This window comes from Balearica regulorum, chromosome W, assembly GCF_011004875.1.
Source record: "Balearica regulorum gibbericeps isolate bBalReg1 chromosome W, bBalReg1.pri, whole genome shotgun sequence".
NCBI lineage: Eukaryota > Metazoa > Chordata > Aves > Gruiformes > Gruidae > Balearica > Balearica regulorum.
The window spans coordinates 27,142,087-27,214,175 of NC_046219.1; the positions used below are offsets into that span (position 1 = coordinate 27,142,087).

The window sequence follows — 72,089 nt, forward strand, 5'->3', positions numbered from 1 at the left end:
ACCAGATCTTAGCCTTTAAGTACTCGCTTTATGAATTAGTTGCCTTATATATATTTGTTCCTTTTTGCTCCCAATTTTGTGGTTTTGTTCCCAAAATTGGGGGTTTTTTTGCTTAACACTACTAGGAAGATTTTGTTGCTGTTATTACTTTATAGCTTCTTACTACTAATCTAAATGTGATTTATAAGTTAACATTGATTGCTAAATTTTCATCTCATGGTACAAAATGTAACTGTTTCCTTTGTCTTAAATATGAATAATGTGATGTAGTCCTGTGAAAGTGACCCCCTGGTTGTATCAGCTAGGAGAAAACAAAATAGAAAAGATCCTTTTTAAAATATACTTATTGCATTCATGCCTGGAATATTAAAATTAAATACTGAAAATTCTCTCCTCTTTCTAACCAGCCAATACACCAGCCATAACCCTGTTCTGAGGGAAACTACAAGAAACAAATACTGTTCATTTTCAGTTCTTAATTTCTACCTTATATCAATCCACATACACATTCTGAGAAATAAAGGATAGGTGATCAAATGTTTTAATTCCCTACATCTTCATGTACAGAATACTTGTGAGAATAAATCAGAAAATAAAACTATACTTGTGTACAAATTAATGGCCATTTTTTAATGATGCATTTCATGCCCGATCTTTTCAGCACATTGAAGTAATAAAGTACAATGAAGTAATAAATTATTTGACAAAGTAATTCTGTACTGTATAGTAGATAAATAGGAGAGAATTCAGTATGGTGTCTTTTTCACTTAAACCAAACAGTTATATTTTCTGCATACATGAATAAACTGGAATCGCTCACAGCAAAGTGAAGTTTTAAAAAAATCATTATTCATTATTAGATAGTTATATTACAAAAATTTCTTAAATGAGAACTAATAAAATATTGAAGTCATCATTCTGCTTCTACATTGGTTCTTTGATTCAAAACTGAGATTTGTTTTAACACAGGGGATCAGCAAGTCATTTCAGTATATGTGACAAGCTTCTAAAGCATCTATAGGCACAGAAAGTAATGAGCACAATTTCCTTTCAATGTCAGATCATCTACCAATTAGTTGTGTGAACCCTGAAAAAAAAATCACACTGTGCATTGATATACCCTTCTGTGAAATGGGTAAAATTTTCAACTAAAGGTTCCCATATGAAGTGTTCAGAAGGAGATAAACTACTGAAGTTATTCAAAGTAGAGACAATTAGCAAATTAATGGACAGTTTAAATCTTGCAGACCAGTAATTAAACATGAAAACACCAAAGTTCAAGAGGAATACAATCGTTTGTCCTAAATCCATGAGAATATTGTGGAATGTTGAACATATGAAACATATGAACTACACAAATAAACCTATTCCAGAACATTATTTTGCATGCTTTTTTTAAACAGAATTAGTTAAATTCATAGTGAACTAGCCATCAAAAGAAATCACATATATGCCTTTAAAAATCTAAAAAGTACTATTTCAATATTCCTAACAACACCAGTTTCTTAGAGGTCTGTTTACTAAATGTAAACTACAGTATAATTTAAAAATGCCTACCCAAACCTGTTGAAGCTCCTAAGATAATAAATCCATAAAACTCTCAAGAACAGGTCAATAAAGAATGAACCAATAAGCCACTAAGATTTCACTAGCTCCTTTTTATGATACATCACATTTAAAAAAGATTTCTAATGTCTTTTTAAATTAGGTTAGATTTTTCACAGCAAGACTACGCTTAAAATCAATACAGATGAAGTAAAAAAAATTTGAGCTTCAGTTGAGATTGAACTGTTAAGCACATTTTCAGATAAAGTGCTTTACAAAAATCAGTAAGCCTGAGTTAGTTTAAAGTTCAAACTGTTGAAATCATGTGATTTTTTCCACACAGTGCACACAGCAGTCACTATTTCTTGGGATCTGTAAAGTTCTTAGTTGTACAGCAGATGAATCTTTGCACTGAAAGTTTCCCCTACCTACTCTACAGAAAAAAAAAACCAAAAAAACCAGCTTTCTCTCTCTGCACCTCTGCTTTTCCCAAACACACAAGACAATCCTGACAATTCAGGCACTCACATAGGCCAGACTTCCTTCTGTGCAGCCCTTTGGATAGAACTGTTAATCCTTCTTCTTAATTAATGAGGTAATGGTGGTTAACCATAAAGCAATATTAATACTAACTCTCTAGGAAACTTCAACAGAAGTGATGTATCATTTTTGTTGATTTCCTGGTAACAAAAATAATGGAGCTGGAACTGTTACAGCATCTTGATGTTTAAGAACTTACAAATTCAGGACTGTCTGAACAATATCAGACTAAGCAGATGTGTATATATTTTCTGCTCTCTTTCTTGAACAGTATAATATTCTCCCCTCAACTTCGGATTTTATTAATAGCAGGGGATGCAGGTTTCCCTCCCAATTATATCAGTCTTACACAAGGGCAAAGGAGAGTATAAACATGAGTGATTAGAGAAATGTACTGAGGCATGCATTAAAAACAATTGCAAATATTTAGTGCATTTAACATTTCTTCAGTCTCTTAGACTCTCAAAACATTTTTCAAGGTCCACTATGCTTCATTCAGTATGTGATTAAATAGCTAACATCACATTTGCATTTTATTTATGTTGGAAAAGAAAAAAATCAGCGGACACAACACAAGGATTAATAATTCTGCAAATGAAAAACATTGCAGCAGGTTTCTTTACACAAACAGCAATGCAATTTTTTAGTCAGTTATAAGACTAAAACATCTATAAGGATAATAAATTTATATTATCTAGGATTCTATTGCAGCAAACATCTACTGCAGCTTTCATTCAGCGATTGTCAAAGACTTTCTAATATGCCACTGCAATGCAAATACTAAATAGCAAATCAAAGGCATTCAGCAACTAGACAAAGAGGGTCTGATGCCAATCTCAGTGCTACTGGCAACCATTATTGGCATCAAACAAAATGGAGGGGTTTGTAACAACAGAACACAGCATAAATGCTGCACTTATTGACTCAAATGCCACAAAATGATTTTATGAACTGAGATGCATTTCATATCAAATGATAGAGGCTGTCTGATGCCTGACAAAAAAAAATTTGTCAACAGAAGCAACGATCATGGCATTTTCAAGGATTGAAGGTTTTTTTTAAATTCAGGAAAAAAAACCCCCATAGAACAAACAGAACCCCATAGAAATATATCATTAAGAATTATTTTGATGATAAATATTTTAATGGATGAAGTACTGATCACAATATAAACTTCACTGTTTCTTCCTCCAAATCAATCAAAGCAGCAGCACTGCAACCTATGTCAAGCCACTTCTATTTAAGAACCTGAAATACAAGAGGATAGTAAGAGAAAGGGAGAGACAAGCTACATTCTGATAGGAGCAAGCAGAAGAAAATTAAGTTTGTCAATGACAAAAACTTGATAAGCTGGTCCTTATTTCCCCCCCAAGAGAAACAAGGAAGTAGAATCTCTTTTTATAAATAACCAAAAGGATTACTGACATTTCTAGATTTAAAAATTGCCAATATATTGTAACATTACTCTGCACTGCAATGCAGATGCCAACCAACATATCACAGGCATCCTAAACTAAACAAAGAAAGATTGATGCCAATTCTGGTGCCACTGGCAACTATCCTTGGCACTCAAACTATTCTTTCTCCCCACCCCTCATCAGTTTTAAAGCAACAACAACAAGGAAAAAAATCTGCTACTTTGCCCTTTTATATTATTTTTATGTGCTAATTACTTCATATTTAATTTCCAAATTATTTTTATTTCTCTGCTTAGCTTTTATGATACCATTTGATATGATGTGGGTTTTCATCTTCTAAAAGAAAAAGCTACTTGATTAATGAATAAGCTTTGTCTTGAAATATGTGTATTCAAATATCATTTTAACTTTCCTGCACAAAAGAAGCTTAAAGGGACAAATCCTAGATAATTAAGATATTTTGTTCGACACTATCACAGCACACTTACTTTCTATGTTATCCAGGAACAGTTTTAACAATTAAGCAGCCGCTTAAAGTCATTGCAGAACAACTGTTGTATACTTTGTCTACTGCTGTAGAAAAAAATGTTAAATACAAGCACGAAAAAACACCAACAACAATGAATTATATTCTTTCATCATTAAAAGTTCAGAAAGACTAACTTTATGTATATGTTTCTGTAATCATACTGCATCACTTGGATAATTAAACGTGGATTCTAAAAGAGAGGTTCATTTAAATTAAAAAGTTTGTGCTGTGTATGTATTCTCTTAAAGAATGAATATTTATAGATAATAAGAAAAAACCCATTAGTGGTCAAATGAAGACATGTCATTTTACTTTTTTGTTACTAATAAAAAACATTCAGTTAAATCCCTCTAGTTAGATACTGAACATCGGATAACAACCTGCCACCTGCTGTCCTATAGGCCCTTTCTGCCTACTACCAGGACAAGCTGAGAAATGGTCCATCATCTGTGGCAGTTCAAACTTTCCCTAGTTTGGATTTGCAGCTAAGAAATAAATGCTTTATTAGTGTGGACTAGTCAGTAATGCAAAAATTTCCAGAGGATGATACAGTCATAGAAATGACCCAAAAGACCTTTCAGGAAGAAAATGTTTTTCCATGATCTTCATTATCTGAGAAAAAAATCTACTTACCTCCATTTATGATTTGGGGGAACTGCAAATGAATATTGTAATATGTAACTGTTCCCTCCCCAATAAAGAATTATCATCAGTTGATTTTCTTTTAATTCTATAACACTAAACTTATGCAGCTTTTCCATAGTGTACCTGGGGTTTTCCATATTAAAATATCTTTCAAACAAAACTGAGCATACCTGTGTGACTCTGAAAATATAACTCTTATGGAATATTTTGTGAAAATATTACAACATGGTTTGTTGTTTTAAAGTTCAGACAAGTAATATGAGATGGTGTTATCAAGTATGAAAAAACGTAAATAATGTATGCAGTATATCTGAGTATATAGTTATGGTAGTTACTAAGCAGTATTTCTTTGCTAAAGTTTTTTCACATTTAATAATGATGAGAAAGTTTACAATTGTTCTTAAAGGAATTGTAGATTCATCAATGTAAGGAAAAATATTGAACATTAGTAGTAAAAAAGTGAAAATAAATATTTATATTACCTACAAGTCTGTGCAAGTGCCCATACCTGCATCTGTTATTAACATTACTGGAGAAAGACCTATAACAATAATGTTTTCTGAAGCACTAACTGGAAAATACTACTGCTGACATAAATAACAACTGCAAAGGTACTTAAGTACTTTCTTAGTGTGTCCTAGTCTTTCTTGAAGGAGAACGTGACACATCAAATGTATATATCATACCTATACACACTCACATTGTGTAGATAGATTACAGAAAAGTTATAGCTCAGGAGAAAAAGGGCTACATAGAATCAGTTTGACATACTGTGTTGGGTTTGTGTGGCAAGGTTTTGGTAGCAGGGGGGCAGCTACAGGGGTGGCTTCTGTGAGAAGCTGCTAGAAGCTTCCACTGTGTCTGATAGAGCCAATGCCAGCTGGCTCCAAGACAGACCCGCCACTGGCCAAGGCCAAGCCAATCAGCACCTCTGTGATAACATATTTAAGATGGGAAAAAACAGTTAGGGAGAGCTTTTGAAGCCAGAGAGAGGAGTGAGAAGATGTAAGAAACTCTGCAGACACCAAGGTCAGTGAAGAAGGAGGGGGAGGAGGTGCTCCAGGTGCCGGAGCAGAGACCCCCCCTCTGCAGCCCGTGGTGAAGACCATGGTGAAGCAGGCTGTCCCCCTGCAGCACATGGAGGGAGGATGAGGGGGTGTAGAGATTCCACCTGCAGCCCATGGAGGACCCCACACCAGAGCAGGTGGAGGCACCTGAAGGAGGCTGTGGCCCCGTGGGAAGCCCGCGCTGGAGCAAGCTCCTGGCAGGACCTGTGGACCCGTGGAGAGAGGAGCCTAGGCCAGAGCAGGTTTGCTGGCAGGACTTGTGACCCAGTGGGGGACCCCACGCTGGAGCAGTTCATGAAGGACTGTAGCCTGTGGGAGAGAATCACGTTGGGGAAGTTCATGGAGGACTGTCTCCCATGAGAGGGACTCCATGCTGGAGCAGGGGAATGATGAGAGGAGTCCTCCCCCTGAGAATGAAGAAGCAGCAGAGACAATGTGTGATGAACTGACCGCAACCCCCATTCCCTCTCCCCCTGTGCCGCTGAGGGGGGGCGGAGGTTGAAGCTGGGAGTGAAGTTGAGCCCAGGAAGATGGGAGGGGTGGGGGGAGGTGTTTTAAGATTTGATTTTATTTCTCATTCCTCTACTCTGTTTTGCTTGGTAATAAATTAGATGAATTTCCTCTCTAAGTTCAGTCTGTTTTGCTCGTGATGACAATTAGTGAGTGATCTCTCCCTGTCCTTATCTCAACCCACAAGATTTTTGTTATACTTTTTCTCCCCTGTCTAGTGAACAAGGGGAGTGATAGAGCAGCTCTGGTGGGCACCTGGCCCCCAGCCAGGGTCAACCCACCACACATGCTAACACAAAAATGTTGCAACCTACTTCCTACCTTTCTCCTGCATGTAGTATGCTAAAAAAAAAATCAAGCTCCTTGACTGATACTGTTATATGATGTGGTTGGATGCAAAGTGCTGGATTTGTACAATGTGGGGATTTCATGAGTCGTTCTCCATCTGTACTTTCCAAGAGGATGCCTTTGAATAGAATCACCATGACTAGATCCAAACACCAGACTTTGTCAGCCTGTCGCAGACAGTCAATTCTCCTAATCTTACCCTTTTGGTCAGGATTGGACAATACACAGCATGGATGCTTCTTCCCAGTAACCATGAGCACAAAGTCCTCCCCATACTCTTGGTAAATATCCTTGCAAAGCTTGGCAAGGAGCCTGGATGCCCACTTCTGTTTAATTTCAGGCTTCTCACTAAGTAACTCATCCTTAACTGCTCTTTCCTTATCCTTTGACATTTGCTTCTCATGTTTTTTTAAAATACTTGCGTTTTCGAGCCTGAAGGTTGAACCAAGTATAGGCAATTGCACAGATATGTGGAAGAAGTGCCTCAATGAACAGGTGAAATTCATCCTGTGGAAAAAAAAGTGGAAGGGAGGGGGAAGGAAGAGAAGAAGAAAACTCAAAGTCACTTTGTTCTTATAAGCAAGGCAATATCAAGATAGGTTTCTGAAAATATCAAAGTGAAAACCAAGATGAAAACAATAATTAAAATTTAGACAAATTTCTGGATAATCTCTCTTATGTATCACTATCAGGCAATGGACAAAATTACTCAGAGCATCACATTTTATCCACATTTCACTCTTTGAAAGAACCATGTAAATATTTTATTTGATATGTCTCCCCTCACTTCATCCCACAACTCTGTACAGACTACATCATTTAAAAGAGATGCTATCAAGACATTTTGTTTCTAACATGTAAATAGCAAGTGACAGCTAACACCAAGCGAAGTACCATTATACAAAGAGGCCACTATACAATTTAAAAACAAAAAATCTGAGCAGAAACATTTGGAACTCTGAAGTGAATACTACAATTTATTTCTCTGTGGTACAGAAATACAAAGTATATACATGCTCAGTGTAATACCACACAGTTCCCACTTTTGGAGCATGCTCTCAGCAAGAAACTGCTGGTGACACAAAGAGCTTGTGCCTTTAAACTTGATAAATTTTCTTATCAAATGTCCAACATTCCAACACTGAAACAGCACTGTTCCAGTGATTGTAACTAGAGAAATCAGTATACAGTAGGGGAAAGTAGGTAAAAGACACAATATATCATATAAAATACCTGAACAAAAGCTTCTGTAATTTCTACTCTGCATGGTTCTCTCCTACCACTCAAACTCTGTAAAATACAAGTTTATGAAGTTAAGAATTACATTAATGTTTTTCCAGCAGCTCCACTATGACATTTGAAGCACCATCAAGTAATTTTTTTTTAACTGATCACTTCAGTACGGCAATAATTGTAAACCCCTTAAAAATCAGAGTTATACAATGAAAAAATGGCAACTTGGCACAAACATTGTATTCTTTGTTTTTCTGCATGATGTGGCAGGGTGATATTAAAAATGTACCATTGGTCAAACAATGCTTTTGTGATATCCGTGCAATTTAATTATGGTTTTAAAATATCCCTTCCTGTCATATGTCTTCACCTGCAAGTTCATATCTTCTGCCTAGTTGCAATATTTATTGCATTAAAGAGGCAATGCTTAATTGTTTTGTACAAGTACATTCTACAGCAACTAAATTATTTCATTTTATCTGCTTTAAGTATCATCTTATGCATCCATGTTAATATCTAAATAGACCTTTCCCAAAAAGTATTGTCTTTTTCTGTGAAGAAAAATGAATATCATTAATTTGATGTTTAAAACAGAGAAATCTGCTTATCAAGCATTACTATATTTTGGTTTGGAAATCAGACCTTAGGGGGAAGTATCTTTATCTTTGTTTAGTCATATTTGGTTTTAGATACTGTGCAGAGACTGTTCCTCATATGGAATGACACAGTGCAATTAAATTAAAACTGAAACTTGTTTATGTGAATATATTTAAAAACACAATTAAACTAATATTTTCATTACTCTGATACAGAGAATGAATTATATTTAATCAGCAGGCTGAATAGATAAAAAATGCTGAATGTTCAAATTTCAAAAGATTTTTAAAATTTCCTGAATGTTAAAAACCTAAAATATCTAGTCATTTCTCTTCCCTAATCACCCTCAAATCAAAGACAAAGCAAAAGTAAAACTGCAGTTTACATATAGCCATCACTACCTTTATAGAGAAGAGAGCCAATATCAAAAGGCCATTCAGGACATAAATTATTATATTCCAGTACAATGCTTAACAAAGAACCACAATGACAATAATTAAACTGATTAGGAGTTTCCAGCAGAGATTTTTAACAACTCTGATACTATAGTTGCATGTTAAAGTCATGGAAATAGTTAAACCACAAACTGTTCTTTGTGTCAAAAAGCAATAGTGCTATGATTAACCACAGCCCATGATAAGATTCTCCTGTCTTCATATACTTTCTGATGCCATACTTTTTCCTCCTTCAATTATAACTAACACAGAAAGTAATAGTTCTACAGAAGTCATCTTAATAAAAGCAGTTTAATAAAATGTTAATAAACTTTGAATTTAACAGAAACAGCAAGACTGTGTCAGTAAATCATTCCAGTTCATTTTATAAATAAAACAGATTTACTACAGGTTTTGAAAATTCTTAACAGCTGGAGGCTAAAGCAGGGTTGCTGAAGGGCTTGGGAAAAAAAGATTCTTTTGTCCCAGGTACAATAATTTCCCCTATGTCTAAAATAGATTGCAGCATTTCTGATTTGAAAATGGTGATAAAATTGCTGCAGAAATATTCTACAATATTAGAATACCAGAGATCTAGTTTTTCTTTCTAGTAAGAACATAATGAACATTGGATTGGCTTCATCTGTTGACACTGCATATAGCATTAACAATAATAACTGAGAGTACTGTAAATCCATAAATAATTTTATATAGTCAATATTCAAAGTTTAAATTCCAGTCTCCATAATATCATAAAGTCCTAAAACTATAAAATGTATGTTAAAATGTGAGAAAAGAAACACAGCAAATAATGTTCTTTTCTAAAGCAATATTATCAAATAACTTTGAGATTCATTGTACATCTGGATTCCTTTCAAATGAAGCATTATTTGACAAGAAGTGCCCCATAAAAATGATCCTAAATGGAGATTTGCTCTTAATCATACATATTCTGCAGTAAACCTCCTACCTATCTACTAAATTTCATTTTTCCCTGTGCTATTTGTAGAGTTAATGCTGAAACAATTTTTTTTACGTGGCACTTACCTATATGCCATAACTACTTGACATGGTTTAGCCCCAGCCGGTAGCTAAGTGCCACGCACTGCTCGCTCGCTCACCCCTCCCCCGGCGGGATGTGGAGGAGAACGGAAAAACAAGGGCAAAGCCTCGAGGGTTGGGATAAGGGCAGTTTACTGGGACAGCAAGGGAGAGGGAAAACAATCAACAACAGTGCTGATAACAGATATTCACAATGGGTGATAACAGAGAACGATTTTACCAATCCCACGACCAACCGGACGCTCGACCCATCCCAGAGCCACGCCGAACCCACCCCTGCCCGCCTAGCCCCCTTTTATGGTGAGCATGATGTCACATGGTCTGGAATAGCCCCCTGCCAGCTTGGCTCACCTGTCCTGGCTCCTTGGGAAATTAACTCTATCCTTGCCAGAACCAGGACATTATCCACCCCTTATTCCATACCATCTACATCATGCCCAGATTATTTTACAGAACTCATTGCCTTACTCTATGGGCTATCGCTCTAAAATGTCTGTCGAGTTCATTTAGTCCATGGCTTTGGGTTCCATCTGCCATTACAGTCTCTCAGGGCAGGAGCAATGGTGCATGCTGCTGGATTGTTGCACGCTGCATCCGGAGACTTCACAGCCAGTGTATCTGGTATGGTCCATGCTCACAGTCTGGATGCCAAAGATGTGATTTTTCGATGAAGTTTCTGGGCACCAGTTGAAGGCAGTTCTAGTTCCATCATCGTGGCACTTTGTTCAGTTTCAAAGCCCATCCTTCATTAGTTTTGGGTGATTCTTATGGTCATACCATTGATACAGTATATCACTATTAATATCATACAATTTAATTTATGGGCTATTTTCACCCAAAATCAAATCCCCTTGGGGTACACACCGGACTTCCCCATCCTTTCTCATCACCCACCAAGTGCACCCTGGTCCCTGAGCAAAAGCAATCCCGCAGATGGGCTTGCCTTTGCCTGAAGCAGGGATAACCCAAACTGTTTTACCCAACATATTTTTCATGCGCACTACAGGAACTTTATCCCCTTCTACTGGGCGTGGAAATTTTGATTGGGCAGGGCCAGCTCGATTGGCAGATCCCCTAGTGTTAACTAACCAGGTGACCTTTGCTAAATGCGTATCCCAGTGTTTGAGAGTCCCACCACCCATTGCCCTCAGGGTAGTTTTTAACAGCCCATTACACCTTTCAACTTTCCCACAGGCTGGTGCATGGTAGGGGATGTGATACACCCACTCAATACCATGCTCTTTGGCCCAGGTGTCTATGAGGTTGTTCCGAAAATGAGTCCCATTAGCTGACTCAATTCTCTCTAGGGTGCCATGTCACCACAGGACTTGCTTTTCAAGGCCCAGGATAGTGTTCCAGGCAGTGGCATGGGGCACAGGGTATGTTTCCAGCCATCCAGTGGTTGCTTCCACCATTGTAAGAACATAACGCTTGCCTTGGCGGGTTTGTGGGAGCGTGGTGTAGTCGATTTGCCATGCTTCCCCATATTTCTATTTCAACCATCGGCCTCCATACCACAGAGGCTTTACCCGCTCGGCTTGCTTGATTGCGGCACACGTTTCACATTGATGGATGACCTGTGAGATGGCGTCCATGCTCAAGTCTACCCCTCGATCACGAGCCCATCTATATGTGACATCCCTTCCTTGGTGGCCTGAGGTGTCATGGGCCCAACGAGCTATAAACAATTCACCCTTATGTTGCCAGTCGAGATCCACCTGAGCCACTTCAATCTTGGCAGCCTGATCCACCTGCTGGTTGTTCTGATGTTCCTCAGTGGCCTGACTCTTGGGTATGTGGGCATCTACATGACGTACCTTTACAACCAGCTTCTCTAGCCGGGCAGCAATATCTTGCCACAATGGGGCAGCCCAGATGGGTTTGCCTCTGCCTTGCCAGTTGCTCCGCTTCCACTGCTGTAACCACCCCCACAGGGCATTGGCCACCATCCATGAGTCAGTAGAGAGGTACAGCGTTGGCCCCTTTTCTCTTTCAGCAATGTCTAAAGCCAGCTGGATGGCTTTCACCTCTGCGAACTGGCTCGATTCACCTTCCCCTTCAGCAGCTTCCACAACTCACCGTGTAGGACTCCATACAGCGGCCTTCCACCTCCGATGCTTTCCCACGATGCGACAGGACCCATCAGTGAAGAGGGCATATGATTTCTCATCTTCTGTTAGTTTATTATACAGTGGGGCTTCTTCAGCACATGTCACCTCCTCCTCTGGTGACATTCCAAAATCTTTCCCTTCTGGCCAGTCTGTGATCACTTCCAGAATTCCTGGACGATTGGGGCTTCCTATTCGAGCTCGCTGTGTGATCAGCGCAACCCACTTCCTCCATGTAGCATCGGTTGCATGGTGTGTAGAAGGAGCCCTCTCTTTGAACATCCAACCCAGCACTGAGAGTCGGGGTGCCAAGAGGAGCTGTGCTTCAGTGCCAATCACCTCTGAAGCAGCTCGAACCCCTTCGTAGGCTGCCAATATCTCCTTTTCTGTTGGAGTGTAGCGGGCCTCAGATCCTCTGTATCCCCAACTCCAAAACCCCAGGGGTGGACCTCGAGTCTCCCCTGGTGCTTTCTGCCAGAGACTCCAGGCAGGGCCATTCTCCCCGGCTGCGGTGTACAGCACATTTTTCACATCTAGTCCTGCCCGGACTGGCCCAAGAGCTACGGCATGAAGTATTTCTTGTTTAATTTATTCAAAAGCTTGTCGTTGCTCAGGGCCCCATTTGAAATCATCCTTCTTCCGGGTTACATGGTAGAGAGGGCTTACTATCAAACTGTAATTCGGAATGTGCATTCTCCAGAAACCCACAACACCTAAGAAAGCCTGTGTCTCCTTTTTGTTGGTTGGTGGGGACATGGCTGCTATTTTGTTGATCACATCCATTAGGATCTGACACCGCCCATCATGCCACCTTATTCCTAAAAATTGGATTTCCTGCGCAGGCCCCTTGACCTTACTTCGTTTTATGGCAAAGCCAGCCTGCAGTAGGATTTGGATTATTTTCTTCCCTTTCTCAGAAACTTCCTCTGCTGAGTTGCCCCATACAATGATGTCATCAATGTATTGCAGGTGCTCTGGGGCTTCACCCTTTTCCAGTGCACTCTGGATCAGGCCATGGCAGATGGTGGGGCTGTGTTTCCACCCCTGGGGCAGTCGATTCCAGGTGTACTGGACACCCCTCCTAGTGAAGGCAAACTGTGGCCTGCACTCTGCTGCCAAAGGGATCGAGAAAAATGCATTAGCTATATCAGTTGTGGCATACCATTTGGCTGCCTTTGACTCCAGTTCATATTGAAGTTCCAGCATATCCGACACAGCAGCACTCATGGGCGGTGTGACTTCATTCAGGCCACGATAGTCTACTGTCAGCCTCCACTCGCCATTGGACTTCCGCACTGGCCGTATGGGACTGTTAAAGGGTGAGTGGGTTCTGCTGATCACTCCCTGACCCTCCAGTTGATGAATTAGTTTGTGGATGGGAACCAGGGAGTCTCTGTTGGTGCGGTATTGCCACTGGTGCACAGTTGTGGTAGCAATCGGCACCTGTTGCTCTTCAACCTTCAGCAACCCTACAACAGAAGGGTCCTCCGAGAGACCAGGCAAACTAGACAATGGTTCAAGTTCCTCCGCTTCTAAGGCAGCTATTCCAAAAGCCCACCAGTAGCCCTTTGGGTCCTTGAAATACCCCCTCCAGAGGTAGTCTATGCCCAGGATGCATGGAGCCTCCGGCCCAGTCACAATGGGGTGCTTTTGCCACTCATTCCCAGTTAGACTGACTTCAGCCTCCAGCAGAGTCCACTGTTGGGATCCCCCCGTCACACCAGAAATAGATATCGGTTCCACCCCTTCATAGTTCGATGGCATTAGGGTACACTGTGCACCAGTGTCCACTAGGGCCTTGTACTCTTGTGGGTTCGATGTGCCAGGCCATCGGATCCACACAGTCCAATAAACCCTATTGTCCCTTTCCTCCACCTGGCTGGAGGCAGGGCCCCTCTAATCCTGCTCGTCATAGTCACTACTCACCTCTTGCAAAAAGGACTTAGAGGTCCCTTGAAGAGGATCAGAAGTGCGATCTGGCCTTTCACTTGGTCTGGGGGGCTGCCCGGTGGAAACTGGAGCAGCATTCTTTCTGGAAGAGTCCCTTCTTACAGCTGTCTTGCCTTGTAGCTCATGTACACGTGCCCATAGGGTTGAGGTGGGCTTCCCATCCCATTTCCTCATGTCTTCTCCGTGGTCACGCAGGAAAAACCACAGGATACCTCGTGGTGTGTATGCTCTATATCCCCTCTCTGGAGCAGAAAAACACTTACTCCTAACAGCTGAAATGCGGGTCTGTACAGGTGGGGAGTAAGATATATCCTCTTTGAGTTGCCGGACCTCCCGGGACACTTTCTCCACAGCCGAGACTAGGGAGGAAGAAAGGCTCTCTTCATACTGCCGGAGCCGGCCAGCCACTTCGTCCACCGTGGGTGCCTCTTCACTTTTCCAGTCGATTACTGCCAGTGAGTTGGCGTACGATGATGGTGCACTTCGCACAAATTTTCGCCACATGGGTCAGGTACAGTGGACTTCATCGGGGTCTGTGGGCAACTGTGCATTGTCCGGATCATAATAAACCATCTCCCGCACAGCTAATTCCCTCAGGTACTGGATACCTCTCTCCATAGTGGTCCACTTGCCTGGCCGATGGATGACATCTTCGCTGAAAGGATACCTTTCCCTCACACTTGACAGGAGTCGCCTCCAGAGGCTAAGGGCCTGTGCCTTCTTCCCAATTGCCTTGTCAATGCCCCCTTCCCTAGACAAGGATCCTAGCTGCTTGGCCTCCCTGCCCTCCAGTTCCAGGCTACTGGCCCCATTATCCCAGCATCAGAGCAGCCAGGTAATAATGTGCTCCCCTGGAAGGCAGCTGAAATCTTTCCACATATCTCACAGCTCACTCAGGGACAGGGATCGGGTGATCACTTCTGGTTCTGGCTCTTCTTCCTGTTCACGTGATGGCCCCAGTTCATCATCATCTTTCACTAAGCGAACTGATTTCCTTGTGTATTTCTTTTTGTGTATAGGGGCAACTGATACTGGTATGGGTTGATCTTTTGGCTCGACTGCAGTGCCTAGGCAGCTGCAGTGCCTGTGGGTCCACTCTCTCCCTCTGGATGGTGCTGTCTAATATCAAGCAGTGTTTGATAGATTGTGGCCAGGGCCCAGCACAGTAAGTTGTGTCTCCTTAGAATCCCCACAGCATTTCCCTTTCAAATATTCCACCATTTTATCAGGGTCTTGCAATTGTTCAGGAGCAAAGCTCCAAACCATTGGGGGTGAGAATGTCTCTAGATACCCACCCATACTCTCCCACATGCCATGCCAGCCCTGACCCTTCAGCCTTGGGGAAGATCCCAGGGTGGTACTCTTGAAAAGATTTTTGCTAACCCTGAACAGGGGTGGGAAAGCATTCAGGAGACCTAGCAACAGGAATATACTGGCCTGAACATTCCAAGGGTATTCAAAATACTCAAAAATTGTTGTAACCATCCAAAAGGGAAAAGGGGAGGTAAAAGAGTGGGAGAAGGTATCCCCCCCATCTTCCCCATAGATTGGGTCCAATTATTAATCAATTCTGAAAGATATTGACCGAGGTACAGGCCTGACCGAAATGCTACATACACATACCAGCTCAGACCCATGACTGTCAATGATATCTTATCATAAGTCAATATCACACAATACAACAACATGAGAACACAAACCCCTCTCCCAGAGGTGATAAACAGCACCACAGGGATTACATAGAGTAAACACGGGTTTACAAACCAGAGCCATGTGACCAAACAGAACATCATTATGACCAGCGACTGTTTCAATAACATTATAAATGCTTATAACAACTTTGTTTTAACACACTTGGGTCAGACTTGTCGTTGTCACAACCCCTCCAGCCCCACGTTGGGCGCCAAAAAGGACTGACGTGGTTTAGCCCCAGCCGGTAGCTAAGTGCCACGCACCGCTCGCTCACCCCTCCCCCGGCGGGATGTGGAGGAGAACGGAAAAACAAGGGCAAAGCCTCGAGGGTTGGGATAAGGGCAGTTTACTGGGACAGCAAGGGAGAGGGAAAACAATCAACAACAGTGCTGATAACAGATATTCACAATGGTGATAACAGAGAATGATTTTACCGATCCGACGACCGACTGACCAGATGCTCGACCCCTCCTGGAGCCACGCCGACACGCCGAACCCACCCCTGCCCGACTAGCCCCCTTTTATGGTGAGCATGATGTCACATGGTATGGAATAGCCCCCAGCCAGCTTGGCTCACCTGTCCTGGCTCCTTGGGAAATTAACTCTATCCTTGCCAGAACCAGGACACTAGTCTTTCAACTAAGTGATTTATGCAGGTAAAATTTTCAAATGTCTTAAGAAATTATGCTGGTGAATCAATGTGCACTGACAATTTAGATTAAAATAGAAGTTATTTTGAAATATTTACATAGTTTGCAAATAACTGAAAATTATCTATACTCTAATTGTGGTATAATGATAGGCCAGTTTTCTTTTTCTAATAGTTAAAAGGGAAACATAAATCATTTCCTCTTCCTTCTACCTTTCCAAACTTTGTATCAGTTAATCCAAGCTTGAATAAAGGGCCATACAATAAATAAGGTAGATATCTAGCAATTATACATAGGAAACCTTGCATTCTCAATTTCACTGCATGGATTTTCTCTGTCAATAAATAAACAACATATTCTAGGGAGGGAAGAAATTTAAAATATATATCAAGATTCCTGGACAACCGCAATATAAAAATAAACTATGGTAAATATATGACAAGAGACTGACTGCTTAAAGGCATGCAATAACTGCATCCTATCATGCTTCAGCAAAAGAAGTAAATGAAGTTTATATTAATTCAAAAATAAGGGTAAGGGGGTACATGGGGGATGAGAAAACAAAACAAAAACCATTAAGTTTTATTTGGTAAGTCTTCATTCTTCCTTGCAATTATCTCATATTCATATAACTGTAATGATAATGGGTAATGCTCCCAACTGCAAAGGACTGACTTAAACCCACACTTTTAGATTTCAGATCTGGTTTTAAAAGGTGCTACAATGCTCTCTCCACGCAAAGTGAACTACTGCTTCTGCAAGAACCTTCGTCCAATCAACTATTCTATTTTCATCTGTGTTAAGAATTTATAGCAAACATTTTTGAGCACATATTACTATAGTCGAATTGTATCTGAGGCATCTTACAGACAGACTATACAACAGATACAGCTCTGATAGTTTTAACTCAACTACAGCCAAAGATTAATCAATCTTTTACTTTAAATAAACAAATACATTCTCATTTACCCTGTAAACTTAATCTTTAAAATTCGGCAAAGAAAAGATGACTAAAGAAACCCTTTAATCATTCCAAGCAGAAAAAAAGTTAACAAATTGAAGGAAATCAAAATTGCTGCAACTGTATTCCATATATTCATTACTAAATACAAGCCACTTCTACATGGCACATGATACAGCATGATTAGAAAACAATATATAGAAGTTTTTAAACAGATGAAGATAAACAGTGCTTCATTTATGCTTGCAAAAAACCAATGAATTATATTTTAATATAAACTTTAGTGACATTTTAATATAGATTTGATAAAAATAATGGATTTTATTACATCTTTAACAGAAAAAGTCCAAAAAGCAAACATATGGGGGAAAAAGTCATTAAAGCAGAAAATAACAAAAGTCCTATGTGCTTTATTACAGGTAGACGTTAAAGTTTGCTATTTTCAATGTAAAAAAAATACTTCGTTTCCTTTGTATTACTCATATATATAAAAGTGTAGAGGTCACAGTAGCTGTCAACTATTTCAGAGAAAGGACAGCATTTGGAGATATTTTTTTAACTAATCGTGGACTCCACCAGAATTCTGAAGTGTGTAACTGTAAACGTGTATATCTGTTACACAAAGTGCAATCTATAAATAGTATATTATTTTTCTTTTATAGTGTAACTATTTCAATTTCCAGTTTTGCGCCACTCAAATTCACATTTACTTGCTGAAAATACCCGTATTTAAGTCAATCACACATAGATATCAAACAAAATATAAACAATAAAAAAATGCATCAGCCAAAAAGCTACAGAACTGTAACCAATCACTAAATAAGCCTTATCATTGTTTTCATCTTCATGCATATTTTATGAATGCTTTAGTCCTTTTAAATCACAATGCTTTTTAATTATCAAATAACTGAAATCATAATTATCTGTTCACTATGCAACTATAAGTGCATTATTACGTGTTTAATACTAATGTAACAGTAAGACTTGGTTTAACGCATTTTCTTAAGCTATTTGCTACACCAATGTGGAAGCAAGCAATTATCAATCAGTTTGCATCACATCCTCCTAAGACTAACTAGCACAAAAACTTCTGAGAACAAACCCATAGCTTTACAGATATAATTTACTATTCTGAATATGCGTCAGTATCAAGATGCTTATTTCTTATTAAAGCAATAATGACAAACATGCTCTGTGGACACTTATGTTTAACTTCTGAAGGATTACTTCCTATACCACCAATGTCTCAAAATAATAGTTTTAAAAGAACAATATCCCCACTTGTCTCCCGTCACGGAAGGTTTTGAAGAACTTCAGAAAGCCATACATGTTACTAAACTACTCTCCACATTCAAAGCAGTATTCCTCAGTTTGTTCAAACATTACCCATTGTTTTAATAAATAGCCATGTACATGCTAATTTATAAACACCAAAATTAGAGACGAAAAATACCACATCCCTACATAATCAAGTAAGAAAATATCCTATAGCTTGGTCATTCCCACTCAAACCCTTTTCATGGTGTTGGCAGACTATATATTATTAATTAAATAAAGTATTATGTGGCACCAGACAATGTTGGGTGGTTTTTGTTTTGATTTTTTCCAAAAATAACACTTTCCTTTAACATCCTTTTATTGGAGTGAATAAACCGACAGGATGGTGTTTTCCAATCAAATCAAATCAAACCTGCTTTTTATTGTAATTTGTTCATTTCCATGTTGTTAAACTTTGACTTTTTATGCACTAACAATAAACAGTATTTGTCTACGTATGACACTTTGAATGAGTCTCCCCAAAACAAAGGCCTGGTACAGCACATTCTCTACTGTTCTCTTCCTGAGAAGCAATTAGAAGTGTGCTTTAACCCGTTACAACTACTAGCAATGACTCATTAACAACTCTTATATAAAAGTATATAAATTCATATATAAAAACAAATAAATAAGAACAAAACGCATCTATACCTGAGTGAGATTGGAGAATACATTATGACTTCGCTTTGATAACACTGCCTGGACAGTCCGTAAGAAAAGCCTCAAAAAGTAATAATTTCATCTATTAATTTTACAGTCATGTCGATGAAGATTAAATCATTCAAGATGAGGCTCTGCCCTGGATCACCGCAACTTCACAGCAAATCCCAGTCCTCCTTAAATAGCCAAATATTCAAGTTCACACCATGTGCTAGTTTTCCCTGGTTGAAATACAATATACACTTTTAACCCTCTTGTAGTCTGTGGCACAGGAGTCTTGCTTTTGCTGCTGCTGGTGGTTGTTCTGCAGATGAGGAGGGGGAGGCTCAGTAGAGGGCAGATTTTTTTGTTTGTTTGCTTTTTTAAAAAAAAAGAAGTTAGTGGTGGGTTATTATAGTACTGTCACCACACTCTAAAAACAGTTCAAGGTTACAGCACGGAGCAGAGCAGGAAAATCCTGGAGCGATGGCAGGCGAAACTTTACAAGGCAGCAACTGTGTGTGTGAGAGCAAGTACACGTCCCCAAAGGATAGAAAATGCTCCACCAGTGCACAGTCTCCGGGCTCCTCTCGCAGCAGCAGCCTGTGCCTCTTCCTCTCTCTGTAGGTAATGTTAAGAAACTTCTTTCCAAACGCTCACTATAAGAATGATTTCTTGAAAATTCAAATGATAAGTATATCTCTCTCCCTATTTGCTTGCGTGCCTTCTCTGTACAAAATTTAGAATTTGAAATATTCACTAGTTGCACCCCCTGGACCCTATCCAGTACTCTCTTCAAATGAGACTTAGGGATTTTTTTTGTTGTTAATTAAATAATTAAACAAATATCAGTTATACTCCTGCAACCACGTTCCTTTTCCACAAGATCTACCTCCTCTGCCCTCCCTCTTTTTCTTAGTCATCACTAATAAGGTAGAAGGCACTAGCACATTTTACAAACAAGCCTCACTTCCCCTTTCTTGGAGGTAGAAAGCTAGGGGTGGGGGGAAGAGGTGGTCCTGCAGTCTGAATGATTTTTTTTCTTCTTCTTTTGGAATGTTTTGGGGGTATTATTTTGGCAGTGGCACATACATGACACAACAGCAACATGCCTAAATTCCCCTTACTCCTCCTGGGAAGTGCCTGGTGGAAAGAGTCCCTAACAGCAGTATAAAGGAGCCATAGCTGGCTCCTTGAAACTACTACTGTGGCTGTGTCACCACTCTGGTCTTCGCCAGCCTGGGAACCACTGTATACTGCCCAGGGAAGAGCTAAATGTAGGAAACTTAGCCAAATTACCACTAATTAACAGAGATTAAGGAGGGGCAATGAGGAAGCAGACATTTCTTTGCCTTCCTGGTCTGCAAATGCTGTAATTCTCTCCCTGTGTGCAAGAGGAATAGTTTTGCATTGTTTGTATTATGCAGTTATGACCTATCAGGGGGAATTTGTCTTTTTCACTCCTATCTCCACAGTCCCGATCTACAGCTGCGTGGAAGGTGTAGGGAGGAGGACAAGAAGTTAGTACTTTTTGTCGCCCTCCCAAGGTACCCCCTTTAATAGATAGTCCTCCTCCATCCCTACCTCTGCCTGCCTGTTATAGCCTGACCACACACGTGAAGCATTCAGATGGCCTGTGAGGCAATCTCTGTCCCAGGGGGACACGGCAGTGTGGGGGAGGGGAGGGAACAGAAGAGGAGGTATCAATCTTGTCCTCCTGGTGAGGAGAAGGAGGAGGTAGTGTTACCGGAAAGCGGCAAAATAATTCACTCTCTAAGACTTATTTTGAAGTTTTAGAAAGCAGGCATTCTTTATTGCAGCACTGGGTGCACGGGGGATAACTCCACCTAACGTGCACCCCCAAAAGACAAAACTAGCAAGTATTTATACTATGTTAAAATACATATTCATTATATGTATACTTGTATACATATATATACATGTATATAAGGTATATACCTTACTTGTATATATTCCCTGTGGTGCTGTTTATCACTGCTGGGGGCTGGATTAAAGTTATCATTTTACTGTACTGTGTAACACTGGCTTATAGAATCATAAAATGGTTTGGGTTAGAAGGGACCTCAAAGAGCATCTAGTTCCAACACCCCTGCTGCGGGCAGGGACACCCTCCACTAGACCACATTGCCCAAAGCCTCATCCAAACTGGCTTTGAACACTTCCAGGGAGGGGGCCTCCACCTCTCTGGGCAACCTGTTCCAGTACCTCACCACCCTCACAGTAAAGAATTTCTTCCTAACATCAAATCTAAATGGACCCTCCTTCAGCTTAAACCCATTACCCCTTGTCCTGCCACTACACTCCCTGATAAACAGTCCCTCTCCAGCTTTCCTGGAGGCCCCCTTCAGGTACTGGAAGGCTGCAATAAGGTCTCCCTGAAGCCTGTTCTTCTCCAGGCTGAACAATCCCAACTCTCTCAGCCTGTCCTCATAGGAGAGGTGCTCCAGCCCTCCGATCAGCTTCATGGCCCTCCTCTGGACTCTCTCCAACAGCTCCATGTCTCTCTTGTACTGGGGCCCCCAGAGCTGGATGCAGTACTCCAGGTGGGGTCTCACAAGAGCAGAGCAGAGCGGCAGGATCACCTCCCTCGACCTGCTGGTCACACCTCTTTTGATGCAGCCCAGGACACGGTTGGCTTTCTGGGCTGCAAGCGCACACTGCTGGCTCATGTTGAGCTTCTCATCAATCAACACCCCCAAGTCCTTCTCCTCGGGGCTGCTTTCAATCCATTCTCTGCCCAGCCTGTAGTCGTGCTTGGGATTGCGCTGACCCACGTGCAGGACCTTGCACTTGGCCTTGTTGAACATCATGCGGTTCGCACGGGCCCACCTCTCCAGCCTGTCAAGGTCCCTCTGGATGGCATCCCTTCCCTCCAGCATGTTGACCACACCGCACAGCTTGGCATCGTTGGCAAACTTGCTGAGAGTGCACTCGATCCCACTGTCCATGTCACCGACAAAGATGTTGAACAGTGCCCTTGTTCCAGTACCGACCCCTGAGGAACGCCACTCATCACTGTTCTCCATTTGCACATTGAGCCGGTGACCACAACTCTTTGAGTGCGACCATCCAGCCAATTCCTTATCCACCGAGTGGTCCATCCATTGAATCCATGTCTCTCCAATTTAGAGACAAGGATGTCATGCAGGACAGTGTCAAATGCCTTGCACAAGTCCAGGTAGATGATGTCGTTTCCTCTGCCCTTGTCCACCAACGCTGTAACCCCATCATAGAAGGCCACCAAGTTTGTCAGGCACGATTTGCCCTTAGTGAAGCCGTGTTGGCTGTCACCAATCACCTCCTCATTTTCCATGTGCCTGAGCATAGTTTCCAGGAGGATCTGCTCCATGATCTTGCCAGGCACAGAGGTGAGACTGACCGGCCTGTAGTTCCCTGGGTCTTCCTTTTTTCCCTTCTTAAAAATGGGGGTTATGTTCCCCCTCTTCCAGTCAGCGGGAACTTCGCTGGACTGTCAGGACTTCTCAAATATGATGGAGAGTGGCCTGGCCACTTCATCTGCCAGTTCCCTCAGGACCCGCGGATGCATCTCATCAGGTCCCATGGACTTGTGCACCTTCAAGTTCCTTAGATATCCTCGAACCTGATCTTCTCCTACAGTGGGCGGTTCTTCGTTCTCCCAGTCCCTGCCTTCTGTGACCTGGGCAGTGTGACTCAAGCCCTTGCCAGTGAAGACTGAGGCAAAGAAGTCATTGAGTACGTCAGCCTTCTCCATATCCTGGGTAACCAGGTCACTTGTTTCATTCCGGAGGGGACTCACATTTTGCCTTGTCTTTCTTTTCTCACTAACATACCTATAGAAGGTTTTCTTGTTGTCCTTGACATCCCTGGCCAGATTTAATTCTATCAGGGCTTTGGCTTTCCTAACCTGCTCCCTGGCTGCTCGGACAGTTTCTCTGTATTCTTCCCAGGCTACCTGCCCTTGCTTCCACCCTCTGTAGGCTTCCTTTTTTTGTTTGACTTTGCCCAGGAGCTCCTTGTTCATCCACGGGGGCCTCTTGGTGTTTTTGCTTGACTTCCTCTTTGTTGGGATGCATCATTCCTGAGCTTGGAGGAGGTGATCCTTGAATATTAGCCAGCTGTCTTGGGCCCCTATTCCTTCCAGGGCTTTGTCCCATGACATTCTACCAAGCAGGTCCCTGAAGAGGCCAAAGTCTGCTCTCCTGAAGTCCAGGGTAGTGAGCTTGCTATGCGCCATCCTCGCTGCCCTGAGGATCCTGAATTCCACCATTTCGTGGTCACTGCAGCCAAGGCTGCCCTTGAGCTTGACATCCCCTACCAGGCCCTCCTTATTGGTGAGAACAAGGTCCAGCATGGCATCTCTCCTCGTGGGCTCCTCTATCACTTGGAGGAGGAAGTTGTCATCAACACATTCCAGGAACTTCCTGGATTGCTTGCGCTCAGCTGCCTTGTCCCTCCAGCAGATGTCAGGGTGGTTGAAGTCCCCCATGAGGACCAGGGCTTGTGAGTGTGAGGCTGCTCCTATCTGCCTATAGAGGGCCTCATCTGCTCGGCCCCCCTGGTCAGGCGGCCTGTAACAGACCCCCACTATGATGTCCCCTGTGCTCCCTTTAATCCTGACCCACAACCTCTCAGTTGGTTCCTCCTCCATCCCCAGGTGGAGTTCCATGCACTCCAGCTGGTCATTGACATAGAGGGTGACGCCCCCTCCTTGTCTCCCCTGCCTGTCCTTCCTAAAGAGCCTGTACCCTTCCATCCCAACACTCCAGTCATAGGAGCTGTCCCACCACGCCTCTGTAATGCCAGTAAGGTCATAGCCTTGCAGGCACACACATGTCTCCAGATCCTCTTGTTTGTTCCCCATGCTCCGTGCATTCACATAGAGGCATTTCAGTTGTGCCCCCAGTGAGGCTGACTTATTGGCTGGGGTGGCTGGGATTCTTTTGATGTATTCTCCCAGTGTTTCCCTGTTGGTTCCCATTGCATCCGGCTCCCCTGGCTCATCTCCTCTAGGCTTCGAGCGTGCTGTAGTGCATCCAGCACATCTCTGAGCAGTAGGCCGAGGGCCCTCGCCAGCGCCCTGTCCCTCCATCCTGGGCACATCATCCCACGACCTGTTGCTGGCAAGCTTGATGTTATCCCCCTCCCCCTTCTAGCCTAGTTTAAAGCTCTGTTGATGAGCCCTGCTAGTTCCTGGGCAAAGATCCTCTTCCCCCTTTGAGAGAGATGAATCCCATCAGGGTTCTTCAGGCCTGGTGCCGCGTAGGCCACCCCATTGTCAAAGAACCCAAAGTTGTGGTGTTGATACCAGCCATGGAGCCATGCATTTACGGACTGCGTCTGCCTGTTCCACCCACCATTGCTGCCCTCAACTGGAAGGAGGGAGAAGAATATTACCTGCGCCCCAATATGATATGATAAAATTACTGGTCATGAGACTAATCCGGTATTTTTACTCAGCATTGCCATCATCTCCGTACTTTGGGAGCCATCTCGTGGAAACTGTTAATAATTACTCCCTTTACCGTTTCTCCTCGGAGAGCCAATCTATGGGGGAGACAAGGGGGACATTTTCCTCTGCTCCTTCAACTTCCCCTTCTCCTCCAGGCTAGTCACATTAGCTCTTGAGAATTTCAAATATACTTGAGATGTTCAAACCAGCATGTTCCTATTGCTAGGTCTCTTGAATGTGTTTCAGTTATTGTTTAGGGTTAAACAACTATTTAAGAATATCACCCAGAGATCTGCCCCAAGGATGGATAATTATGAGTGGCAGGGTGTGTGGCATAGTATGGGCAAGTACCTAGGGGAGTGGGCACCTCCAATGTTTTGGAAATTCACCCCTGAACAAATGCAGAATCTTGAAAACCTAGTAGAATATTTAGAAAAAGTATGCTGTCACTCCGGCAATTCCAGAGACAGATATCACTGCAATGTGCTGGGGCCTGGCCCATGCCTACAGAATTCTGTTCAACACTATTCAGTAACCTCAAAGGGGAGAGACAGTCTCTGGATCTGCTGACAAAACAGCAGGCACTGCAGTCACTCCAAACCCCACAACAGGCACTGTGGCTACTCCAACCCCGATGACAGGCATTGCGGCTGAACCAGAGAACCAACCCATGATGGTATCAGTTGCCTCTATACTCAAGAAGAAATATTGGAAGCAAAAGTCAGCTCATTTATTAAGGGAAGAAACTCTTCCTTAATAAGGGAAGAAGTGGATGAGGCAGAGTACTCTTGTAACCGTAGGATAGGGGGCCGTAGTTTGTAACCAAGGTAATAGGTAATGAAGCTAGCTAACCATGGCAAGTGGCAAGGTGACCGTGGCAAGATACAATGCTGCTATGTTCCTTGTACAGTCCCTACCCAACCAGACAATAGGCCCGGGAATATTAATCTTATAAAGTAAGTTGCTATGGACAGGTGCAGGTGCACCTGCAACAAGGATACTGCGCATGCTTGCATGAAGGGGGTCACCCAGCGGACACGGGTGCAAGACCACTGACGACCACCAGAGACCCTTGAGGACCACCGACTCAAATCACTGAGCATGCGTGACGGGGAGGAGAATATGGAAATGGATTCTAAGAAATGATTATCATAGGACTGCCTTTTCTGAGAAAAACACTGAATACGTATGTTTTGATCCTACATAACCTGTGTGTTGGTGATCACCTGGCATGCACGTTGGGTGGAGCTATCCCCCGTGCATCCAGCGCTGCAATAAAGAATGCCTGCCTTTTAACACTACATTGGTGTTACGAGGTTTATTCCCGGATTTCGGTGACAGTTTCTGGCGACGCAGATGGGACACTGCTTTTGAACCTCGACGGATCCGTGGGATCGCAGGACCTCCAGCCGGCACCGGGGAATTCTCGGGGAGAACCTCCGATCCCCAGACCGAAGAGCTCTGAGCAAGACCCTTGGGAGAGGTAAAGGCATTCTTATTTGATTTGAATATTGGTTTTTTTTGAATATTTGCTCTTACCATCGTGGCAGGACAGGCCCGCACCAAGAGCACAAGTTGAAGGCCTTATTCAAGGAGCCCCGTGGCTCTCCGGGACAGGCCCACATTGGGACAGGCCCACACTAGGAGCACGGGAGGCCTGCTCGTAAGGCGCGGTGAAAGCTGCGCAGAGTTGGGCTAGGGAGACGTCTCAGGTAAAAGTCTCTGCTAGGCGAAAGCCTGTGGAGCAGGGCCCACCGGGGAGGGGAAGCCTCCAAGATTGGGATTTCTGGTGGCAGGAGAAATCCCTGGGATTTCCAGTGGCAGGGGAAATCCCTGAGGGAGCTCTAACACGGGTTGGGGTCCCTCTGACTAAGTGCTTGTGATGATAGTGCACAATCACAACCACTAAGTCCCTGGGAGATGGGTACTTTTCCGAGTAAGAAACCAAACCCATGAAAAACACCACTGGGATGTATTTTGGAACATTGGAAAGATCTGGGAAAAATTGATCCTTTGACTCGGAAAGAATTGATTGAATATTGTAATCACTGGTGGCCACTGTATACTTTAGAGAGTGGGGAAAAGTGGCCGGAGAATGGGACGTTGCAGTATAACACAATTTTGCAATTGATGTTATTTTGTAAAAGGGAAGGTAAATGGAATGAAATGGCATACGTAGATTTGTTTTTCACACTGCGAAATCATCTGGAATGGCAAAGGCAATGATGTGAATTGGTTTCACCTAGTTCTGTGGTAATGGCATTAAAGGAGCAGGAACCTGATAAAAATTTGAAAAAAGGTTGCTCAGCTTGTGATATTGGTAAACGGTGTTTTAAATGTGAATTTGAAGATGATGATGTTGAATGATTGGTTGCACCTCACAGAAGGCTAGGAAATGATCAAGGGGATCAAAATCTGGGGGCCAATAATGCTTCCGTCCCTCCTGTGGAAGGGGAGGCAGAAGGATTCAGCCCGATTGCTGGGAGGACAAGGGGAAGAGGGGGAGGAGACGGATTAACTCCCCTCCAGGCCCCTCTTCGACAGGCAGTTGGTAATGAGGGTCCGGTAATGGGAAAAGTTCCCTTCTCAATAACTGATTTAAGACCAGGGAAAGAAACTGCGGGCACTTATCGAGATGATCTTGAAAGAGTTGCCAAAGTAGTAGAAACAATAATCAGAACCCAGAACCCCGATTGGGAGGATTTGCAAGCAATATTGGATACTTTGTTGGAAGACACTGAAAAGAAAATGGTGTTAAATACGGCCAGAAAACAAGTGGAAGGAGCTCATGCTAATGGGATTATACAAGGGACAGTGGACCAGAATTTTCCATCCACAAATCCTGAGTGGGACCCTAATCAACTGGGACCCAGAGGGATGTTTAGGTATCAGGTGGATTTGTTTGGTGTTAGACATGCAATGCCAAAAGCAAGTAATCGGTCTAAACTTTATGAAGTGAGACAAGAATTAAATGAGTCCCCTTCAGCCTTTATGGAAAGACTGAAGGTGACTGCGAGAAAATATACTAATTTGGACCCAGAGGAGAAAAACAAAAAACAAAAAAAAAAGCCCCACAAACAAAACCACAAGCAAACAAACAAAAAACACCACAGAAGAAGCTATACAATTGGCCTATATATTTATGGGACAATATGCCCTAGAAAAAAAACTCCAGAAACTGGAAGGGGCTGAGTCCAGAGACTTAGGTAAAATGCTTGAAGTAGCCTGGACTGTGTATAACAACAGAGAGAAAAAGAAAAAGAAGTCAGACAAATGCAAAGGGATGGAAAAATTCTGGCAATCTTGACTGAGAATAATAAACATGTAAAGCAAAACTCAGCTATAAATCAGCAGAGGGAGTTGGTGCGACGGGGCGAAAAGAGAACTGGCCTTTCCTGAAACTGTTAAAATTTAAGCTGGGAAAACAGTGGGTAACACATCAATTTTTGTACATGCCCGAATGTCCGTTGCCTTTATTGGGACGAGATTTATTAAGCAAATTAGATGCACAAATAATTTTTAAAGATGGAGAAATCAGATTGCTAATACCAGAATCAAAGCCATAGAGGTGAGAGTGTTTATGTTACAGGATTCCTCCAAGGAGGAACAGATTTCAGAAGCGGTGGACAATGCAGTAACCCCTTTTGGTATGGACAAGTTCCAGGACGATCCAAACTGGCAGAACCGGTAAAGGTGACTTTAAAACCTGGAGCCAAGCCGGTAAGACAAAAACAGTACCCTCTCAAATGGGAAGCCCGAAAGGGGCTAGAGGAAATAATTACAAAATTTTTAGAATATGGGCTGTTAGTAGAATGTGAATCAGAATACAATACCCCTATATTACCAGTAAGGAAATCAGGAGGTAAGGAATACAGATTGGTTCAGGATCTGAGGGCCGTAAATCAAATAGTTCAAGATATACACCCAGTAGTGGCCAATCCATACACTTTACTGACATCTTTGAAAGAGGAACATAAATGGTTTACTGTGCTGGATTTAAAGGATGCCTTCTTTTGCATACCTCTGGATACGAAAAGTCAAGGCATATTAGCCTTTGAATGGGAGAGTCCCACTACAGGAAGGAAAACGCAATTAACATGGACTGTACTTCCACAAGGATTTAAAAATAGCCCTACAATATTTGGAAACCAATTGGCAAAGGAATTAGAAATGTGGAAGAAACAGAATCAAGGAGGAGGCATATTATTACAGTATGTGGATGATATCCTGATAGCAGCAGAAAGTAAAGAAACATGTTTTGAAATGACTATCAGTTTATTGAATTTCCTGGGCCAAGGAGGATATAGAGTCTCCAGAAATAGGGAAAGAAGCAGTGATTTATTTGGGATCTGAGATATCTCAAGGACAGAGACAGTTGGGAAACAAAAGAAAAGAAGCCATTTGTCAGATCCCCAAACCTAACAGTCCAAAAGAACTGAGAGCCTTTCTGGGAATAATTGGGTGGTGTCGACTCTGGATTCTAAATTATGGACTGTATGTGAAACCCCTATATGAAGCCCTGAAGGAATCCGAAGACCAATATTTGATTTGGACACCTGAATGTCACAAATCATTTAAAGAACTTAAAAAGGCATTAATGATGGCCCCTGCATTGGGTTTACCTGATATAACCAAACCTTTTGAGCTGTTTGTACACGAAAGGCAACATCTGGCCCTTGGAGTGCTGGCACAATGGCTGGGATCCTAGAAGCGACCGGTGGGGTACCTCTCCAAACAACTTGACAACAAAATCCTACTGAGAAATTGGAACATGATTGCCTGCTAACCATTGAACAAGTTTATTCCAGCAGACCGGACCTGAAGGACGAACCTTTGAAGGATCCTGATCTGGAACTGTTTACGGATGGAAGCAGTTTCGTGCAAGGAGGAAGGCGAATGGCTGGGTATGCTGTTGTCACCACCGACAAGATATTGGAGTCAGGGACACTACCTGCAAATACATCAGCGCAGAAAACAGAATTGGTGGCGCTAAAGCAGGCTTTACGGATGGCAGAAGGGAAAAGGGTAAATATATGGACTGATTCCAAATATGCATTTGGTGTGATCCACGCTCATGCAGCTATCTGGAAAGAAAGAGGACTGTTATCAGCCCAAGGATCACCGATAAGACATAAGGAGGAAGTTCTTCAACTACTGCAAGATGTGCAAAAACCAAAGGAAGTGGCCGTAATGCATTGCAAGGCTCATCAGTTTGGTCAGACAGCTGTAAATATAGGTAATCGACTGGCAGATAAAACTGCAAAGGAGGCTGCAGAACAAGGTATCCTTGCACTAGTACCAGTAAAACAGATGAAAATTTCCAATTTAAAAGCAAGATACAGTAAACTAGGTGAACAATTGGCAGAGCACTTAAAAGCATCTGAGAATATGGAAGGATGGTGGGTAACACCAGGAAATCAGGTAATAGTGACCCCACAAGTTATGATAGAACTTGCAAAAGAGGAACATGAGCAGACACATTGGGGTGTGGATGCTATGGTTACAAGTTTAAGAACATCTGTAATGTGTCTAGGATAGGAAAATATGAGTGGAAGTATTGAAAAGTTATTATTTCAAAACTTCCAAAGGGGGGAAATGTAACCGTAGGATAGGGGCCATGAAACAGAAACTATAGAATCAGGTTGAGATAATTAGTTTGTAACCAAGGTAATAGGTAATGAAGCTAACTGACCATGGCAAGGTACAATGCTGCTATGTTCCATGTACAGTCCCTACCCAACCAGACAATAGGTTTGGAGATATTAATCTTATGAAGTCGTTATGGACAGGTGCATCCACAGCAAGGGTACTGCACATGCCCGCAAGAAGAGGGTCACCCAGCGGACACGGGTGCAAGACCACTGATGACCACCAGAGACCCTTGAGGACCACCGACTCAAATCACTGAGCATGCGTGACGGGGAGGAGAATATGGAAATGGATTCTAAGAAATGATTATCATAGGACTGCCTTTTCTGAGAAAAACGATGAATATGTATGTTTTGATCCTACATAACCTGTGTGTTGGTGATCACCTGGCATGCACGTTGGGTGGAGCTAACCCCCGTGCATCCAGCGCTGCAATAAAGAATGCCTGCCTTTTAACACTACATTGGTGTTACGAGGTTTATTCCAGGATTTCGGAGACACTTTGAGAAAAAGCTATTAGGAGCATGATTAAAAATTCTTATTGCAGACTGTTAATTTACAAATAAAAAAGTAAAGTACTACAGATGCACCTTGTTCTAAGTTAGTCACGGAAATATTCATTACAGTACGTATACAGAATGCCATCCATTATAAATTGACATCTGACAAATCCAATATTTTATAACAGACAGCATGCCTTCTCACCTCACTTGGGAGGACACCTGACAGTCACAAAAGTAATAGTTGTTGTGACAGATGGTGAATCACACGATGGCTCCAACTTGAAAAGAGTGATAGGTAAATGCAATGAAGACAATATAACGAGATTTGGCATTGCTGTAAATAATACTATAATTATATATATTAATGCAATTTTTTTTAAAGATCATTTTGTTGTGTATGCATAAAAGTGCATTTTCTATGTATAAGCTGTATATAATGCATGCATTGTTACACTGGTGTGGTGATTTAACCTCGGCTGGAGGCCAGGTGTCCACCAAGCTGCTCTATCACTCCCTGCCTCAGCAGGGCAGGGAGGGGAGAAAAATAAGATGGGAAAAAAACACCACCAAACTTGTAGGTCAAGATAAAGGCAGTTTAATACAGCAAAAGCAAAAGGCTGCATGCAGAAGCAAAGCAAAACCAAAAGATTATTCTTTACTTCCCATCAGCAGGTGATATCCGTCCACTTCCTGGGAACCAGGGTTTCATTACACGTAGAAGTTGCTCCAGAAGACAAACATTGTAATAACACAAATGTCCCCCCCGTTCCTCCCCCTATCTCTCAGCTTCTTATTGCTGAGCAGACATCATATGGTATGGAATATCCCTTTGGTCACTTTGGGTCAGCTGTCCTAGCTGTGTCCCCTCCCAAGATCTTGCCCACCCCCAGCCTGCTGCTGGGGAAAAAGAAATGTTGGAAAGCCTTGATGTGTGCTGGCACTGCTCAGTAGTAGTCAAAACACTGGTGTGTTATCAACAGCTTGCTAGCTATCAATACACAGCACAGCACCACGAGGGCTGCTATGGGGAAAATGAACTCCATCTCAGCCAGACCCAATACAACTGGTAAGACTGAAACTAAGTGAAATTAATCTTTATGAACTAGTGAAATATTGGAATATTGTTGGTCTTTGGCTGAAAGAGCAAAACCAATGTTACCTAAGACACTTCCATGTTTTTTTTCCCCTTTGCCTTGGCTTATTATTTTTCCTGTCTGAATGGTCCCTTGTATAGGAATATAGTCTAATAAGCAATTCAGTAATATGAATGAAAGTATTTTTATTTTATTTGTTATATGTAGAATACTTAAATAATACAGAAGGAAATGGAGTAACACCATGGTTTCCTTCACTCTTATGTTATTCTTCCCCCCCCCCAAGGTTTTGGGATACTTAATCAGCCATGAACTTGATGCTAAAAATTTAATTAAAGAAATCAAAAGAATTGCTAGTCATCCAACAGAGAAGTATTTCTTTAATGTGTCATCTGAGGCCACACTAATGGAAGAAGCAGAAACACTCAGATAATGCATTTTTAGCACAGAAGGTAAAATACTCAATGTGTCTGAAAAATTAGATCAGATTCTCCTAGCTGAGAATTTTATTAAGCTTCACCTTGGTGTAGTACTGTGAAAATGAGGGGCAGCTGGAGCTGCTAGTTGCTCCCCGAGGAGGGCACTGGTTTGCACAGGTGTTCCCCCAGCTACCCCACCTCTAATGAGCTTGAGCTTCAAGTTGGTTTCTGCAGATTTGTGGGAAATGTCTCCCAGTTGCTGAAAATTTCAGTCAAGTCTTGGGCTTCAAGCATCCATTGAGGGCTTGTCCATATGTGTCCAACTGTATTTGTAGTTATTACCACTAGAGGAGTAAAGGTATCTTTATGCTTATCAGATTCACTTGTGTTTCTCTGTTAATGGTAGACAAGTATAAAAATAAAAAACAAATCAGAAGACTAGGTTACTGATTATAGAACTGAAAAACTACAGTGACACAATCTGCGTGGCATTTACCAGGCTCCATCCCTAACATCACCCGCAATTCTCTCTGTTTGGACAAAGTTGCTGTAGAGGTGACTCAGAGGCACTTAATTCCCCCAAAAATCCAACTTTTTAAAGTCAAATTCAGACATTGCTTAAAAGACTTGTAACCTGCCCTCGGCCCTCCCAAAGGAGCTTTTCATGGCTGCAGCATTACTGTGCTCAGGATGAAATCTTCCCCTTTTCATTCACCTCTATCTATTCTTTACCAGGCCCATGATGCTAAACCAATCAAGGGGATCAGTTGAGCTCCCCCTTCTTGGGTTTTGCTGAGTACTCCTGTTAATTCCTGTGTCCTGGTTTTGGCTAGGATAGAGTTAATTTTCACAAGGAGCCAGGACAGGTGAGCCAAGCTAGCCAGGGGGCTATTCCATACCATGTGATGTCATGCTCACCATAAAAGGGGGCTAGTCAGGGAGGAGTGGGTTGGTACTGCTCCAGGATGTTTTGAGTGTGGGCTGAGTGTTTGGTCAGTCAGTTATTGAGTGGGTAAATTGCCTTGTGTTGTCATGTGTTGTGTATATTCTGTTTTAAGTACTGTTGTTATTTCCTTCTCCCTTTGCTGTCCTAGTAAGCTGTCCTTATCCTAATCCACAGGGTTTGCTGTTGTCTTCCTATTCTCTTCCTCATCCCACTGTGGAGGGATGAGCAAGTGGCTACAAGGTGCTTAGCCGCCGGCTGTGGCTAAACCACAACAGTCCTTTTTGGCATGCAATGTGGGACAGGAAAGGTTGTGATAATGACATATCTGGCAGGAGTGTGTTAAAAACAAAGTTGTGATAAGTATTTATAATGTTATTTAAACAGCTGCTGGTAACAATGATGTTTTGCTTGGTCATGTGGCTGTGGTATGTAAATCCATGCTTACTCTATGTAATCCCTGCCATGTTGTTTATCATCACTGGGAGAGGGGTTTGGGTTCTCATATTGTTGTACTGTGTGATATCAAGTTATGATAGGATAACATCAATGGTCATGAGTCTAAGCTGGTATTTGTATGTGGCATTTCTGTCATGCCCATACCTTGGACAACATCTCTCAGAATTGATTAATAATCACATTTAATTGATGGGGAAGATGGGGGGGATACCTTCTCCTACTCTTTCACTTCCCCTTTTCCTTTTTTGTCTGGTTACAACAACTTTTGAGAATTTTGAATACCCTTGGAATGTTCAGGCCAGTATATTGCTGTTGCTAGGTCTCTTGAATGTGTTTCAAGTCTTGGTTAGGGTTACAAAAAATTTAAGAGTACCACCCAGGGATCTTCCTCGAGGCTGGATAGTCATGGGTGGCATGGCATATGGGAGAGTATGGGCAAGTATCTAGAGACCTACTCACCGCCAACGGTTTGGAATTTCACCCCTGAACAACTACAGGACCCTAATAAAATGGGAGAATATTTACAAGGAAACTGCTGTGGCTATTTCAAAGAGGCACAACTTACTATACTGTGCTGGGCCCTGGCTATGATCTACCAAACACTTCCTGATAGTAGGCAGCACCAGCAGGAGAAAGAGAGGGAAAACAGACCTACCAGCACTGAGGCTACTCAAACCCCAGTGACAGGCTCTGTAGCTAAGCCAAAAGACCAACCCATACCGCTATCAGTTGATGTGAAGTCATGCTGCCATTGAGCGCTGCCATGCCAGGCATACTAGAGCTTCAATATGAACTGGAGTCAAAGACAGCCGAGTGGTGCGCCACAAGTGATATAGCTAATGCATTTTTTTTCCTCAATCCCTTTGGCAGCAGAGTGCAGGCCAGAGTTTGCTTTCCCTTGGAGGGGCATCCAGTATAATGAGAATCAATTGCCCCAGGGGTGGAAACACAGCTCCACCATTTGCCATGGCCTGATCCAGAGTGCACTGGAAAAGGGTGAAGCCCCAGAGCACCTGCAATACATTGATGACATCATTGTATGGGGCAACTCAGCAGAGGAAGTTTCTGAGAAAGGGAAGAAAATAATCTAAATCCTGCTGCAGGCTGGCTTTGCCATAAAACGAAGTAAGGTCAAGGGGCCTGTGCAGGAAATCCAGCTTTCAGGAATAAGATGGCATGATGGATGTCGTCAGATCCCAATGGATGTGATCAACAAAATAGCAGCCATGTCCCCACCAACCAACAAAAAGGAGACACAGGCTTTCTTAGGTGTTGTGGGCTTCTGGCGAATGCACGTTCTGAATTACAGTCTCATTGTAAGCCCTCTCTACCACGTAACCTGAAAGAAGGATGATTTCCACTGGGGCCCTGAGCAACGACAAGCTTTTGAACAAATTAAACAAGAAACAGTTCATGCTGTAGCTCTTGGGCCAGTCCGGGCAGGACTAGATGTTAAAAATGTGCTCTACACTGCAGCTGGGGAGAATGGCCCTGCCTGGAGTCTCTGGCAAAAAGCACCAGGGGACACTTGAGGTCAGTCCCTGGGGTTTTGGAGTTGGGGATACAGAGGATCCGAGGCCCGCTACACTCCAACTGAAAAAGAGATATTGGCAGCCTATGAAGGGGTTCGAGCTGCTTCAGAGGTGATTGGCACTGAAGCACAGCTCCTCCTGGCACCCTGACTGTAGGTGCTGGGCTGGATGCTCAAAGAGAGGGCTTCTTCTACACACCATGCAACCGATGCTACGTGGAGGAAGTGGGTTGCACTGATCACACAGCGGGCTCAAATAGGAAACCCCAATCGTCCAGGAATTCTGGAAGTGATCACAGACTGGCCAGAAGGGAAAGATTTTGGAATGTCGCCAGAGGAGGAGGTGACACGTGCTGAAGAAGCCCCACTGTATAATAAACTAACAGAAGATGAGAAACCATACGCCCTCTTCACTGATGGGTCCTGTCGCATCGTGGGAAAGCATCGGAGGTGGATGTCTGCTGTATGGAGTCCTACACGATGACTTGCAGAAGCTGCTGTAGGACAAGGTGAATTGAGCCAGTTTGCAGAGGTGAAAGCTATCCAGCTGGCTCTAGACATTGCTGAAAGAGAAAAGTGGATGGTGCTCTACCTCTCTACTGACTCATGGATGGTGGCCAATGCCCTGTGGGGGTGGTTACAGCAGTGGAAGCGGAGCAACTGGCAGCACAGAGGCAAACCCATCTGGGCTGCCCCATTGTGGCAAGATATTGCTGCCCGGCTAGAGAAAGTAGTTGTAAAGGTACATAATGTAGATGCCCACGTACCCAAGAGTCGGGCCACTGAGGCACATCAGAACAACCAGCAGGTGGATCAGGCTGCCAAGATTGAAGTGGCGTAAGGGTGAATTATTTCTAGCTCGGTGGGCCCATGACACCTCAGGTCATCAAGGAAGAGATGTGACATATAGATGGGCCCGTGATCGAGGGGTGGACTTGAGCATGAACGCCATCTCACAGGTCATCCATCAATGTGAAACATGTGCTGCAGTTAAGGAAGCCAAGCGGGTAAAGCCTCTGTGGTATGGAGGCCGATGGTTGAAATAGAAATATGGGGAAGCATGGCAAATCGACTACATCATGCTCCCACAAACCCGCCAAGGCAAGCGTTATGTTCTTACAATGGTGGAAGCAACCACTGGATGGCTGGAAACATACCCTGTGCCCCATGCCACTGCCCGGAACACTATCCTGGGCCTTGAAAAGCAAGTCCTGTGGCGACATGGCACCCCAGAGAGAATTGAGTCAGACAATGGGACTCATTTTCGGAACAACCTCATAGACACTTGGGCCAAAGAGCATGGTATTGAGTGGGTGTATCACATCCCCTACCATGCACCAGCCTGTGGGAAAGTTGAAAGGTGCAATGTAGTGCTACAGACTACCCTGAGGGCAATGGGTGGTGGGACCCTCAAACACTGGGACACACAGTTAGCAAAGGCCACCTGGTTAGTTAACACTAGGGGATCTGCCAATCGAGCTGGCCCTGCCCAATCAAAATTCCCACGCCCAGTAGAAGGGGATAAAGTTCCTGTAGTGCGCATGAAAAATATGTTGGGTAAAACAGTTTGGGTTATCCCTGCTTCAGGCAAAGGCAAGCCCATCTGCGGGATTGCTTTTGCTCAGGGACCAGGGTGCACTTGGTGGGTGATGAGAAAGGATGGGGAAGTCCGGTGTGTACCCCAAGGGGATTTGATTTTGGGTGTGAATAGCCAATAAATTAAATTGTATGATGTTAATAGCGATATACTGTATCAACGGTATGACCATAAGAACCACCCAAAACTAATGAAGGATGGACTTTGAAACTGAGAAAAGTGCCACGATGATGGAACTAGAACTGACTTCAGCAACCGGTGCCCAGGAACTTCTTTGAAAATCACATCTTTGATGCCCAGACTGTGAGCATGGACCATGCCAGATACACCAGCCGTGAAAGCTCCGGATGAAGTGTGCAACAATCCAGCAGCACGCACCGTTGCTCCTGCCCTGAGAGACTCTAATGGCAGATGAAACCCAAAGCCATGGACTAAATGAACTCGACGGACATTTTAGAGCGATGGCCCATAGACGAAGGGAATGATATCTGTGAAATAATCTGGGCATGACGTAGATGGTATAGAATAAGGGGTGGATAATGTCCTGGTTCTGGCAAGGATAGAGTTAATTTTCCCAAGGAGCCAGGACAGGTGACCCAAGCTGGCCAGGGGGCTATTCCAGACCATGTGACATCATGCTCACCATAAAAGGGGGCTAGTGGGGCAGGGGTGGATTCGGTGTGACTCTGGGATGGGCTGAGCATGGGTGGATCGGTAAATTGTTTTCTGTTATCACCCATTGTTACTATCTGTTATCAACACTGTTGTTGATTGTTTTCCCTCTCCCTTGCTGTGCCAGTAAACTGTCCTTACCCCAACCCACGAGGCTTTGCCTTTGTTTTTCCATTCTCCTTCCCATCCCGTCGGGGGAGGGGTGAGTGATTGGTGGGCATGGTGCTCAGCTGCCGGTTGGGGCTAAACCATGTCACAAGGAGAGGCAAATGGTGAGGAGCTGTTATTCCTATTAATTTATTTCTTATGTGCCAGCAGCATACTTTGAATTTGAAGATCTAGCTTGAGTATATACACTTACACTGATTATGCAGTGTGTTGTTGAATAGAGAGAATCACAGCAATATCAATGAAACTTAAGTAGGTACACTAGTCTGCTAGTCGCAAGCTATTTTTTTTAATAACTTATTACAAGAATTGGTAAAAACATGACTGCATGCACTGGGAAAACCGAAGAGGAATGAACTGGAGAGATTATTATTCTTTATTGCTTTTTATGGATGATTTGTATAATGTCACTGCAGCACAAGTGATTCTAGGACTGTACAAGATTGTGATTGTCTAACCTCTAGTAGATTTTCTGTTTCCTTCTGTTTTCATTTTAGACCTTTTCTCAGCAGTATTTGGTATATAAATAATGAGTTATTGCTCTGACGTTCCGATATATATTTAGGAAGTCTTCAGAGAACATCTTTTACTCCACTTTTACTGTTGTGATGCATTTAGTTATGTTGATGTTAGACTTGAGTGCGTCTGTGTTATACACCAGAGATGTAGATATTGATGCATAACACTATATTTAGAAGAATGGACACAATCCCTTTACTTTTGAGATAAGGGAGGCACGAACTTTGTTCCCACACAAGTACACATATCACAATGATGAGAGGAAGAACCAAGGACAGAATCCCTGACGCAGTAGGAAACATCTTACAAGACAAACTAACCTTGCGGTCTGGGAAAGGATCAGGGAGAGTACTGCGCCTGCGTAAGGGAAGAAGGTCGAAAGATTATGAAGGGGATGATATTTACTTCATCATCAGAGACCCCTGCCCACCCTGACTGGAGGACACTACGCATGCGCCAGGAGGAGGAGTCGGGGAAAGAGCTAATTTTAATACGAGAGGGGAAAGGTTATGAATATGTATAGGCGTCTTGCGAAACTATTATGAATATGTAATACTCTGTAGCATATAAGGAAGCTAAAAGCTGCTGTAAGGCGCGCACGGTTGTGGTGGGGCGACCCCCCGTGCTGCCCAGCGCCGAATAAACATACCAACTTTACAACCTTCTCAGTTGTAGAGTCTGCTTTCCGCACGTCATTTTGGCGAGCCAGCCAGGAGACATTCTGCTCGGCTGCAGGATCGACTGCGGAGCGGACGCCCCTAGGCGCGCCCCGAGCACTTTCCTCGGAGGAGCCTCCACTCCCAGCCGCTCACCGCTGGAGTAGACAACAACCTCCTGAAGCTGCGGATAAACGGTATGTTTAACAAGGGGGCCAGTAAGTCGTAGGGGACGCCCACGCTTGGCCGGGGCTGCTGGTAAATCGCGCAGAGACGGCTGGCGTACAGCATGGTCCCCGTATGGGAGGAGGGTACCCTGTATGTTAAGAAGGGGATTCGCTGACCGATAGAGCGGCCGCTAGTGATCTTGGGGGTAGATCGAGTGAATCCGAGGTTATCGCTGCATCCCGGCATCGGGAGCCAGGACGGACCTGCTAATGACTGTATAAGAAGCAAGAGAAGGGTAAGCGAGCCTCAAAGTGTGCAGCTGCTGAAGGGATAACAACTAGAACATGAACTGTATGTTTTATCTATGAAACGCCCAGGTATTTTATGTTTAAAGCACGTATGTGTGTGTGAGTGTGTGTTTGAGACACAGCGCCACTGTGAAGCGAGTGGGAGTCCTGATTTGCGGTTCCGTGATTCTGCGAGGAACGCGGCCAGAGACGGACAAAGTGTCTGAAATGTTTGTAAGGTCTGTAAGCGTTTGGATATATATAAGTTGGGCTGCTGTGGTGTTTAGTCAATCTCCTAAGTATCGGAGGCCTGGCTGATCATCAAAGTGGCAGGACGGAGAGAGTCCCTCTGTCACCGAAATCCGGGAATAAACCTCGTAACACCAATGTAGTGTTAAAAGGCAGGCATTCTTTATTGCAGCGCTGGATGCACGGGGGATAGCTCCACCTAACGTGCATGCCAGGTGATCACCAACACACAGGTTATGTAGGATCAAAACATACATATTCATCATCTTTCTCAGAAAAGGCAGTCCTATGATAATCATTTCTTAGAATCCATTTCCATATTCTCCTCCCCGTCACGCATGCTCAGTGATTTGAGTCGGTGGTCCTCAAGGGTCTCTGGTGGTCGTCAGTGGTCTTGCACCCGTGTCTGCTGGGTGACCCTCTTCTTGCGGGCATGTGCAGTACCCTTGCTGTGGATGCACCTGTCCATAACGACTTCATAAGATTAATATCTCCAAACCTATTGTTCAGTTTGGTAGGGACTGTACATGGAACATAGCAGCATTGTACCTTGCCATGGTGAGTTAGCTTCATTACCTGGTACCTTGGTTACAAACTAATTATCTCAACCTGATTCTATAGTTTCTGTTTCATGGCCCCTATCCTATGGTTACAACTCCTTCAGTGGTTTGGGCTCGAACCTTGGGAGTATTTAAACGAAGGAGGGAACTGGATAAGGAGGGGAGAGGAGCGAATTTTATTGAGAAGAGTGAATTTTATTAAGAGGAGCGTATTTAACACCAACTGGACAGATAGTAGCCCTAGATTGGGAACAACCTGTCCCAGATACCTTTTTTAAACCCCCATATTGATCGACACGTAGGGGTGATTCCTTGTTTTGTGCGTGGGCTTACTAACAAATCACGCAAAAATTGGCATTCGGCTTGGGTCTTGTTGAAATGTGCATCTTGTAAGAAAAAGTGGTATTGTTTATCTAGAAGGCGGAAAGCTGAATGTCCTAAGTGCTTTCCCAAAGTCCCATGGTTTCAGGACTGGAAAAAGGCTTATTAAGAATCCGAAATAGTAAAGTTTGTGTGTGGAAAGAAAAACCTAATCCCAGAAATTTGGGATGTCTGGGAAAACGATTGGGAGAGAACCGTGAGGATTTGGAAGAGGAAGATTACAAACGGGGACAGAGAAGGGTGGTAGCAGTCGTTAGGGAGGAAGAAGAAAGAAAACCCAGACGAGGACCGCCTCGATTAGGCAGGGATCAATGTGCGTTATGCAGAAGATTTGGTCACTGGAAGAATGAGTGCCCGGAAAGGCAAGGAAATAAGGGGAAGGGACGAAGCAATCAGAAAAGAGGGATAGTGGCCCATGTGAAGGAGGACTGACGGGGACCCGGGGAATCTACCCTAGCGGATCCACTGGTTATAATGAAGCTAGGGAAAGAACAAAAGAAGATAGAATTTCTGATCGACACAGGGGCAACGTATTTGGTTTTAAACCAAGCTTTGATGCCCCTGGGAAATGACTATATCATGGTAAAAGGGGCAACTGGCCAAAGTGAAAAGGCATATTTTTGTGAGCCTCTGAAATATAAACTGGGAAAACAATGGGGCATTCACAGATTTCTGTATATGCCCAACTCCCCGAAGGCGCTTTTGGGAAGAGATTTATTGGAGCAATTGGGTGCAATAATTAAATTCGAAAAGGGAGAGATTACTCTGGAGGTAAATGATCAGCAGTATATCCAAATAATGAGTTTATCACTAGCTAGTGTTCCCACAGAAGGAAAAATCGGGGAGGAGATCACCAACCAGGTATACCCCGGGGTATGGGCCACTGATGTACCCGGAAGAGCAAAAAATGCCCCACCTGTTGAGGTCAGGCTCAAAGAAGGAAGGCAGCCGGTAAGAATCAAACAATATCCCCTGAGGAAGGAGGACAGGGAAGGAATCCGGCCAGTGATAGAAAATTTTCTACAACTAGGATTACTAAAGGAATGTGAGTCTGATTTTAACACTCCCATATTACCTGTCCGTAAGCCCAACGGATCATACCGGGTAGTCCAGGACCTACGGGCTGTAAATAAGATAACTGAAGACCTCTACCCGGTAGTGGCGAATCCATACACCTTGCTAACTGTGCTGACCCCTGAGCTAACCTGGTTTACTGTTTTAGACTTGAAAGATGCCTTCTTTTGCCTCCCTCTCCATAAAGCCAGCCAGAAAATATTTGCATTCGAATGGGAAAATCCTAAAAACGGTCGTAAAACTCAGCTTACTTGGACGGTGTTACCACAAGGGTTCAAAAACAGCCCTACTATATTTGGTAATCAACTCGCAAAAGACCTTGAGTCTTGGGAAGCCCCGCCTGAGGAAGGGAAGCTGTTGCAATATGTGGATGACATCCTGATTGCCACCAAGACAAAGGATGCTTGTATGGCCTGGACGGTGAGTCTGCTAAATTTTTTTTGGGGGCTCCAGGGATACCGGGTATCCAAGAAAAAGGCCCAAGTAATGCAGCGCAAGGTGATTTATCTGGGCTATGAAATTAGTGCTGGACAAAGGACTTTGGGACAGGCCCGAAAAGAGACAATATGCCAAACCCCGAGACCACAAACAGTGAAAGAGTTACGAACTTTCCTGGGGATGACTGGGTGGTGCCGACTATGGATCTATAATTATGGACTGCTTGTTAAACCCCTGTACGCACTAACAACCACTGAGCAGAAACCCCTTAAATGGAGCAAAGAGACCATACAGGCCTTTGAGCTGCTAAAGAAGGCCCTGATGTCGGCCCCAGCCTTAGGACTCCCAGATGTGAGTAAGCCATTTTTCCTTTTTTCCCATGAGAAGCAGGGGATTGCCCTAGGAATATTAGCGCAAGATCTGGGCCCGTATCGACGAGCAGTTGCCGACTTTTCCGACAATTGGATGCAACTGCAAAGGGTTGGCCTGGATGCTTGCGAGCGGTCGTGGCCGTAGTACTAAACATCCAGGAAGCCCGAAAATTCACCCTGGGCCAGAAAATGACTGTGTTGGTGTCCCATACAGTATCTGCAGTACTGGAAGCGAAAGGTGGACACTGGCTTTCCCCACAAAGATTCTTGAAATATCAGGCTATAATGGTAGAACAAGATGATGTGGAGATTGTAGTCACTAACATTGTCAATCCAGCCTCTTTCCTCAGTGGAAACACAGGAGAACCAGTGCATCATGACTGTCTGGAGACCATCGAGGCAACATATTCGAGCCGCTCGGACCTGAGAGACAGTCCTGTGGAAAACACGGAAAACTGGTTCACGGATGGAAGCAGCTATGTCCTAAGTGGTAAAAGGCATGCCGGATATGCCATTACCACCAGCCAGGAAGTAATAGAGTCAGGGCCTTTGCCCATGAATACCTCTGCACAGAAGGCAGAAATAATTGCTCTGACCCGCGCCTTGGAATTGGCCCAAGGCAAAGCTGTAAATATCTATACAGACTCGAAGTATGCCTTTGGAGTCGTACGTGCGCATGGAGCAATCTGGAAGGAGAGAGGATTATTGAACTCACAAGGCAAAAACATCAAGCATGCGGAGGAGATCCTGAAGCTGTTGGAGGCAGTCCAACTCCCTGAGAAAGTGGCAATCATGCACATTAAGGCGCACCAGAAAGTGAACTCGGAGTTGGAAAGAGGAAATGAGCTGGCAGACAGAGAGGCAAAACAGGCAGCCAAAGGTGAGGTAAAAACAGAAGGGGCTTTGGTCCCTGATGGGCGAATCTCCCTAGAAGGTAAGCCAGAATATACCAAGGAGGATCAGAAGCTTATCACAGATCTAGAAGGGTCATATAATAAAGAGGGGTGGGCTCTCACCCCACAAGGGAAACTAATCATTCCCTCCTATCTAACATGGTCTCTGATAAGGGAAGAACATAGGAAGAGACACTGGGGGGCAGAGGCCCTATATAAACACCTAATTAGAGAAATTGTAGCTAGAAATTTATATGCCACTGTGAGACAAGTGACTCAGCAGTGCGATCTTTGCCTCCAGACTAATCCCAAGAATACCCCCAAACCAGAAATGGGCCAAATTGGGAAAGGCAATGGGCCTGGGCAACAATGGCAGATTGATTTTTCAGAACTCCCAAGAAAAGGGGGGTATCGATATTTATTGGTATTAACTGATACCTTTTCAGGTTGGCCAGAGGCATTTCCTACCAGGACAGCCAAGGCTCGGGAGGTAACCAGAACATTAATACAAGAAATAATACCACGCTTTGGGGTCCCAGCAACCATATCTTCTGACAGAGGACCACATTTCATCTCAAAAGTAGTACAACAAATTAGCCGCCATTTGGGTATAGATTGGCAGCTTCATACCCCATATCGCCCTCAGTCGAGTGGCCAAGTAGAAAAAATGAACCACTTAATCAAACAGCAGATTGTGAAATTGGGACAGGAAACTAACTTGGCCTGGCCTCAGTCTCTTCCTTTAGCTCTCTTGCGCATACGAACCAGGCCGAGAGCGAAAGAAGGACTGAGTCCTTTTGAAATTTTGTATGGACGACCCTATGGAATACAAAAAGGGATGTCCACACAAGCGGGGGATGAAATCATGACCTCCTACATGGTGGCATTAGGCAAACAACTCAGCAGAATTGAAAAACATGTGGTTGGGACTTGAAGCAGGGGTTTGGATGGACCTGTACATAACATACAACCTGGAGACTATGTATATGTTAAGTCTCTTGCAGAGAAAACCTTGGAGCCACAGTGGGAGGGACCGTTTCAAGTGCTCCTTACTTCTTTTTACTGCAATCAAGATTAAAGAACAGAACGCCTGGATCCATCACACCAGGGTGAAGAAATCTTGCAAAACCCCATGGAGGGTAAAACAGGTGCAACCTGGAAAATTATATTTTTCACGTTCTTAGGTATGGGACATGGATGGCGTCAAAATACCCATTATGACCTCATGCAAAAAGTCTCTAAAATCACAAATGCCACTAACTGCTGGTTATGATGTTGACCAGTCAGGAAGGGTTGAAACGGACTTAGAAGCTATCTGGGAACAGACACGAATATTGCACGAGGGTTTGAGGAACTATGGAATAAGCTAACTTCATGGTTACCAAACTTGTCATGGTTAAAACAATTGTTTGTTATGACAATAGTGTTAATCATGTTAATTTTAATGTTATATATCGCGTTTCGATGTATGGTATGGTGTTGTATGACATCAACGGACTCGTACACCGAATGGAAGAAGAACCAATTACGACGAAAGCTTGAATCTAATAGATACTTTGAAAAACTAGATAAAAAGTCACTGTATTAGAAGTTCAAATTAGCAAAAGTTTAGTAAAGGAATTTACTAACCTTCTTGAAAAGGGGGGAATGAGATAAGGGAGGCACGAACTTTGTTCCCACACAAGTACACATATCACAATGATGAGAGGAAGAACCAAGGACAGAATCCCTGACGCAGTAGGAAACATCTTACAAGACAAACTAACCTTGCGGTCTGGGAAAGGATCAGGGAGAGTACTGCGCCTGCGTAAGGGAAGAAGGTCGAAAGATTATGAAGGGGATGATATTTACTTCATCATCAGAGACCCCTGCCCACCCTGACTGGAGGACACTACGCATGCGCCAGGAGGAGGAGTCGGGGAAAGAGCTAATTTTAATACGAGAGGGGAAAGGTTATGAATATGTATAGGTGTCTTGCGAAACTATTATGAATATGTAATACTCTGTAGCATATAAGGAAGCTAAAAGCTGCTGTAAGGCACGCACGATTGTGGTGGGGCGACCCCCCCCCGTGCTGCCCAGCGCCGAATAAACATACCAACTTTACAACCTTCTCAGTTGTGGAGTCTGCTTTCTGCACATCACTTTGAGCTTCGTGAAATAACCAGGAAAAATTAAAATGATCATGATCTGAAATAACCCTTTATTACCTGTTGCACCTTTCATTTGTCTTGGGTGGCCAGCCAGATCTATAGTCAGTTTAGCATTAACTTCCTGCTACTGAGTTCATTTAAAAGAAAACAAAGCTGTTTGGAATAACCTACAAGGATCCAAAAATGGGTCAGGTATAAGAGATATGTCACCATGAATTCCAGTCATTCCACTGAATTCAGATATGAATTTGGCCTCATGCATGTCAATGATGGTAATAATCTGGAAAACATTTCCTTCCTGTTTTGGGAGGAAAGAGAGCTGTTCCTTGAGTTTCCATGGTGGAAGAATGGGGAGAAAAAAATGTGAAAATATGAATCTGTCTGAGGCACTATGTCCTCTAGGATTCCTGTGTTTGAGGTATATATGGCTGTTTGACTAATGTCTTTAACATTCCCCTTGGCACTCCTTGAAATTCTCTATTACAAAACAGATGGTGCAGTAGTTACTTTTTGAAGGGCTAGAAGAGCATGATCACATCTGTGATTAATTTTTAAGTTTCTAAACCAGTAGATCACCCAGTTCTAAGAGGACCTGCCAATATAAATGCATTGAACAATTACAGAGAAAGAATACACAGCTTTAAGGCAGAGTATAAGCAGTCTGGAACTATAATTCGTAGACACACAACTCTGTTCAACTGTCTCATTTACAGGCAAGTCTTTTCTACAGTAATTTCTTTTTATTTTCATTGAGCAACAGCAGTAAGTGAAATATGTAATTTCTTAAATGAGATTTAAAAAAATCCATACATTTTCATTTTTTTGTTGATGGCTACATTATTCCTAAAGAAATTACCTCTTTCATTTTCATACTGTCCTTTGCCCCAAAGGATAGCTAAAGATTATATTAAACCAGCATGAACACAGCATCATCCAAATAAAGCTAGCTATGGATTTTTGGATGATCATTAAGCAGTATAGCACATGCTCTGAAGAATGATGGGAAAGGGCATTAGGGCATTCAGTGATGATGCTAAGGTAAAAACTGTTTCTGCAGTCTTTGATACCAAGGCAAAGCACAAGCTTTATCCCAAAGAACCTCATATTTCAAAGTGCCTGGTACTGAACTACCTGGCTAATATTTGATCTGGATAATCTAAATACTTAAAATATCTTAGTATGCTCTTCTGTCCTTCTTTTGTAAAGCACCTAGCGCAGGGAGGTATGGAACACCTGCAGATAAATAATACAGTGTTAGTTTATATTCCCAGATTAAGTTGTTGGCCCTCTAATTATAATGTGTAAGAATTTGAAACATTGCACAAGGTAAGAAACATTTCACAATATGGATTTGCTGAAGCCAATGTAATTACACAGAAGTTAAATCTGATCTGTGGGTGGCTGATGAAAATAAAACCAACCTCTTTACCCACCAGTTCAGAATTTGAGGTAGAAACTTGTCATATTAGATTACACATTGCAGCTACTCTACTGTGGTGGGTTGACCCTGGCTGAGGGCCAGGTGCCCACCAGAGCCGCTCTATCACTCCCCTCTTTCATTAGACAGGGGAGAAAAGCTACAATAAAAGAAAACTTACGGGTCGAGATAAGGACAGGGAGAGATCATTCTCTAATTATCATCACGAGCAAAACAGACCGAACTTAGAGAGGGAATTCATCTTATTTATTACTAAGCAAAACAGAGTAGAGGAATGAGAAATAAAACCAAAATCTTAAAACACCTCCCCCCACCCCTCCCATCTTCCCGGGCTCAACTTCACTCCCGGCTTCAACCTCCGCCCCCCCCAGCGGCACAGGGGGACGGGGAGTGGGGGTTACGGTCAGTTCATCACGCGATGTTTCTGCCGCTTCTTCATCCTCAGGGGGAGGACTCATTGTTCCCCCGCTCCAGCGTGGGGTCCCTCTCACGGGAGACAGTCCTTCACGGCCTTCTCCAGCGTGAGTCTCCTCCACGGGGTGCAGACCTTCGGGAGCAAACTGCTCCAGCGTGGGTCCCCCACGGGGTCACAAGTCCTGTCAGCAAACCTGCTCTGGCGTGGGCTCCTCTCTCCACGGATCCACAGGTCCTGCCAGGAGCTTGCTCCAGCGTGGGCTTCCCACGGGGTCACAGCCTCCTTCGGGTGCCTCCACCTGCTCCGGCGTGGGGTCCTCCACGGGCTGCAGGTGGAATCTCTACACCCCCTCATCCCCCCTCCATGGGCTGCAGGGGGACAGCCTGCTTCACCATGGTCTTCACCACGGGCTGCAGGGGGATCTCTGCTCTGGCGCCTGGAGCACCTCCTCCCCCTCCTTCTGCACTGACCTTGGTGTCTGCAGATGTTCTTACATCTTCTCACTCCTCTCTCTGGCTGCAAAAGCCCTCTCTAACTGTTTTTGTCTTTCTTAAATATGTTATCACAGAGGCGCTGATTGGCTTGGCCTTGGCCAGCGGCGGGTCCGTCTTGGAGCCGGCTGGCATTGGCTCTGTCAGACACAGGGGAAGCTTCTAGCAGCTTCTCACAGAAGCCACCCCTGTAGCCCCCCCGCTACCAAAACCTTGCCACGCAAAACCAACACATTCCACCCCTCGCCTCTGTGAATCACATATTTAAGAATTATCATTAAAATATACATTCAACACAAAACTTCACAAACACTAATCACATCAACAAAGAAAAAGAAAAAAGAATTCCACACACCAACATCAAAACAACACTATCACAACACCAAACAGGAGTGGACAATCTACACACAAAATCTACCTCTAGTCCCTTCACCACTATATCACTCTCAAGTTACGTTCAGTCAATGTTTTGCCCGTTACCTCTTCCCATTACTATCCTTATCTCGATTTTCTCGTGCCCCACGTTGGGTGCCAAAAAGACTGTGGTGGGTTGACCCTGGCTGAGGGCCAGGTGCCCACCAGAGCCGCTCTATCACTCCCCTCTTTCATTAGACAGGGGAGAAAAGGTACAATGAAAGAAAACTTACGGGTCGAGATAAGGACAGGGAGAGATCATTCTCTAATTATCATCACGAGCAAAACAGACCGAACTTAGAGAGGGAATTCATCTTATTTATTACTAAGCAAAACAGAGTAGAGGAATGAGAAATAAAACCAAAATCTTAAAACACCTCCCCCCACCCCTCCCATCTTCCCGGGCTCAACTTCACTCCCGGCTTCAACCTCCGCCCCCCCCCAGCGGCACAGGGGGACAGGGAGTGGGGGTTACGGTCAGTTCATCACGCGATGTTTCTGCTGCTTCTTCATCCTCAGGGGGAGGACTCATTGTTCCCCCGCTCCAGCGTGGGGTCCCTCTCACGGGAGACAGTCCTTCATGGCCTTCTCCAGCGTGAGTCTCCTCCACGGGGTGCAGACCTTCGGGAGCAAACTGCTCCAGCGTGGGTCCCCCACGGGGTCACAAGTCCTGTCAGCAAACCTGCTCTGGCGTGGGCTCCTCTCTCCACGGATCCACAGGTCCTGCCAGGAGCTTGCTCCAGCGTGGGCTTCCCACAGGGTCACAGCCTCCTTCAGGTGCCTCCACCTGCTCCGGCGTGGGGTCCTCCACGGGCTGCAGGTGGAATCTCTACACCCCCTCATCCCCCCTCCATGGGCTGCAGGGGGACAGCCTGCTTCACCATGGTCTTCACCACGGGCTGCAGGGGGATCTCTGCTCCGGCGCCTGGAGCACCTCCTCCCCCTCCTTCTGCACTGACCTTGGTGTCTGCAGATGTTCTTACATCTTCTCACTCCTCTCTCTGGCTGCAAAAGCCCTCTCTAACTGTTTTTCTCTTTCTTAAATATGTTATCACAGAGGCGCTGATTGGCTTGGCCTTGGCCAGCGGCGGGTCCGTCTTGGAGCCGGCTGGCATTGGCTCTGTCAGACACAGGGGAAGCTTCTAGCAGCTTCTCACAGAAGCCACCCCTGTAGCCCCCCCGCTACCAAAACCTTGCCACGCAAAACCAACACATCTACCTATCAATTCTTTATAATCATTGTAGCTGCTTTGCTCAGTTTGAAAATTGAAGTTTTGCTGAAGTTTTTACAGTGTTTCAGATCAGTATCTTTACCTACTTCTGGAAGCGCACACAGCACAATCATGATAGGATATCCTGCAAATGGCAATCTAGCTTAGTTTTAGATTCTGATTGTATTGCATGGTTAATTTTTTCAATATCAGTGAAAGTATTCCAGGTTTTTTGCCTTCGGTCTTTTCTTTATGCTTTAGATGTAAAGGTTATATAGTTGATTTTGTAAAATGCTGGGCTTGTATTTAAACATCCTGATCAATTCTATACTTAAAGTTTAGTGGATTTGAGTAATAGGGTCAAAATTGCATACACTTTTATAAGCACTCCAAAGAGACGATGGCACAAGATGTTCTTCACAGATGAATCCTATTGCAGGCAATTAGAGGCAGGCTGTCCTCCTGCAGCCCATGGAGGTCCATGGTGGAGTGGATATCCAGCTGCAGCCCGTGGAGGACCCTATGCTGGAGCAGGTGGAGGCACCTGAAGGAGGCTGTGACCCTGTGGGAAGCCCAAGCTGGAGCAGGCTCCTGGCAGGACCAGTTTGATTGTTTGTTAACTGAACTGGCCTAGTTTGTGTGGTTCTGTGACATTTTAAATTGGCATAGTCGGCAGGATTGATACCTGTGAACATTGAAATATTAAGATCAATTCAAGCAATTAGAGCCATTGCTGAATAGATGTAACCAAACAAAGGGGAAACCATTGTAACTTAGAAAATAATTAGTTGTAAGATAAGAAGCTCTGGAACAATCTCATTTTAAACAGCTTGGCCTTGGAAGAACAGATGCGCAAAGATAAGAAAGTTACAAGGTGATCACAAAACCAGCCTTGAGGGATAAGGTATAGGTGATACCAGAATTGAGTCTGAAGACCCTGGAGGACCACCTGGAGGTGCCAACAAACATGCGTGAAAGACATTAGCATATGCTAACAGGTTCCTGGAAAATCCATGAATGTGATAAGCACTACTCAGAAATATAATGAATATGTATATTAACATAGTATAAATACTTGCTAGCTTTGTCTTTTGGGTGTGCACGTTAGGTGGAGTTATCCCCCGTGCACCCAGTGCTGCAATAAAGAATGCCTGCTTTCTAAAAATTCAAAATAAGTCTTAGAGAGTGAATTATTTTGCTGCTTTCTGGTAACAGGATGTCTATAGAGGAGTTATTATGGAAGCACGGCTGTAATCCTTCTCCCCCAGGTTTAGATTGGGCAAAGGAGAAGCGGTCCGACCCAGTAGCAGTCGTGGAGAGGATAAAACAATGCCGTGGAAATAGTCGAAATGGCAAAAGTAAAGGAACTATGTGTGCCATCCTAGGTGCCTGCTTGATTCAAGCACAGAAACAAAATAATGATTGCAAAAGATTAGCCACAAACAATCTGAAGAAACAGCTAGAAATAGATTGTTGGAAAGGAGAATTGCAAAGAGAAAGAGAGCAGAAACATCTGTTGCAACAAAAAATTGAACTAATGCTAGCACAAGCGGAACACACCCCCCCCACACACCCCCCCCCAGTATTTTCCAAATCCAAAAAGTAATTGCGAGTGTAGACCCCGAGGATTGGGATGGGGATATCTGGGGGACCCTGATGAAAATAGCTCTGAGGAAACGGAGGAATTGGAGGGGAGGGACGTGCGACCTCTTATTAAAAGAGAGAGGCACACGGGTCCGCAAGGCGGGAACCCCCGAACCACAGTCCACACCATTCCCTGGTCAGGACCTGAGCTCAGCGAATTGCAAGCAAACTTCTCGCGAAAACCTGGAGAGACGGAAACGGAGTGTTTGTGGAGAGTCTCTCTAACGGGAGGGGGAGGGGGGGTGTGATCGGATACTGTTGAGCGATGACGAAGCGAGAGGGTTTTGGGGTCCAGGAGTGTTTCTGACTGATGGACCGCAGGGCAGCCAGCCATTAACATCCCGAGTGGCTTATTGGGCTGGGGGTGTTGGACCCCAAAGAGCGGGGGGAACCTATTACCATTAAAATAAAGGGAGTGTCGGAGCTAGCCGAAGGAGTGCAAAAAGCCGCTTGTATTCAGGCATTGTATGAAAGAGGGCAACAAGGGATACCGATAGCTGCACCAAGTAGACCCTAGCCACCTGAGACCTCTTATTAGGGGATTGCCGGACGCTTTGAAAATACATCTTCAATCCCTGAGAGAAAGGATTCAGAGAGCCATTGAGCAAAATCGGCAATACCCTCAGAACCTCCCCGCCCACGTTTTGACTTGGGCGGAGACGTTACACAAAATAGTGATTTACGGGCGCGGGATGGGATGGACTGATCCTGGGGGTGGCGCCGAGGGGAACAGGAGGGTCCGACAAGCCGATCGTAAACCCCGCCCCGACCGGCCTCCTGGCCGGGAACCGGAGCCTTCCCGGGGCAGGTCGGACCGGACTTACGATTCAGAAAGAAATAGCCTTTGGCGAAAGGCATTAGCACTAGGAGTACTTAGAACAATGCTGCATGGGCAATCCAGGGCTCAGATCCGGAAACTGGTGGAATTGCTAGAGGGGAAGATTAAGGAACAACAGGAGGTGCCGGCAACCGGCCCGCCCGGGAAAGGAACTTTAACCCTTTCGCGCCTCTGCGAGAGGAGTTGCAAGAGTTAAAGAACTAGAAGCCGCGGTTTGGGGTTCGGGCCGCCCACTCCGCATGGTGAATTCCTGCCAATGGTACGCTGACAGGGAACCTTACATCCATATTCCTGTGGGTCCAAGACGGCTAAGTTTAGAATTTTTAATTGATACAGGAGCCCAAATTAGCATGTTGAATAAGCAAAAGGCTGAGAAGTTGGGAATTAAACCCTCAAGAAAAGCTATAAATATAATAGGTGTAACAGGTACAGCAGAAAAATGTCCTTTAGCTTGGATTCAACTTTGGCTACCTGGGGAGAAAAGAATGACAGCTGTGGAAGTGGCCCTAAGCCCTCATAAGGAAAATATATTGGGATTTGATGTACTAGCGGGCAGGCAATGGCGCCTACCTAATGGCAAGATATGGAGTTTTGGAAGTCGATGGGCAAAAGCCACCCGTGTTAGAACCCTGCAGCTTGCACCTGCACTACCACAGTCTAAGGTAACCTGCTTTCTCAATACCCTTTGCCAACTGCAGCAAAACAGGGCATTACAGATGTAATTAATGATCTTGAAAAAAGGCAAATTATAAGTCACACCCACTCACCATACAATTCTCCAGTTTGGCCAGTCCGTAAGCCTGACAGATGGTGGCGTCTAACGATTGATTATAGAAAATTGAATAGTAATACTCCACCCTTAACTGCTGCTGTCCCGAGCATAACATCAGTGGTGATGGTGATCCAGGCAGCTGCGCACGCATGGATGGCCACTTTAGATGTTAAAGACACGTTCTTTATGATACCCCTGAGAGAAGAGGATAAACCCCAGTTTGCTTTCACTTGGGAAGGAGTGCAGTACACCTTTAACCGACTGCCTCAAGGATATAAACAATCTCCTACCATTGCCCACAATGCCTTAGCTAAACTTCTTGATACCGCAGAAGTGCCATCAGACATCCGCATATATCAATATAGAGATGATATTCTAGTTGGAGGAGATAACAAAGAACAAGTAGGGCAAGTGGCTAAGGTCATCTGGGATCCGCTAACTAAGAACGGGCTAGACATCCCGCCTTCCAAATGCCAAGGTCCTGGGCAGGAGATTAAATTCCTAGGAGCTTGGTGGATAGCCAGTGCAGTTGCAGTACCTGATGATACACTGTCAGCTATTGAGAAGGGGCAAACTCCAGGCAATAAGACAGAATTACAGCAGCTGCTAGGTACATTGGGCTATTGGAGGAAGCATATACCTGGGTTCTCAGTGATTGCCCGCCCTCTGTATGACCTGCTCAGGAGAAATAGGGAATGGGATTGGACTTCACAGCATACAAAAGCCCTTAACAGGGCTGAACTAAAAGCCTATCAGAGACTAGGTCCATTGCACCCACAAGATCCGCTAAGGGTGCAGTGGGGATTTGCAGAATATGCTTCCTATTGCGGCGTGTTTCAAAAGGGACCGTGAGGGCCAGCTACACCTTTATTATTCTCTTCCACCTTGTTCAAAGAAACTGAACGATGGTATTCCAAGTGGGAGGAGGGACTCCTTTCACTTACTAGGGCAGTCAAGGAAGCAGAGAAATTGCGTACTTCACAAGATATCATGGTGCAAGGCCCTTTCCCCCTTCTAAATTCGATCCTTAAGGGAGCACCTCCTCCTGAGGGTGTAGCCCAAAAGGCCACAGTACGGAAGTGGTATGCCTACCTGGAAGGAGTTAGTCAGTTACTGCAATTGAGAGAGGGCCCAGTTAAGGTCTCTACGTTCCAACAACCTGTTAATCCAGATCCAGCCTTGTTAGGCCAACCTTATAAACCTTCCCCGATCAAAGAAACACCTGAACTATCTGCAAACTTGGATACACAGGGAGTGTGGTTCACTGATGCATCTGCCTGCCGAACAGGATCAAAGTGGCAATATAAAGCAGCAGCATTGGAAATTGGTACCGGGAAAACGGTTACAGAGGAGGGAGAAGGTAGTGCACAGGTGGGAGAATTGTGTGCTCTCCAGCTGGCAGCGGAGAATGGTGCCGCTACCATCTATACTGACTCTCATGCAACCTATAAGGGTGCTACAGAGTGGATATGCCAATGGGAATCCAATAGGTGGGAAGTGGGCCGTACAAAGGTCTGGAGAACTAGGGACTGGCAAAGATTGTTAGAAATAGGCAGATCACGACCCCTAAAGGTGGGATGGGTGAAAGGCTATGCAAGGAATGGAACCCCTGCTGTGAAATGGAACCAACAGGTAGATCATCTAGCCCAAATCAGAGTAATTGATAACGAAAAGGAGGATTGGAAATGGTTAGCTGAATGGCTACACATTAAGCGAGGCCATTCAGGAAAGACAGACCTCTATTACAAATGTCGGTCTCGGGGACGGCCACTGTCTATGAAAATATGTGAAGCAATTCTTACAGCCTGCCCACAATGCCAAATAAGGCTCAAGGCCAGCCACCCAAATCAAGCCCCCGCCCAGCATATCAAACAAAAAGCTCTTTGGAGCACCTGGCAAATTGATTATGTCGGGCCCTTGAGACCTTCACATGGAAAGAGATATATTTTGATAGGAGTAGAGGTGGTATCAGGATTAACCATGGCCACAGCCACAGGAGATCAGACAATTCAAGTGCTGCAAGAATGGTTTGGTATTTTGCCCATTCCTGAATGTATTCAGAGCGGCAATGGGTCACATTTCACAGCCACAGTGGTACAAGACTGGGCACGGAGAGAAGGTATCAAACGGGTGTTTCACACACCATATTATCCCCAGGCCAATGGGATAGTTGAGCGAACCAATGGTTTGGTTAAAAGACACGCTGATGTCTCGCGCCATAACTGGGACATACGATTGCCACAAGCAGTCTTCACTGTTAATGACTGATGGGGAAATTATGGAAGCCCAAAGATTCGAGCATTTTGTCCCATGGGACCATTGATGGGCGACGCCCCCATACCTGATGATCAAAAGGACCATTTCCCACTGAGGACATGCATAGGCCAACCTGTCGTGGTGAAACTACCTTCTATTGGCATTGTACCTGTGGTGGGTTGACCCTGGCTGAGGGCCAGGTGCCCACCAGAGCCACTCTATCACTCCCCTCTTTCATTAGACAGGGGAGAAAAGGTAAAACTTACGGGTCGAGATAAGGACAGGGAGAGATCATTCTCTAATTATCATCACGAGCAAACCAGACCGAACTTAGAGAGGGAATTCATCTTATTTATTACTAAGCAAAACAGAGTAGAGGAATGAGAAATAAAACCAAAATCTTAAAACACCTCCCCCCACCCCTCCCATCTTCCCAGGCTCAACTTCACTCCCGGCTTCAACCTCCGCCCCCCCCAGCGGCACAGGGGGACGGGGAGTGGGGGTTACGGTCAGTTCATCACGCGGTACCAAAACCTTGCCACGCAAAACCAACACAGTACCCATGAGAGACCTGGCAAAAACCAAGAGGCTTATATGCCTGGGAAGCCCTAGACAGGAGTGGAAAGACCCACCGTATTAGTATTCGGTGGATAATCCCTGATTTTTAACCCTGAAACCCAGTTCAAAGGACCGAGGCTCAATTTTTTGTGCTTTCTTACAGGACAATGAAGAGGAGGGCTGTCCTGCTGCTGCTCCTACTAGCAATAGTAATACTGGCTGGTGCGGACAGCGAAGACCTAGATGACAACATGGTAGCGAAAATGATGTTAGGGTTTGCCCGAATGATGAATCTAACCTCAGCTACGGTTTGTCTACCTACCCCCATGTCAGCGGAAGACCCTTTACCGATTTTTTTGTGCAAGACATTAACATATCACTTGCTCTTGAGCTGACATGGAAGCAATATAACAATTATAGCTGGTATTTCAAAAGGCCTGAAGGCAAAGGTTACACTTGTCTATAGTTGGTCGCCGGGTGCGTTAAATGCGAGCTCGGTATGGGGTGCAAGATGCAATTATATTCTCCAACCCCCTATTGACGTCACGGGGTGGAGTGCTAATGGCACTGTACCATGTCCCTGTATTTCATGGGGAGCTACTGAATATAATACTCAATGGAGTACTGACGATCAGTCTCTACACTATACAAAACCGTTAAACGCCTCATGGTGTATTAAACACCCTGAAAGGGAGAGTAATGAGTGTCCCAGCACATGTAATCAAAACTCATTTGACTGTCCTCTCAGCTGCACGTGGGCTAGACATACCTATATGCCTAGTTGGGACGGGAACAAGGATAAGATACCCCCAGCGAGGAAATCTCCTCTCTGGAACTGCCAAGTAGAAACTGGATGCAAAGACATCGACAAGATGCCATTACTATGGCTATACCCTCCCATTAAGAGAGCTCTAACACAGGGCTGCTTGTGCAGTAATACCAATTACTCACGACCCTCTGTCTTAGATATTGTAGTAAAGAAGGCTATTGTCCCCCTATTACTATCATACCAGGTTCATGCCAAACATCCACCATCCTTGCACCCCCTAACTTAGTATGGGCATGCTCTGATGGTCACCTACACGCCTGACTACATTCAACTATCCCTGGGCTAGCCTGTACACTGGCTGTGCTCTCCCTCTGTCCCATTTATCGGGAAGGGCCAATCCCACACCAGTGGTGGGACTGTAGACCAAGGGAAGGGATGGCAAGAAGCCCCAACACGAATTGGGTGGTGGATGGAATCATTATTTGGAGTAGGAATTGCCCCAGTACGAAACCGACAAGCCATTTTGGATCTAGGCCTACAACTATCGGCTTTAGCCAATGCCACATCTGACAGTCTGAAGCTTTTAAATGATCAATGACAACATACCAATAAAATGACCATTCAAAACCGAGCTGGTTTAGACCTGATGCTGTTAAAGGAGAAAGGCGTATGTGGAGTTCTGAACTTGTCAATGGATGACTGTTACATCCACATCCCAAATGTATCAATACCACTTCAAGACCAAATCAACAACATGAAGAAGGTAGCCAAAGATTCAGCAGCACTCATTGCTGGACTAGGAACGAACTGGCTGGGGAAAGTTTTTGACATGTTTGGATTTTCTCTTGCTGGATGGCTAACCAGTCTCCTTCAGTCTTTGATAATGATTGTAGTTCTAATTGTTGTAATCTGTATTATAATAAGTTGTATTAAGTGCACAATAGTAAGATCTGTGTCAGTTGTAAAATATACTCCCTTACAACCTGTTCATGTAAATGATATTCCAATATAGCCATAGAACAATTGAGAAATGATGATCCACATTGAGCATTTAGAGTCACCAACACTGCGCTCCCTTTTAACTTTGGAGGCAAGAGATGACTGTACCGCTACTCCAAGGAAACCAATCGAATCATGACTGTGGTCATGTGGTGGATTGTGTGGCAGGTAGTATTGGATTTGCGTGGCAAGGTTTTGTAGTGTGTGGGGGGGGTTGCTACAGGGGTGGCTTCTGTGAGAAGCTGCTAGAAGCTCCCCCTTGTGTCTGATAGAGCCAATGCCAGCCAGCTCCAAGACGGACCTGCCGCTGGCCAAGGCCAAGCCAATCAGCGCCTCTGTGATAACATATTTAAGAAGGGAGAAAAAACAACTTAGAGGGAGCTTTTGCAGCTGGAGAGAGGAGCGAGAAGATGTAAGAAACTCTGCAGACACCAAGGTCAGTGCAGAAGGAGGGGGAGGAGGTGCTCCAGGCACCGGAGCAGAGATTCCCCTGCAGCCCGTGGTGAAGACCATGGTGAAGCAGGCTGTCCCCCTGCAGCCCATGGAGGGGGGATGAGGGGGTGTAGAGATTCCACCTGCAGCCTGTGGAGGACCCCACGCCGGAGCAGGTGGAGGCACCTGAAGGAGGCTGTGACCCTGTGGGAAGCCCACACTTGAGCAAGCTCCTGGCAGGACCTGTGGACCCGTGGAGAGGGGAGCCCACGCCAGAGCAGGTTTGCTGACAGGACTTGTGACCCCGTGGGGGACCCACGCTGGAGCAGTTTGCTCCTGAAGGTCTGCACCCCATGGAAGACACCCACGCTGGAGCAGTTCGTGAAGGACTGTAGCCCGTGGGAAGGACTCACATTGGAGAAGTTCGTGGAGGACTGTTGCCTGTAAGAGGGACTCCATGTTGGAGCAGGGGAAGAGTGTGAGGAGTCCTCCCCCTGAGGAGGAAGGGTCGGCAGAAACACCATGTGATGAACTAACCGTAACCCCCATTTCCCCGTCCCCCTGTGCCGCTGAGGGGGGAGGAGGTTGAAGCTGGGAGTGAAGTTGAGCCTGGGAAGATGGGAGGGGTGGGGGGAGGTGTTTTAAGATTTGATTTTATTTCTCATTCCTCTACTCTGTTTAGCTTAGTAATAAATTAGATGAATTTCCTCTCTAAGTTCAGTCTGTTTTGCTCGTGATGATAATTAGAGAATGATCTCTCCCTGTCCTTATCTTGACCCACAAGCTTTTCGTTGTGCTTTTTCTCCCCTGTTTAGTGAATGAGGGGAGTGATAGAGCGGCTCTGGTGGGCACCTGGCCCCCAGCCAGGATCAACTCACCACACCATTGAACAAGTTTATTCCAACAGACTGGACCTGAAGGACGAACTTTTGAAAGATCCTGATCTGGAACTGTTTATGGATGGAAGCAGTTTCATGCAAGAAGGAAGGCGAATGGCCGGGTATGCTGTTGTCACCACTGACAAGATATTGGAGTCAGGGACACTACCTGCAAATACATCAGCGCAGAAAGCAGAATTGGTGGCGCTAAAGCAGGCTTTACGGATGGCAGAAGGGAAAAGGGTAAACATATGGATGGATTCCAAATATGCATTTGGTATGATCCATGCTCATGGAGCTATCTGTAAAGAAAGAGGACTGTTATCAGCGCAAGAATCACTGATAAGGCATAAGGAGGAAGTTCTTCAACTCCTGCAAGATGTGCAGGAACCGAAGGAGGTGGCCATAATGCATTGCAAGGCTCATCGATTTGGTCAGACGGTAATCGATTGGCAGATAAAACTGCAAAGGAGGCTGCAGAACAAGATATCCTTGCACTAGTACCAGTAAAACAGATGAAAATTCCAAATTTAAAAGCAAGATAAAGTAAACTAGATGAACAATTGGCAGAGCACTTAAAGGCATCTCAGAATATCGAAGGGTGGTGGGTAACACCAGGTAATATCAGGTAATAGTAACTCCACAAGTTATGATAGAACTTGCAAAAGAAAAACCATGAGCAGACACATTGGGATGTGGATGCTATGGTTACAAGTTTAAGAACATCTGTAATGTGTCTAGGATAGGAAAATATGAGTGGAAGTATTGAAAAGTTATTATTTCAAAACTTCCAAAGGGGGGGAAATGTAACCGTAGGATAGGGTCCGTGAAACAGAAACTATAGAATCAGGTTGAGATAATTAGTTTGTAACCAAGGTAATAGGTAATGAAGCTAACTGACCATGGCAAGGTACAATGCTGCTCTGTTCCATGTACAGTCCCTACCAAACCGGACAATAGGTTCGGAGATATTAACCTTATGAAGTAAGTCATTGTGGACAGGTGCACCCACAGCAAGGATACTGCGCATGCCCACAAGAAGAGGGTCATCCAGCGAATATGGGTGCACGACCACTGACGACCACCGACGACCACCAGAGACCCTTGAGGACCACCGACTCAAATCACTGAGCATGCGTGACGGGGAGGAAAATATGGAAATGGATTCTAAGAAATGATTATCATAGGACTGCCTTTTCTGAGAAAAATGATGAATATGTATATTTGGATCCTACATAACCTGTGTGTTGGTGATCACCTGGCATGCACGTTGGGTGGAGCTACCCCCCCCATGCATCCAGCGCTGCAATAAAGAATGCCTGTCTTTTAACACTACATTGGTGTTACAAGGTTTATTCCCGGGTTTCGGTGACACACTTGGCTTGCTTGACTGCATGTTTCACATTGATGGATGACCTGTGAGATCGCTTCCATGCTCAAGTCCACCCCTCGATCACGGGCCCATCTATATGTCGCATCTCTTCCTTGATGGCCTGAGGTGTCATGGGCACACCGAGCTAGAAATAATTCACCCTTACGCTGCCAGTCCAAACCCACCTGAGCCACTTCAATCTTGGCAGCCTGATCCACCTGCTGGTTGTTCTGATGTTCCTCAGTGGCCCGACTCTTGGGTATGTGGGCATCTACATGACGTACCTTTACAACCAGCTTCTCTAGCCGGGCAGCAATATCTTGCCACAATGGGGCAGCCCAGATGGGTTTGCCTCTGCGTTGCTGGTTGCTCTGCTTCCACTGCTGTAACCACCCCCACAGGGCATTGGCCACCATCCATGAAGCAGTATAGAGGTAGAGCATTGGCCACTTTTCTCTTTCAGCAATATCTAAAGCCAGCTGGATGGCTTTCACCTCTGCAAACTGGCTCAATTCACCTTGTCCTACAGCAGCTTCTGCAAGTCATCGTGTAGGACTCCATACAGCGGCCTTCCACCTCTGATGCTTTCCCACGATGCGACAGGACCCATCAGTGAAGAGGGTATATGACTTCTCATCTTCTGTTAGTTTATTATATGGCGGGGCCTCTTCAGCACGTGTCACCTCCTCCTCTGGCAACATTCCAAAATCTTTTGATTTCTGGCCAGTCTGTGATCACTTCCAGAATTCCTGGATGATTGGGGTTTCCTATTCAAGCCTGCTGTGTAATCAGTGCAACCCACTTCCTCCATGTAGCATCGGTTGCATGGTGTGTAGAAGGGGCCCTCTCTTTGAACATCCAGCCCAGCACCTACAGTCGGGGTGCCAGGAGGAGCTGTGCTTCAGTGCCAATCACCTCTGAAGCAGCTCGAACCCCTTCATAAGCTGCCAATATCTCTTTTTCAGTTGGAGTGTAGAGGGCCTCGGATTCTCTGTATCCCCGACTCCAGAACCCCAGGAGTTGACCTCGAGTCTCCCCTGGTGCTTTCTGCCAGAGACTCCAGGTAGGGCCGTTCTCCCCGGCTGCGGTGTAGAGCACATTTTTCACATCTGGTCCTGCCCGGACTGGCCCAAGAGCTACAGCATGAACTATTTCTTGTTTAATTTATTCAAAAGCTTGTCGTTGCTCAGGGCCCCATTTGAAATCATCCTTCTTCCGGGTTACATGGTAGAGAGGGCTTACTATCAGACTGCAATTTGGAATGTGCATTTGCCAGAGGAGGAGGTGAAATGTGCTGAAGGAGCCCCACAGGAGTACAAGACCCTAGTGGACACTGGTGCACAGTGTTCTTTAATGCCATCCAGCTATGAAGGGGTGGAACCCATCTCTATTTCTGGAGTGATGGGGGATCCCAACAGTTGACTCTGCTGGAGGCTGAAGTGAGTCTAACTGGGAATGACTGGGAAAAGCACCCCATTGTGACTGGGCCGGAGGCTCCATGCATCCTGGGCATAGACTACCTCTGGAGGGGGTATTTCAAAGACCCAAAAGGCTACCAGTGGGCTTTTGGTGTAGCTGCCTTGGAAGCAGAGGAAATTGAACCATTGTCTACTCTGCCCGGTCTCTCGGAGGACCCTTCTGTTGTAGGGTTGCTCAGGGTTGAAGAACAACAGGTGCCAATTTCTACCACAACTGTGCACCGGTGGTAATGCCACACCAACCGAGACTCCCTGGTTCCCATCCATAAGCTAATTTGTCACCTGGAGGGTCAGGGAGTGATCAGCAGAACCCACTCACCCTTTAACAGTCCCATACGGCCAGTGCAGAAGTCCAATGGAGAGTGGAGGCTGACGGTAGACTATCATGGCCTGAATGAAGTCACACCGCTGATGAGTGCTGCCGTGCCGGACATGCCAGAACTTCGATATGAACTGGAGTCAAAGGCAGCCAAGTGGTATGCCACAAGTGATATAGCTAATGCATTTTTCTCGATCCCTTTGGCAGCAGAGTGCAGGCCACAGTTTGCTTTCACTTGGAGGGGCGTCCAGTACACCTGGAATCGACTGCCCCAGGGGTGGAAACACAGCCCCACCATCTGCCATGGCCTGATCCAGAGTGCACTGGAAAAGGGTGAAGCCCCAGAGCACCTGCAATACATTGATGACATCATTGTATGGGGCAACTCAGCAGAGGAAGTTTCTGAGAAAGGGAAGAAAATAATCCAAATCCTGCTGCAGGTTTGCTTCGCCATAAAACGAAGTAAGGACAAGGGACCTGCGCAGGAGTTCCAGTTTTTAGGAATAAGATGGCATGATGAGCGTCATCAGATCCCAATGGATATTATCAACAAAACAGCAGCCATGTCTCCACCGACCAACAAAAAGGAAACACAAGCTTTCTTAGGTGTTGTGGGTTTCTAGATACCCGCCCATAGTCTCTGTCCTGGTTTCAGCTGAGAGGGTTAATTTTCTTCATAGTAGCTAGTATGGGGATATCCCAGCGGGATGGCTGGGGGTGCAGAAGAAGTTGTGAGGAGACACAGACAGGACAGGTGACCCAAAATGACCAAAGGGATATTCCATACCATATGACATCATGCTCAGTTTATAAGGAGCTTGGGGGAAGGGGGAAGGGGGGGGGCGGCAGCGTTCAGAGTGATGGCGTTTGTCTTCCCAAGTAACCGTTACGCGTGACAGAGCCCTGCTTTCCTGGGGATGGCTGAACACCTGCCTGCCCATGGGAAGTGGTGAATGAATTCCTTGCTTTGCTTTGCTTGTGCGCGCGGCTTTTGCTTTACCTATTAAAACTGTCTTTATCTCAACCCACGAGTTTTCTCACTTTAACTTTTCCAATTCTCTCCCCCATCCCGCTGTGGGGGGAGTGAGCAAGCGGCTGCATGGTGCTCAGCTGCCGGCTGGGGTAAAACCACAGCACTCTCCCACATGCCATGCCAACCCTGACTATTCAGCCTCGGGGCAGATCCCTCAGTGGTATTCTTAAAACAATTTTTGCTAACCCTGAACAGGACTTGGAAAATGTTCAGGAGACCTAGCAATAGGAATATACTGGCCTGAACATTCCAAGGACATTCAAAATTCTCAAAAATTCTTGTAACCAACCAAAAGGGAAAAGGGGAGGTGAAAGAGTGGGAGAAAGTATCCCCCCTGTCTTCCTCATAGATTGGGTGCAATTAGTAATCAGTTCTGAGAGATGTCAACCAAGGTACGGGAATGACAGAAAGGCTACATACAAGTACCAGCTCAGACTCGTGACTGTCAGTGATATCTTATCATAAGTCAATATCACACAATACAACAGTATCACAACACGAATCCCTCTCCCAGAGGTGATAAACAGCACCACAGGGATTACATAGAGTAAACACGGGTTTACAAACCAGAGCCATGTGACCAAACAGAACATCATTATGACCAGCAAGTGTTTAAATGACATTATAAATGCTTATAACAATTTTGTTTTAACACACTTGGGTCAGACTTGTCCTTATCACAACCCCTCCAGCCCCACATTGGGCGCCAAAAAGGACTGACGTGGTTTAGCCCCAGCCAGCAGCTCAGGACCACGCAGCCGCTCGTTCACCCCTGCCCCGGCGGGATGGGGAGGAGAATGGGAAAGACAAAGGCAAAGCCTCCATGGTTGGGATAAGGGCAGTTTACTGGGACAGCAAGGGAGAGGGAAACAATCAGCAACAGTACTGATAACAGATATTCACAATGGGTGATAACAGAAAGCAATTTACCAATCCCACAACTGATGGACTGGATGCTCAGATTGTCCCGGAGCCACACCGAACTCGCCTCTCCCCAACTAGCCCCCCTTTTATGGTGAGCATGACATCACATGGTATGGAATAGCCCCCTGGCCAGCTTGGCTCACCTGTCCTGGCTCCTTGTGAAAATTAACTCTATCCTAGCCAGAACCAGGACACCGACCCACGATCAAAAAAACCCAAAATCCTGCCGGTGGCATCAGGCTCAGAGCCAGGTATTGATCTGCTGGTTCTTCCAATTTCTCCCCTCATCATTCTCTGGAACTGGAAGGATAGAAAACATTACTTGTGCTCCTGATCCCTTAACCAGTTGTCCCAAGGCCCTAAAGTCACTCTTGATTGCCCTTGGACTTCTTGTTGCAACTTCATTACCACCTACCTGAAAAAATCAGTAATGGATAGTAATCTGAGGGCTGTACCAGGGTTGGAAGCTTTCTCTTCACATCTTTAACCCAGGCCCCAGGGAGGCAGCAAACTTCCCTAAGAAGTGGGCCCGGTCTGCATATTGGGCCTTCTGTTGCCTTCAGAAGGGAGTCTCCTATGACAATGACCCATCTTTTTTTCTTTATGGAAGTAGCTTTGACACAGGGCATAGGCCAACTTAACCTCAGTGACACCTCCAAGCTAGATGAACCATTAATATTCAGAGCCTCGTACCTATTATGCAAGGGCACCCGGGAAGGTGGGGAATTCACAGGGCAGACATGCCCATTGCATCGGCCAGGAACTTGTTGCCATTGCCCCCTATCCCTTAAGTCAATGTGTTCAGCCAGGCAGAGAGAGAGGATAGGGAATCCTCCATATCATGCATCCTGCCTGCCTGCCTGCCTGCCTGTTGGGCCTGTTTCAGGGAAGGTAGGGTGCAATTCCAGTAGTCTATCTCTCGCTTGCACTTCTTAATACTCCTCAACCTACTCACCTCCTCCCAGAGCTCTGCCACTAAGTTGAGGAGTTCTTCCACCTGGGCACACCTCCCACAGGTGTGCTCACTGCTGCCATCCAGTACTGGCATAAGAGTAGGGCATACCCTGCAGCCTGACACCTGGGTAGCAGTGTGTTCCCACCGGAGCTCTGTCTGGGAAGCTGCATCAGTTGTGGTGGGTGCAGAGCTTAGAGAGGCCATAGCTTTCTGCCGAGTGGATACCATTGCTCCCTGGTGAAGCTGGCAGAGCTTCAGCGCCCTTCCTGTGTGTCCTTCCTGCCACGCAAACTGCTGCACCACACCCTCTTTGCCTGTCCTGGTCACTGGAGCTCCCTAAGGGATTTTTTTTGTACTTGGGAGTGGGGGCTTGGCCGCCGTTGCTCCTGGCCCCGCCTAGGTCTTGTCAGCCCTCCTGTGCACTGCACTAGAGCGCTCAGCTGTGGATTGTGCCGGCACCAGAGCTGCTCGTCTTGGCAATTGATGAGTCCCTTACTCTTTGGTTGGTCCAGCTTGATGCTCACTGCAAACACATAGCACTCTCCCACAGGCACTCCGCATTTGAAAGTCCCTCTAGATATCAGAACAGACCCTTGTCTGCCTGATACCTCTGCCCAGACCTGGGGCCTGCTACTGTTCCAGCTTGCAGTTTGCTAGCAAATACACATGCACATCCCCACACACACACGGTTTGGGGAAGATACAGACGCTTGGCCCCCCCCAGCAGCTGGCACCAGGCACAGGTTGTGACCCACGGTCTTGCTCCAGCTGCCAGTGCTGAGCCCCTCACTGGCCTCACTCGTGCTGCTCCCCCCCAGTAGTTGATTTTTAGGACATACACCATTCTCAGCTGATGGGAGCAGCCATAAAGGTGACCTGGGTATAATGGGAAAAATACTGACGAAAGATGTCTGCCAGCCTGGGAACTGCTAGCTTGGGAACCTGGTCTGGGAATCTAGCCTGTGAACCAGAAGCATCCTTGAGAAGTGCAGTTGGCATCCTTGAAGTGCAGCTGGGTACCTGAGAACCTGAAACATCCTGAAATACCCTTGATAAGCACAAACCCAAGAAACGACAACAACAATGTATTGTCTGGAAAGGTGAAAAATAGTCTGAAAAAGTGGAAAACATCCTGAGAAAGAAGGAATCGGTGACAGCTGTTGGCTGTTTCAGCTGGAAGAACAGAAATACAGTCTGGGAAGGTAAAAATTGATCTGAGGAAACAGAAAACTTAATCATCTCTTGGCTACTTCAAGTGAAAAATAGAAGTCAGCAACACGTATTGGCTGCTTCAAGTGATGGTGTCCTATGCCGCCTTATATCTCTTGAGATACACAAACTAGCAGCTGGCACCAGGCACAGGTCCTGCTCTAGCTGCTGGCACTGAACCCTTCACTCAACCTCAGTCATGCTGGTCCTCCCTCATGGTTGGTTTTTGGGACACACACCATTCCCACCTCAGTGGCTGGAGGTTAAAGACCCCCACATGCTGCAGTACCTGATGCTGTGATCCCACTCACTCCAGTAGCTGATACTACAGGACAGTGGTGCCTACACCCCAGTTCTGATTCCTGTAGTTGGCACTAAATTTCACTCACACATAGGTCTCACCGGTAGCTGGCACTTAGTCCTTGGGACACACATATACACAGGATAGAGAGTGACATTACGTAGAGCGCTAGTTAAGAAAATATTTAATAAGAAGATCTAATAAGACAGGACAGACTGCGGTGATCAAGCACAGGGGTCAGTCAGACAAGTACACTGACTGACTCTGTTTTACCTGGGACTGGCCCACTTTTACTGTGTTCTAACATTGTTCTTCCTTGCTCCCCCTTCCCCTGCACATTGCCTCATCAGCTGGCATAGTTCCACCAACCACCCCTCTCCAACATCCTGGACCCTCAGGTTTGCATCTCTATCAGTCACAAAGTCCCGGTTTGCCTGCAGAGAGCCCATCAATTGGTGTGACTGATGAGGTTTGTTTCTGGTTATTGTCTTTAACAATAATTGTTCAGGTTTTATGTCTCTGTGTGTTTGTCTCCCTCCCTTTCCTTATCCTCCCAACTGAAAAAATAAACATTCTCACAATCCACTTATCCTTACCAATTAGTGCCACTGATCAGGTTTGTTCTCATCAAGACCTGATGTGTCCATCAGGTTTGTCTCTATGTTCTTCTTTAAGGCTCCTTTGACCAGATACCCTTAAAGGAGCAGACACTCTGTTTCCACATAACCTTATACCAATCACCTTCTTGTTGCTCATCTCTTTAGAGCTGGCTTCCAAGAGGGTTTGCTCCATCACCTTGAGGGAAACTGAGGCAAGGCTAACCAGCTGTGCTGCTTTGGGTGGGACAGAGTTATTTTTCTTCATAGTAGCTAGTATGGGACTATCTTTTGGATTTATGCTGAAAACAGCGTTGATAATACAGGGATGTTTTTGTTATTGCTGAGCATTGCTTACACAGAGTCAAGGACTTTTCTGCTTCTCATATCATCTCACCAGTGAGTAGACTGGGGATGCACAAGACACTGGGAGTGGACACAGCCAGGACAGCTGACTGCAATTGACCAAAGGGATATTGCATACTATATGATGTCATGCTCAGCATATAATGGGCTGTGTGTGTTGGGTTTGCATGGCAAGGTTTTGGTAGCGGGGGGGGGGGGGGGGGGGGGGGGGGGGGGGGGGGGGGGGGGGGGGGTCTGCAGGGGCAGCTTCTGTGAGAAGCTGCTAGAAGCTTCCCCTGTGTTTGATAGAGCCAATGCCAGCCAGCTCCAAGATGGACCCGCCGCTGGCCAAGGCCAAGCCAATCAGCGCCTCTGTGATAACATATTTAAGAAGGAGAAAAACAGTTAGAGAGAGCTTTTGCAGCCAGAGAGAGGAGTGAGAAGATGTAAGAAACTCTGCAGACACCAAGGTCAGTGCAGAAGAAGCAGGAGGAGGCGCTCCAGGCACCGGAGCAGAGATCCCCCTGCAGCCCGTGGTGAAGACCATGGTGAAGCAGGCTGTCCCCCTGCAGCCCATGGAGGAAGGATGAGGGGGTGTAGAGGTTCCACCTGTAGCCCTTGGAGGACCCCACACCAGAGCAGGTGGAGGCACCTGAAGGAGGCTGTGGCCCATGGGAAGTCCACGCTGGAGCAAGCTCCTGGCAGGACCTGTGGACCCATGGAGAGGGGAGCCCATGCCAGAGCAGGTTTTCTGGCAGGACTTGTGACCCCATGGGGACCCACGCTGGAGCAGTTTGCTCCTGAAGGTCTGCACCCCGTGGGAGAGACCCATGCTGGAGCAGTTTGTGAAGGACTGTAGCCCATGGGAGAGACTCACGTTGGAGAAGTTCGTGGAGGACTGTCTCCCGTGAGCGGGACCCCACGCTGGAGCAGGGGAACGATGAGAGGAGTCCTCCCCCTGAGGATGAAGAAGCAGCAGAGACATCGTGTGATGAACTGACTGTAACCCCCATTCCCCGTCCCCCTGTGCCGCTGCAGGGGGGCGGAGGTTGAAGCTGGGAGTGAAGTTGAGCCTAGGAAGATGGGAGGGGTGGGGGGAGGTGTTTTAAGATTTGGTTTTATTTCTCATTCCTCTACTCTGTTTTGCTCATGACGATAATGAGCGAGTGATCTCTCCCTGTCCTTATCTCGACTCATAAGCTTTTTGTTATACCTTTTCTCCCCTTTCTAGTGAACGAGGGGAGTGATAGAGTGGCTCTGGTGGGCACCTGGCCCCCAGCCAGGGTCAACCCTCCACACCTGGGCATTTGATTTCCCCACATAACCAAATCCCCAGGGTTCCAAGGGTGATGGGTGTATACATGTAACACTGGAGGTGGAGGAGGAACATTTCCCCCTCTGCCACTGACTGCATTGCAAGAGGATTAGGGATAACATTAGAAACCATAGGGTAAATCCCAGCAGAAGCAGTGGGGACAGCAGAGGCAATTGGAGGGAAATCAGCAAGCAATACAGAGGGAGGAGTATAGGGTGGTGCAGAGACTGGCTCTGCAGGTGCCTTGGTTAAATTACTCACAACTGCTGCAGGTAAAGTTCCTCCTCAAGGCTTTCATACTTCTTTTCGACCGTCCTCTTTATGGCAGTCATATGTCCAATTATCCCATACATACCAATAATTCATTTGCTGAGGTTTTTTTTGTCCTCTAAAATTTTCCAGAGCATAGCCAATTTCTCGAATTAGAAGGATCCTTCGTGGGAATATCCGTCTGCTCCTTTAAGTGCTGGCCAGTCTTCCTGACACAAAATGACTGCTTTTTTTTCAATAAACTTGCAACTCCATCTATCTTTCTCCAGTTCCCTAGTACCTCAGCCAAGGGCATCCTCTTCTCTATGCTGGGTATATTCCCCATTCTAGCGTGCTTATACCTTTACCAAAATTTAGTTATGGAATTTTAAGGCTCACCAGTCAGGGCCTCCCGTTCCACAAAGTTCCCAGGTGAACTCACTCAGTGCCAGCAATTGGAAGTTTGGAGACAAGAGGATCCAGCGGCGGTCACCTAGGGTCCCATCTGGGTTGCCAAAATTTTTGTAGGAATTATGCAGCCACCACCTAGACCATGGTAGCAATTATGCAGCTGCCACCTCAACAGGGCTTGTCCCTAGATTCTGCTTTTCAACAAATCAGATCAACTATCAGATCAACTATTTGTATATATTTATTCATAATGCATGTGATATACAACTCGAGCTGGGTGCCTCTCAAGAGGGACCCCGTCTGCTGATTGTTACAGGATTTTATAGTCCCTGTAGGTCATCTGATTTCCTGATGGCACTTCTGCTCCTCCAGTCCTGTTCTGGAGTCTGGGGTCTTTGCTTCTGATTTGCTCTCGCAGCCTCCAGGTGCTCTTTTTGTCTCTGTCTTGAGACATATACTTATCTTTTGTTACAGAACATCCTGTAGTTAAAGTTTTACTTATACTTCCTTAGCTATTGGTTACAGTTCTATAGTTACAAAAAAAAAAAAAAGGTTAAAGTACAATTCATGTGCCCTAAGGCTTCATTTACTTCAGTCACTAGTGCTAAGCTCTGTCACATATTAGTCCCTCACTACCGAATCCACAGCTTCTCTGGGTAACCTGTTCCAGTGTCTCACCATCCTCATTGTAAATATTTCTTCCTTATGTCCAATCTAAATCTTCCCTCTTTCAGTTTAACACAGTTGCCCCATTGTGCTGTCACTACAGTCCCTGGTAAAAACGCTCTCTGTCTTTCTTATAAGCCTCCTTCAAGTATTGAAAGGCCACAATAAGGTCTCCCCGGAGCCTTCTCTTCTGCAGGCTGAACAACCCCAACTCTCTCAGCCTTTCTTCATAGGAGAGGTATTACAGCCCTCTGGTCATATTTGTGGCACCTCCTCTGGACCCACTTGAACAGCTCAATGTCTTCCTTGTACTGGGGGCCCCAGAGCTGGATGCAGTACTCCAGGTGGAGTGTCATAAGAGCAGAGCAGAGGGACAGAATCACCTCTCTCAACCTGCTGGTCATGTCTCCTTTGATGCAGCCCAGGACACAGTTGGCTTTCTGGGCTGCTAGGGCACACTGCCAGCTCATGTTGAGCTTCTCATCAATCAATACTCCCAAGTCCTTCTCCTCAGGGCTACTTTCAATCCATTCCTCACCCTGCCGATAGTCATGCTTGGGATTGCGCTGACCCATGTGTAGGACCTTGCACTTGGCCTTGTTGAACTTCATGCGGTTCGCACGGGCCCACCTCTCCAGCCTGTCAAGGTCCCTCTGGATGGCATCCCTTCCCTCCAGTGCGTTTACCACACCACACAGCTTCATAATAATAATAATATAAAAAACAATTGATGAACACTACAATTTCTCACCACCCAAAGTCGATGCTACACACAACCTCCAGCTGCCCAGCCTCCCACAGCCCACATGCACAAGCAAAGCAAAGCAAGTAATTCATTCACCACTTCCCATCAGCAGGCAGGTATTCAACCATCTCCAGGAAAACAGGACTGCATCACAAGTAACAGTCACTTGGGAAGATAAATGCCATCACTCCAAACGCCACTGCACAAGACCCCCAGCTACCATGCAAGATCCCCAGCTACCATGCCAGGCCCCCAGCTGACAAAAAAGACATGACGTTGTATGGTATGGAATATCTCTTTGGTCAGTTTGGGTCAACTGTCCTGTCTGTGTCCCCTCCCAGCTTCTTGGGCACACCCCACCTTCTTGTTAGCAGGGCAGTATGAGAAGCTGAAAAGTCCTTGACTACTTGGCAACAACTAAAAACATCAGTGTGTTATCAACATTATTCTCATCCTAAATCCAAAACACAGCAATACACCAGCTGCCAGAAATAAAATTAAATCTATCCCTGCTGAAACCAGGACACCAACTCTGGCAATACAAAGAAAATCACTCTTCCTTCCTACGGGCCTGTGTCTCAGCCATGGAAAGACTGAAAACTCAAAAAAACTGTTTGAGAAACTGTCCTGGAAGTTCCAGCAACTCAAAGAGGATATGTCCTATTCACCACCTCTATGGACCAGTATCTCTCTTCCTCTGCTCAAGAGAGAGGATATAGAGGGTATACACCATGAAGCACCCTGTGGTTTTACCTGCATGACCAGGGAGAGGACATGAGGAAGTGAGTTGGAAAACTTATGTTAGGCCTAGAGGCACAGGTACATGAATTGCGAGGAAAAACAATCTCAAATGTGGGTTCTTCAGGAAAATTGCTGCCCCAGTCTCCAGTGGGCTGTTCCCCAGACAAAGTAGGAGGGCTGATCTTGCTTCTGATCTTATGGAAGGAGCTTCTGATTCATATTTACAAGAAATGAGTAACAAGGATGAGATTCGAACCCACGTGCGCCACACGAATCCATTCATTGGTAACGAACACTATGACCAGGACTAGAGGGGCCCTGCCTCCAGCCAGATGGAGGAAAGGGGCAATGGTTTATTGGACTGTGTGGATCCAATGGCCTGGCATATCAGATCCCCTCTAGTAGACAGTGGTGCACAGTGTACCCTAATGCCATCAAGCTATAAAGGGGCAGAACCCATCTGTATTTCTGGTGTGATGGGGGATCCCAACAGTAGACTCTGCTGGAGGCTGAAGTGAGTCTAACTGGGAATGACTGGAAAAGCACCCCATTGTGACTGGCCCAGAGGCTCCGTGCATCCTTCGCATAGACTATCTCCAGAGAGAGTATTGCAAGGATCCAAAACGGTACTGATGTGCTTTTGGAATAGCTGCCTTGGAGTCAGAGGAAACTGAACAGCTGTCTACGTTGCCTGGTCTCTCGGAGGACCCTTCTATTGTAGGGTTGCTGAGGGTCAAAGAACAACAGGTGCCAATCACTACCGCAACGGTGCACTGGAATCAATAGCACACCAATCGAGACTCCCTGGTTCCCATCCATAAGCTGATTCATTAA

General features: G+C 45.2%; 1 protein-coding gene across 1 annotated transcript; it reads right to left on the reverse strand.

The window, feature by feature from the left end:
* Positions 1-6,564: 6,564 nt before the first annotated feature.
* LOC142599324 (nuclear factor 1-like) lies at positions 6,565-39,321 on the reverse strand. Its single transcript, XM_075739193.1, is given in 4 exon segments — positions 6,565-6,606; positions 6,608-7,012; positions 7,014-7,109; positions 39,064-39,321. Coding segments are annotated over 4 exon segments (801 nt in total).
* Between the last annotated feature and the right edge of the window lie 32,768 nt (positions 39,322-72,089).